Source organism: Phocoena phocoena, chromosome 18 (assembly GCF_963924675.1).
Source record: "Phocoena phocoena chromosome 18, mPhoPho1.1, whole genome shotgun sequence".
NCBI lineage: Eukaryota > Metazoa > Chordata > Mammalia > Artiodactyla > Phocoenidae > Phocoena > Phocoena phocoena.
Genome location: NC_089236.1, coordinates 59,051,498 through 59,123,586, shown reverse-complemented (window position 1 = coordinate 59,123,586; position 72,089 = coordinate 59,051,498). Strand labels below are relative to the sequence as shown.

The following is a 72,089-nucleotide window of genomic DNA, read 5'->3' as shown; positions in this document are numbered from 1 at the left end:
TTGAGGTAATTTGATTTATAACATTATATAAGTTTCACGTGTATAGCATTATATTACTGCTTCGAGGAGCCCACCACCAAAAATTTTGTTTCCATCCATCACTGTACACTTGATCCCCTTTACCCATTTCACCCCCCCTCACCCCTCTGGTAAACACTACTCTGTTCTCTACATCTACGTCCTTGTTTTTGTTTGGCTTGTCAATTTTATCTTTTCTGAGAATCAGGTCTTAGTTTCATTGATATTGTCTACTGTCTTTTTAGTCTTTATTTCATTTATTTCTTCTCTGATTTTATTATTTTCTTTCTTCAACTAACTTTGGGCTTCATTTGTGCTTTTTCTAGTTCTTTTAGTTGTAAGGTTAGATTGTTTATCTGAGATTTTCTTGTTTCTCAAGGTAGGGCTTTGTAGGTTACCATCCTTTTTTCTCTCTGCTGTCTTTAAAATTCTTTTTTGTCATTGACTTTTGACAATTTTAATATGTGCGTCATAGGGAATGTCTTTTTGCATTGAGGTAATTAGATGTTAGCTTCATGAACTTGTATATCCAGTTTCCTCACCAAGTTTGGGAAGTTCTCAGTTATTATTTTATTAAAATAAACTCTCTGATCTCTTTTCCCTCTCTTCTCCCTATGGAATACCCAGACAGTCCCTTTCCTAAAATGTCAGATAGATCTTGTAGAATTTCTTCATTTTATTTTACAACTTATTTCTTTCTTTTTCTACTTGTATCAGTTCTAGCTTTCTATCTTCAAGCTCACTAATTCTTTTATACAATATGCTCTATTTCCAGTGCTTTACAATACATTTTTCTTCTTGTTTATTGAGTTATTCAGCTCCAGAATTTCTGTTTGGCTTTACTTTAGAGTTTCAATCTCTTTGGTAAAGTATTCCAACTGTTCATTAATTTTATTCCTGAGCTCATTAAACTGCCTTTCTGAGTTTTCTTGTAGCTTATTGAGTTCCTTCATGACAGATATTTTGAATTCCCTATCAGTTATATTTCAATATTCTGTGATTTTAAGTTTAGTATCTGGGGATTTGTCATTTTCTTTCTGTGATACAGTGTTTCTGTGGTCCTTCCTGGGGCTTGCTGAACTGTTCCTAGGCTGGTGCATTTGGAGTTTAAGTTGGCAGTTGGCATTCTTTCTTTTGTTTTCCAGAAGATGGCGCAATGACACAAGATTTTGGTTTCTTTTACCTGAGCTGCCTAGGGTTATGCTTGAGAGTGGCACTTTCCATCCACCACTGTCTCTGTAAGAGGTGTGACTCCATGCCTTTATCACCTCTTGTCCTCTGGGTTTCTGGCTGTGTTGCTTCTTCCAGAGCCACTGCCATTGCCAGGATGGTGAGCAATTCCCTTGCCTCTGGGATTCCCTGTGTTGCTGGCGCAGTCTGTCACTGTGTGTGTGTAGGGGGGAGCGTAGTGGTTCGGCGGGGAGGCAAGTTTGCTCAGGCACCTCTACCATAGTGTTGTGGTAAAGAATTAATATGAGAAATACATAATCAAGTACACACACATGAAAAGTTACCAATAAAATCTACCATCTCATAGTCCCTTCTCAGTTAATGTTCTGGATATTCTGATTCAGTCCAATGGTATGGTCTTAAAATTACTTAAGTGATGACATAAGAAGCTGTACCAAAAGTACCTGGCATACTCTATTTCCAGAGGACTCTGAGACAGTCCTTCTTTGTTGGAAATGCACTCTGGCAAGTAGCTGATTAATAATCACTGTCATGGAAGCATCCATGTAAAAACAAAACAAGCAAACACCTACTTGAAGGTAGATAACAAAAGACTTAAAGTGGCTATAATTAAATTATGACTGATGTTTTCAAGAGTGAAAGATCTGTTGAGAGCTCATTACAAGAATGAAGCAATTGACAAGGGAGTTTGTTTTCTGTGGCATGTCAGTCCAAAAAGTTTTAGACAAATATCCTTTAGATGATAATCTGTATGATTGTCCTTTAGATGATAATCAGTAAATCAGTATGATGTCCTTTAGATGATAATCAGTAAATGTATTTATATGCAGATGTTTAAGTTGTGAACAAGTTATCCTGATGGAAAAAGTATAAATCCTATGTATGTGATAGTAATTATATTTTTGCATAATAATTTATTCATTTATTTTTTCATCCATATATCTATACATTCATTTCAAAATATTTACTAGGCAGCTGTAATATTATAAGCACTTTCTACAAGCTGGGTGCAAAACACAAATTGTCCCTGACTTCTGTGGAATTTAGGTATAAAGGGTAAAGTCCATAAAATGGACACAAATGAATGTGTACCTAATGCATGTTTTGAAATAGATGTATTAAAAATGCACTTTAGGGCTTCCCTGGTGGTGCAGTGGCTGAGAGTCTGCCTGCCGATGCAGGGGACACGGGTTCGTGCCCCGGTCTGGGAGGACCCCACATGCCGTGGAGCGGCTGGGTCCGTGAGCCATGGCCGCTGAGCCTGCACGTCCAGAACCTGTGCCCTGCAACGGGAGAGGCCACAACAGTGAGAGGCCCGCGTACCGCAAAAAAAAAAAAAAAAAAAAAAAAATTCTCCTCCGACTAGTATTTTACCTATGAATGAATTGTTAGCTTTGAGTATGATTACCAAAATTGGAAAAATATTTGACAAGTCCTATGTGGATTATCCAGAAATTTCAAATAGAAGTATTCTATACCCACACTATCCAATAAAGTAGCCATTAGTCATATGTGACTAATGCAACTGAGGAATCAGATTTTTAATTTAATTTAAATTAATTAAATTTCACATTTCAGTACCCTATTGGCTAGTGATCACCATATCAGGCAGTGCAGATCTAAACACTTACATTTGAGTAAAGTGGTAGATGTGTTTTATAAGTTCAGACCAATTTGCAAGATGTTAAAATGTACCTCAGGTCTTCAGTTTCAGTAATTAAAATCGTATCAATCTTCACACTGTAAAATATCATAAAGCTAGAAAAATATACAAAACTACTGCTAAGAGTCATTGAAGAACAACTAGGATAGGCAGTTTGAAGGTCTAAAATATCTGAGAAAAGAGTGACACACAAATGAGACTGGCACATTCATCTTTTTTTTAGTATATTGATTTTTTTGTGATTGATGGGTAAAGGAAATACAGAAAAAAACTGAAAAGAGGAACAGGACGTTTGCAGCACTCTCTCTGAGATGGGGATTCAGAATGTGTTCAAGGTTTTCACAGAGACTGAGATTTGAAGATGAAAAAATGTCTTAGGGAAGGTACTGTAAAACACTGAATGTTATTTTTTCTCAAGTCCTTTTCCAAACCTTAGAATATAAGAAGCATGAACCTCCCCTGAATCAACAGATCAATGTTAAACACAAACTGACAAACAGACAAAATCTCTTAAGACTCAGAATGAAAGTGCTTACAAATATATAGTTTATTGCAGAAAAAATGATACAATATAACAAAAGTGTGCAAAATAGCTAAGGCTGCCTCAAACTAGGGGTTAAGAAGAAGCCAGGTGCAAATTCCAGTCTCCCTTTGTAGGAACCATGCTGAAAGAGTTTTCTCTCTTGGATGGAGAACTGCTGATGTCCATGGAACGACTCAGAATCAGGGAGCCCAGAATAAAGTCACATCCAGAATTCCTAATACCCTGCTGGTCTAGAAGGTATATTCCTTTTTTTTTTTAACCTAAAATTTACCATCTTAACCATTTTTATTTTTTTAATTTTTTAATTTTTTTAACATCTTTATTGGAGTAGAAGGTATACTGTTGCTATGTAATGAGCCTTCGGTGGCAGTGCACATAGAGTATTTACTGAGAACAGGTTCAAATCATTAGTCTCATGGTTATCCATAAAAAATACTGTCAGGCTGGTATAAACCATCCCATATTTCTTTAGACCCATGGTTACAGAACACACTATTAATCAGCAAATTTCACGTCTTCACCAGGGTTCAGTGGCAAGGAGATACATATCACATTTCAATAAGACAGCTCAGCCTAATTCTAAGCCAACTGATTTACCCTTCCAACACACGGGAAAAATAAGAAACCGTGCAAAGATTTCAGCAGTCTCAGATTCAGAATATGGCAAATTGGCAGGACCCTGAAATATAACAGGATTTCAGTTGTGAACACAGACTTTGCTTCTTGCCGAGATGTAGTAGTGGGACTCATATTTACTGTAAATTTACTTCTTTTCTCTAACACCCCAAAATGACAGAGTCAGGGAAGATCAGTGATCCTAAAGACACAAGAAGCAAACAGTTTGAGCCCTATACTCACCCAAATGTACTGCCTTGAGAGAATTTCCTAGAAGCAGGTCAAGGAGGATAACCAGGTAGAGCCCAGTGGATCCCATGAATAGAAAATATGGCGCTGAGGATCTGGATAGGACAAGGCAGAGTAATACAGAGGAGAGTACAAGAGTAATATAGAGAAGAGAGGTGCACACAAAGAGAAATCTAGCCATCTTCAGAGTATTCCTTTGTTATTCATTAGAGTACTGATCAGAACATGCATGTGAGAAAACTACTCGACTCTGGGGAAGAACCACAGAACTAACATTTTTAAAACATCCACACAAAGCTGGGTACATGTTCATAAATAGACAACAAAACCTTGTGACTCACAGATTCAAGAAGCTCAACAAACTCCAAGTTGCCACAAAAAATATGAAGACAAATACACTAAGGCACAGCAGGATCAAACTGCTCCAAACCAGAGTATTAGAGAGAAAATCTAAAAAGCAGACTGAGTAAAAAGACACATTATGTACCGAAGAACAAAACACATTATGTACCGAAGAACAAGATCTTGCAGGTATGACCCTTTGGGCTAATTCAATGTCCTGTTATTGCTTGTCCATGAGAATGTATAGCAGTAATTGATGTGCTGTACACTTGTAATTCCCCATCCCATAAGTGTCAGAATGAATTATATTGATCGGGAAGGGCTGCATGTAGAGAATTGTATTCCTAATGACCCTGTCATTAGAGTTTCAAGTCTATGAAACTGATGGGTATTTTTTTGGATTGTAACTTCTGAAAAAAAACAAGCAGCTACCTCACAGGTATCTCTTGTAGTTTGGGCTTCTAGCCTTGATGATATGACTCAGCTATTAGCTTATGAATGGGGTCTTTTTACAATCAGAATGCCAGAACCATGGAGACCTTTTGATTCTCTGACTTATTATTTAAATTCTTGTGTGGGAAGGGCAACAGCTTGCAGCAATTTGCCTTTTTAGCATAAAAGTAGGTTATCATTCCAACCATGACCCTTTTGAAAGTAAAGGGTCTGTCCAGCACAAATGTGGTTGTATTGTCATCCTACGTAGAAGCAATTCCTCCAACACGTGCAAGACAATGGATCCATGAAAATGTCAGTATATTGAAATATCTATGAATATTCATGGAATTTATTTTTACTCCTTGGCTTGAATTTATCTTTATGGAGCACCCAGGATATCTAACAGACATCCAGGTAATAACAGATCCTTTTAACCAGAGTCAGTGGAAATGTTATCAATTTAGAGGTCTAGTATGTTGCTATGTGGAATGTCAAGTCAATCAAAATTGCTGTGGACTATAATAAGGCAGATAGCAGGACAGGTAAATAATCTTGAGGATACACAGTAATGTGCTGCTGTCCTTTTTATTCCATTGGAAGACAAACTGCTTTTGATTCTCCCTGCTGAATATTTGAAATAATACATTCATAGAATCAATAGCTGCATGTCACTTTCACTGATTTGTTCCTGTGAAGGTCCCACATCCAGCAGAGTAGAGCAGTGAGGACAAGACTCTGTTGTGTTGGTAAACACCATGATCTGCCTTGACCCATCTGGCTTTCACAGACAACCAATAGGTGAACACACAGAAATGCACTGGTGAGAGAAGAAGTGGCATCATTAAGTAGCTCAGTGGTCTATCTTTTGTAGACAAGGGCTGATGATAACAGATGCTGTTGCAGAACTTGGTTCCTTGATAGTAATGGGCTTGATAAGATCCAAAAAATAATGGAGACCAGGTGGTGGTGCTTAATCAGATGAAAACAAGTGAATCCAGTTATTGTAATGAACAGAGATATAAAATTGGCAGTTAGGATGGTTTGACTCACAGAGAGCTATGGACATATTTAATAGAACATGGACTTCCCAGGGGTAAGATACATGGACAGTCAAAAAGGATACTGTTATGTATAAAACACAAACTATATTCAGGATGGATGATTAGGAGGCAGTAGGCAGCATTGTCAATTAATTGGCATAATCTTTTGCCCTGTTTCTAAACTAGAACCACTAAGAAGCTCAGAAACCCATTGACTGAAGGGAAGCCTGACTCTGTGAGAAAGGATGCGAAAACACTATAGCAAACGTGCACAATAATAATTCCTATATTCGTTCCACAAAGTATCCTATAACTATTTACTCAGGCAAACATACATAAGTAAAAAGGAAATACTAAAACATACCAAAAACTATTAAATCCCGTGTCCAGCTGGACATTGATAATTAAGGACTCAAAGCATCATCATCATTTCTCCCTTATTAGAGTAGGAATTTAAAGTGCTTAGGTGATAAATCAAGCTTGCTTCTGGGTCTGGTTCACAGTGAATGTGTTGGGTCCATGGGCACACATGATGGCGCTTTTCCCAGTGCCTGAATATATAAGCAGAATGTGCACACTTGGGACTTGGCAGAATGACTACACTGGTTCCTTGGTCTGTTGTATGAGAACTATTACAGCGGATGAGACCAAGTGAAGCATACTGAAACTGACTTCCCTTGTCTTGGCTAAAAAAGGCAAAATAATAATTTTATCCTTGTAGGAAGGCAGTGATTACTGCCCCCTTAAGTTACCTTATGCAGGCATGGTGATACCCTTCAGATATTCACTTAAATCATCACTTTGGCACCAAGGAAAACCTAATGCATCCCTATTGAGCAAGAGGACTACTTTGTGTTCACATCAGAAATACGAACATACACTAAGGACTAAATTGACTGTCTTCTGCCTTCTCCCATCATAGTATTTTCCAAACCTCTCAGAACATCTTCACTTTATACAGACTATCACAGTATTCCACCATTTTGATGACCTCATGTTATTTAAGTAGATGTCCAAAGGGTGTAAAAACATTGAAGGTTTTCATAAAACACCTTACAAAGGGTGGGGGACAAACAGAAAGAAATTTTAGGAACCTGTCACATCAGAGGAAATTTTAGTGTTTCTAGTTGTACAACAAAATATGTTCTCCAAAGTAGACTATCTTTTAACATCCTTTACCTTCTACTACTAAGAAAGAAGCACAACACCTAGAAGACCTCTTTGGGTACTGGAAGTAATAACACAGTCTACACTTGAGAATACTGCCTCCACCAATTTATGTGTAGAGAAAGGCTATTAAGTTTAAGTGTTGCCTGTAGGAAAAAAGGATTCTGCTATGGGTCCAGTCCATAGTGTAAGTAAGCCTGTTGCTTGGGCCAAGATAGCAGTCAAACCCTATGGTTTTAGAAGAATCTGTGAGGAGATAAGATACCATGTGGGGATTATGGAAACATCCAAGAGGAGAATCACAAAGTAGATCTCTAGGGTATTAGAGCAAAGCCATGCCATCTGCAGCAGAGAAGTTTATACCATTTAAAAAGTCTCCTGATGGTGCCCTGGACTTGGCATAAAACGTCAAGTGACCATGATACTAGAGTGTCTGATCATGAGCTGGATTCTATCAGACCAACCATATCAAAAGATCTGATACTTCCAGTAGCAATCCATCATAAGATCAAAGTGATACGTCTATAATCAAGCATTTGAAAACCAGAGAGCAAGTAAGATTCATAATTAGGTGGTCCAAATTCCCATGTTATCCTCCAAGTTTCCATCAGTATCTTTCCCTCAGTTCACACTTATGACCATATGGAGTTGGTATGTATGACCAACTGACAAAGGAGGAAAGTAGCTGAGCTTGGTTCATGAATTGGTCACCACAAGAGTATAGCCGCAGGCTAAAAATGGACTTCTTCACTATAGCCTCACATAAGAATGCCTCAAAAAGTCAGCATTGAGGTTAATTTTCCCAATGAAGAGGGCTTTGGGAAGTTTATCTGGTCTCTAATTTGTATGGAAAGAGAATTGTCCAGAATTAAGAATATATATGGATATATTTGGTATGTTTATGTACTCATAAGAACTGGCAAACATTGGTAGAACAAAGACTGGAAAAGCAGGGACATATGAATGCACCTATGGAGGCAGGAAAAAATTGAAATAGCCTGTTATTGCAAATAAACACCCACAAAGCAATATTTGCCATAGGAAAGCATTAAATGGCTAGTAGAAAGAATTACCTAATCAGTTGACAACAGGCAAAATGGGTGCATAATGTCCTTTCCTTGGGGAAAGACCTCGCCCAAGGAAAGGACACTCGTATATGTGCCGAACCACTTTGCCTCAAGATTGAACAACTTTTAGTGGGCATCCTAGCTTCAGAGATCTCCATAGCATTGGTTAAGACCTCTGTTGCAACTGCATCATAATTTGGCTCAGAGGGGCTGTTCGCAGATCGCTCCCCAATTACACTTTTTCATACAAATCTCTGAGTCTCAACCTGTTTACTTAGGAAATCTAAGACATATCTTTAAAACTATTATTCTGGAGAGTGAATGTTTTTTTGGCAATTAAGCCCACTTTTATTGTTCCTTCCTTTTCATATTATTCTGTCTCCTTTTTTTCAAAATAGGCCATATTCCTATAAGTTCTATGTGTTTTTAGTGAGCATTTAAGACTTCTTTATGTAATATATTTTCTGTATCTATCATCCTGAAAATTAGGATCAGTTAAGCCTTCATTTTGACACTGCCTAAATGCCATAGCTATCTGGGATATCAGTGGCAGGATGGGATGTCTCAGCTCTCCTGGGTGTAGCCAACTCCAGTTGATTCTGGTACATGTAGATATGGCATATCTCTTTTACGCTGTCTTTGTCTGTCAGTGCAGCTCTCTAATCTAGTTTAATTTCCTATTTTTATATTTGTGTGTCACAGTGATTTTATCTCCAAGGGAAAGAAGTTTAAAATGTAATAAGGTTATGTTCACTGTCTAGGTAAGGTTATACTGGCCACTCTGATGCAAATTTGAACAATTTCAATATTTACCAGTGTATTGCCAGTTTGATGACAAATTTGTATTGACTGTAAAAATCAAATATATATTTTACCCATCAGGGGAATGTAGGTAATTTCAGACTTATCTTAATGTGTATGATATTTATGTAGCAGTGTTTAGAATACGAATGACTTGCAAAACATCAAACTGTTTTACATTCTGACATTTTTGAAATGCATACATGATTTTATTTTATTAATATAGTTTTGAACTCTCTGAGTTGACATATAGAAAATAATGATTATTTTCTAAACTAATGTTTTAAATGCCCTATTCATTTTCACTTTCTTAATAAATTATTTAATGAAATACTGTCATGCTCAAAAATGAAACTTGAATTTGAAACAATCAAAGCAAAAACAAATAACATAATTATGGTTTTAAGATGGATTATTAGCTTTAAATAGAATATATTATTATATTGAAAATAGTAGGAAAACTAAATATTGGTTAAATCATAGTTACAAAGTATACATTGAAGCAATGATAATGTTTAAAGAGTTATTATAAATTTTTGAAACCAATAACAATAAAAATATGACAAGAATATTAACAAATATTTCATATTTCATGAAATTACATTTAACAAACCATTTACCCATGTTTCATTTTCTTATAATTAAAGGAATATGAATAAAACAATAGTATAAAGTGAAATTTTAACCAGTAATCTTGGCAATGAAAATAATATTTAAAAATTTTAAAAGGAGTTTTGGGACTTCTCTGGTGGCACAGTGGTTGAGAGTCCACCTGCCGATGCTGGGGACATGGGTTCATGCGCCGGTCTGGGAAGATCCCACATGCCGCAGAGCGGCTAGGCCCGTGAGCCATGGCCACTGAGCCTGCGCGTCCGGAGCCTGTGCTCCGCAACAGGACAGGCCGCAACAGTGAGAGGCCCACGTACCACAAAAAAAAAAAAAAGGAGTTTTGCAGAACTAAAGCTATAGATATTTTCAAAGACCCATGGTGAATACCCAAATTGTTATATCCTCTTTACAGGCTGATTCCCTAACATTTATCTAAATTAAAAATGCACATGCATTTTAACTAGAAGTTCCCTTCCATGTCTTTAATTCTACTGGCATAATCCCATTTATGCCAAAAGAAAAAAATGTTGATATGTGTATTGCAATATTGTTTTTACTTTCCAAGTTCAGGAAATAAACTAAAAGTCCATCAATAAGAGTCTGACTATAAATTATATTTCACTTAATCTAAGACATTATTGTAAATGGCATTAATATTTTATGTACTACTAGCAAATGAAAAAACAAACTTACCAATCATACAAAAAGACACTATCACTATAAGATACAATTTAGCTTCATAGATGTTAAAAGAAAAGTGTCTCCAAAATCAGTGTAATGTGATATACAGTGAAAGGCCAATATAAAATATTAAAAAATAGCATAAACACAACGCAGTGAAAGGATCTTAAAAATGTTTTCATGAAAGAAAAATGAGTGGAGAATATTGTGTATGATTGTTCTCATACACATAAATGCAATTTTGGAAGTAAATGGAAAAATTTAACCAGAGCTTTCCTTTTGAAAAGTCATTTTACAGTCTACTAGGTAGACGAGTGTAGCAAAATTTATTCTATTAAAAATAATATGGACTATTTACATTATATTTTCTTTAAAGTTAAATTGTCTTAAAAGACTCATAAAACAACCATTTTCTCACCTTGCTGATCTCAGATTTTTATTCTTCCTTAGATAACAACTTTCACTTCAGTAATTTCTTCTTTTATATACCTCCATGTTTTTAACATGTATGCTGTGGTCTAAATGTGACCCCCGGAAATTTGTATTTTGAAACCTACTGCCCAATGTGATGGTATTAAGAAGTGGGGACTTTGGAAAATGTTTAAGTCGTGAGGGCAGAGCCTTCATGGATGGGAGATTCACAACATCAGTATCTGTGGTTTATAATCCCTTATTCCAGGAAGCAACTCTCCCCAGGGAAATGAGCAATGCTGGCAGCATACTGAGTGCCTATTAGGGGGTGAGTAGATGATTATTAACATTTGGGAGATTTAGTCCTTTCATTCCTAGTTTGGTACATCTACTATCTCTGATAATATCTTTCCTGAAAATAAATCTTCAGTCTTCTGTTGAAATGGGATGGGTATTGCTATGCCTATTTCTCAGGATGATTCAGAAGGAAAATCTGAAAACTCCTATAACTTCTTCTTATACATAATTTATAACCAATAAGTTGTCTTTAAGTGTTATCTCTATTTTCTTTCTCAAATGTATCTGGGGAATCCAATTTTTTGAGAGTTCTGGGATTTGGGTAATATGATTTGTCTTTGGCTCTTCCTAATTAGAGCTCATGTTTCAGCTGCCTCTATTTAACTTGATCAATTACCACTGTTCCCTCTGCTCCTGAGATTGCATTTTGTGTGTGTGTGTGTGTGTGTGTGTGTGTGTGTGTTGTTTCTTCTTGCAGTTGATCCTTTTTTGGTTACTTATATTATTTCATCATTTCATGCATCTCAATTTCATTTTAGTAGTTATCAAAGTTATCAGAAGTAAAGTTTGATTTAATTCCTTCATGTTTAATTGAAAGCTACATATATTATTTCTAAATTACTTCTTTTTTCTGTTATATTAACATATAACATGTTAGTTTCTGGTGTACAACATTATGATTCAATACTTGCATACATTGAGAAGTGATCATCACAATAAATATAGTTACCATCCCTCACCATACATAGTTACGATTTTTACTTGTGACGAGGACTATTAAGATTTACTCTTAGCAACTTTCAGATATGCAATACAGTGCTATTCACAATAATCAGCATACTGTATTAAATTTCAATATATTGATACAAAGTAAGGTAAAGTGAGACATATGACTGAATTGTTAAGCAAAGATCAATGAAAATAGTTGTTTGTATATATTTCATTACATTCAAACTATACTTGAAAAATATATTCAATAAATGAAAAGAAAAATAATGATTTAGTTAAGGGTAGTTTGTAAGTAACATGTTTTGTGATTTTCAGTACTCAGCAATCTTCTCATATTGGTCACTTTAGATTCATAAAGTATACACAATTAATCTATTTTAATAATGAAGGAATTGAGACAGAAAAATCTTCAGAGTTCAGCTTAAAAATATTTATTGAGTTCCTACTAGTGATTCAATTATCCGCTGGGCTCTCAAAGAACAAAATTTATAGATTTTCCTTTCTCTTAAGGAGGTCATTTGGTGGGCAGTCAAACAAATACAACAGAGTTTCAAAATATGTTAAGCAATATGATAAATACATGAAGAAGATAAAAGAATAGATACCACCAAAGTTCTGGTAGTACTGTCCTAAATATTTAATGCATATTATACAACGTAGTAAAATATCTTATTTTCTAACATAGAAGAAACATGTGAATGTTTTCACCCTAATAATTTTTCAATGTTTGTGTACTTACAGAGTGGATATTCTCTGTATGCACCTGAAGACCCACTCTCTATTCTTTCTATCATGCTCTGTGATCCTGAAGGATAATCTCTAATGATTGTTTGGACTTCAATAACATCAGGTTCTTTTTCCTGTAGTTTAGAGTTGCATTATTCCCAAAGGATGCACCAACAGGAGAATAAGGTGATTTACTCTAGGATTCCTTTTTTAAGGGTCCATCATTAGGCATTGGCTCTGTTCCTCTACAGGAGGCCACAGCTGCTGCAGGCCAGTCTCCTACCTTCAGTGACAGCTCTTACTGAATTCCAATAACAGTTCAGCACCCCTCCTCCCCAGTGTGCCTTAAAGAGAATGATAATGGCTTCTTATTTTTGTTGATCTTGTGGTGCTTTACTATTTCTTATTGGTTCCCTGGTCCTGTCCATATCTATAAATAAATCTTCCCTTCATTAAATACTCACAGTAATCCATTTTGAGCATGTCACCTTTGGGAGGAGTAAAGAGAGAGCTGCCAATTTGACTTAAAATGTAATTTGTACTACAAGTGGTCCTGTGAAGTATAGACCCAAAATTGAATTGTGGAATTGCATAGCACACAATTTTTATAAGAACCATTAAAAAATTTTTTGCAAAGAAAAAATGAGACACTAGTAGTCATTGGCATAACAATTATCCAATACTGGCATGTGATAATTGAGCAAATAAAGCACAACTTGGTAGGATATTGTGTACCTGCTACACTTAGTCACGAAGACTAAAATTGTGATTTTAAGTATTATGACATAGGGCTGGCTGCTTCTTTTGATCCTGGAGTGAGTATTGAAGAAAAGGATCAATTGACTTTAAATACCCAACTGAAGGTATGGGAAGAAAATCAGAAAATTATAAAAGAAATTTCATTTATTGTAGTCATAAGGGCAATATGGTTGAGAAACAAATCTAGGGCCTCTCTGTCAATGTGTAGAGTTAAAATGTTACATAAATGTGCAACACCAGAGAATCCCTTATAAGGACAGTGGTGGGAATTAGTGGAAAACTAACATGAAATGAAGACACTGGAGAAACACAGACCAAGCTGAAAACATTAAGCCAATATAAAGAGCAGGAGTGACACTGGCAATTTTACTTTTATGAATTAAAGAAATGCATTTATAACAGCTAGGTCAGTTGGTCATCTGACCTGCCCCTACTTATACAGAGCACAATTGAATAGCAGCATTTGTCATGGAATAAACACCCAAACTACTTTCTAAAGAGAGTGCCAAAAAACAAGCCATTATAAACAGGACCAAGAATTACTGATAAATGAAGTGGTAGTTTTGGATATAAAACAAGCTCAACCTCTGACCAAGAAACTGCTGAGTGTTCACACTTAGATATTCCCCCTTTGCTCCAAAGTAAAGAAGGACTTTTTCAAAGTCATAAAATGGTTCAAAGTAAGAAAAATACATTTATAAGACACACAGCAATACCTGGGGCTGAAACTCAGTTCTGCAGCAACAGGAACAGTAAACATAAGCAGTGTGGCAAACCAGATCCAGGACTACCATTACGCATGGCCTAAGGAAGTACTCCTGACCTATGAAAGGATGGAGAAAAAAGCTAGACGCCTTACCCTGAGAAGGACTAATATAAATATCAGTACTTCCTGTGGTAGGAAGGGGTTGCAAAAACTACACAGATAGGACTTTTACTAAGCTCTCCACTGACTCAGCGACTACATCTGCAATGTCAAATTTACTGTGGGAAGGAGTCTTAGCCATAAATACCAAACAGACCTCAACATATACAGGATTTTGTGACTGCTAGGTAGAGCCAAGAAATCATTAAACATGGTGAAGTTAGTGCAAAGAAGAAAAACCTACAATTTACACTAAAAATTCGAAACACATAGAAAAAATGCTAAGCAAGATAGCTGTAAAGAATGTTGGAGCCCAGGGTAGGCCACCCCAAAATGTGCCTTAATGGTATATTGAATATTCTGAATTAAAGTTACTTAAGAAATGGGCAACGTAAGAGGGACACTTTGCCTCTCCGTTCTATCTCCCTGAAAGCAAGAAATAAAGCTTTCATGTGAAAAGTACACGACCTGCATCTGGAGGTAGAAGGCCACACTTATAGCCAAAGATAGGGAAGTCGGGCTTCTTCTGCCGCTCTCCATTTCTCCCCACTATCCCATTACAGCCTGACCCATCCCCCCCGCCTGCTTTCCATGGAAAAATTGTCTTCCATGAAACCGGTCCCTGGTTCCAAAAAGGTTGGGAACCGCTGCTCTATCGCACTTGTGTCACAATAGATATTTCCCTGATTGGAGATCATTGCTATGCCATTTAGAAAAGGATTGAGAAGGACATTTTTTCTGTACTCTAGAAATTGTATAAGCAGCATACTGATATGTAGAATCAAAGAAGTAGATTGGTGATCACCTGGAATCCATTATAGACAGAATAATGGGCCTTAAAAAACATGTGGAATCCTTTGTGGGTGATGGAAGTACTATACCTCTTGGTTGAGTTGGTGGTTTCATTGGTGTAAACACCTGTGCAAAACCCAGATAATAGTCCACTTTAGAGGATGCAGTCTATTTTATGTAAATTTTTTCTTCATAAAGTTAATTAAAAAGGTGAATTTCACTGTGTTTCATATGCACTTCAAACTAATGCATACTATTCTCAGATTCTGGGTGCAGTTCTCTAAATATATAAATTATATTTGTTTCTTATGTAGTCTCAGTGCTGCATGATACCTTATATCTTTCCTGATTTATTTCTCCTTATTTTGTCTTGCTGTGTTTAAATTCACCTTTATAATTGAGGATTTAATTACTGATGCTTTTATTTCTATTACATACACAGTTGATCCTTGAACAACATGGGTTTGAACTGCATAGATCCACTTACACTTGGATTTTAAAAAAATAAACAAGTACTACATTACCACAGTACTACAGGATCTGCAGTTGGTTGATTTGGAAAATGCAGAACTATGAATAGGGAGGGACTGCCTATACATACAGAGGGCTGACTATAAGTTATACTTGGATTTTCAACTGCATGGGGATCAATGCCCCTAATCTTGGCACTGTTCAAGGGCTAATTATAAATATATACACATATATTTATATATATATAATTATATATATTAATATATAATTAATTTTTCCATACACATTTAATAGTAATATAAATTCCAAGTTTATTGTCCTGATTAATTATATCCATCTTTATCTAATTAAGAATTATTTTCTTAATTCTCTTATGCCTGATAACTGGTGTTAGTATAGCATCATGCAAGTTTTAACTCATTTCACCATTTGTGGTTTTTCCTATATCATTATATCTTAGGGTTATCTATTTTAAACAGCATATAATTGGATTTTTTTTTGTGTACCATATGAAAAATTTTGTGTTTTGAATACTAGTTTATTTTTTAATACTCATTCCGCTTACTAAGGTAATTTATGTAATTCTACTTTTTATTCTTTGTATTATCTTTGTTTCATGATTATATGTTCTTCTCTCCATTCTGATTTATTTTGGAATGTTTTAAAAATTATTATTAATGTTTTTCTATATTATCTTTTGGTGTATATATTATTTTATAATTATTTTCTAATTTCAGTGGAAATTCAACCAGCATTGCTTTATTATATATAAATGTAATATATATATTATAAACATGTAATTTTTCCAGTAAATATTCATTTAGAGTTTCCTATGTATTTATTGTTGTTATTGGCTCTTCATTTTCCTCTTCATCTCCAAGCTTCACCTGGGATCATTTTCATTCTAATCAAAGAATTACTTTTATTATTTCCCAGATTGTATTGGCTGTTGCCTAATCATCTCAAGCGTTGTGGGGTTTACGTTGATGATGATATTTTTATTGTTGTTTTCTTTACTTAATCATTACTTAACCTTTATTTTTAAAATATATTGTACTCAGTACAGAACTCGATATTTGTTATAGAAATATATTTTGAAGATATGACTTCATTATCTTCTGGATTTCATTTCATTCTATTGGAAAGTAGGCTGTCATTCTCAACTGGGAATGTAGTTATAAGCAATAGATAATTGTTTCTTTTTTACTTTTGACTACTACTTAGAATATATTTTAGTCTTTGTCATAATTTTTTCTACTTAGTGCTTAGTCATGCTTTTCTTCAGATTTTTATTTCTTGGGTTTTGTATTGATTCTTGAAACTGTAACTTATTATGGTTTCTTCTTTTGGAGTATTATCAGCCACTATCTCTTCAGATGTTTTCTACTTCAATACTTCTACCCTTCTCTGGCATTTAACTCACACATGTATTAGACGTTTCACTATGTTTCAACATGACTTCTTTATTCTTTTCTATATTGTCTATCTTTTGCCTCTTTTGGACTTGTTATCTGCATTACTCTTTTAGAAATATATGCAACTTCACCAATTAGCTCTTCAACTGTTCCTCATCTGCCATGAAAGCCATTCACTCAGCTGTTAATTTAATCAATTGTATTTTCAGTTATATAATTTCCATTTGTTTCCATTACATAGTTTTCAGTTATTATAATCTCTATTGTGTCAGTTAATTTCTTATCATTAATCATAGTAATTTTAACTTGCATGACTGGCAACTCCAATATTTAAAGTTATTATGAATTTGTTCTATTTTGCTTTTCCCCTTTTTAAAATTATTCTTATTTTCTGATATATTATTTCCTTTTTAATTTTTGAATTTTATTTTATTTATTTTTTTTGCATAGCAGGTCCTTATTAGTCATCAATTTTATACACATCAGTGTATATATGTCAAACCCAGTTGCCCAATTCATCACACCACCACCCCCACACCCCCACCGCTTTCCCCCCTTGGTGTCCATACGTTTGTTCTCTACATCTGTGTCTCAATTTCTGCCCTGCAAACTGGTTCATCTATACCATTTCTCTAGGTTCCACATACATGCATTAATATACGATATTTGTTTTTCTCTTTCTGACGTACTTCACTCTGTATGACAGTCTCTAGATCCAGCCACGTCTCAACAAATGACGTAATTTCATTCCTTTTTATGGCTGAGTAATATTCCATTGTATATATGTACCATATCTTCTTTATCCAATCGTCTGTCGATGGGCATATAGGTTCCTTCCATGACCTGGCTATTGTAAATAGTGCTGCAATGAACATTGGGGTGCATGGGTCTTTGTGAATTATGCTTTTCTCCAGATATATGCCCAGTAGTGGGATTTCTGGATCATATGGTAATCTATTTTTAGTTTTTTAAGGAACTTCCATACTGTTCTCCATAGTGGCTGTATCAATTTACATTCCCACCAACAGTGCAAGAGGGTTCCCTTTTCTCCACACCCTCTCCAGCATTTGTTGTTTGTAGATTTTCTGATGATGCCCATTCTAACTGGTGTGAGGTGATACCTCATTGTAGTTTTGATTTGCATTTCTCTAATAATTAGTGATGTCGAGCAGTTTTTCATGTACCTCTTGGCCATCTGTATGTCTTCTATGGAGAAATGTCTATTTAGGTCTTCTGCCCATTTTTGGATTCGGTTGTTTGTTTCTTTAATATTGAGTTGCATGAGCTGTTTATATACCTTGGAGATGAATCCTTTGTCTGTTGATTCATTTGCAAATATTTTCTTCCATTCTGAGGGTTGTCTTTTCATCTTGTTTATGGCTTCCTTTACTGTGCAAAAGCTTTGAAGTTTCATTAGGTCTCATTTGTTTATTTTTGTTTTTATTTCCATTACTCTAGGAGGTGGATCAACAAAGATCTTGCTGTGATTTATATCAGACTGTTCTTCCTATGTTTTCCTCCAAGAGTTTTATAGTGTCTGGTCTTACATTTAGGTCTCAAAACCATTCTGAGTTTATTTTTGTGTATGGTGTTAGGGAGTGTTCTAATTTCATTCTTTTACATGTAGCTGTCCAGTTTTCCCAGCACCACTTATTGAAGAGACTGTCTTTTCTCATTGTATATCTTTCCTTCTTTTTTCATAGATTAGTTGACCATAGGTGCATGGGTTTATCTCTCAGCTTTCTATCTTGTTCCATTGATCTATGTTTCTGTTTTTGTGCCAGTGCCATATTGTCTTGATTACTGTAGCTTTGTAGAATAGTATGAAGTCAGGGAGTCTGATTTCTCCAGCTCCGTTTTTTTCCCTCAAGACTGCTTTGGCTATTCAGGGTCTTTTGTGTCTCCATACAAATTTTAAGATGATTTGTTCTAATTCCATAAAAAATGCCATTGGTAATTTGATAGGGATTGCATTGAATCTGTAGGTTCCTTTGGGTAGTATAGTCATGTTCACAATATTGATTCTTCCAATCCAAGAACATGGTATATATCTCCATCTGTTTGTATCCTCTTTAATTTCTTTCATCAGTGTCTTATAGTTTTCTGCATTCAGGTCTTTTATCTCCCTAGGTAGGTTTATTCCTAGGTATTTTATTCTTTTATTTGCAATGGTAAATGGGAGTGCTTCCTTAATTTCTCTTTTTCATCATTAGTGTATAGGAATGCAAGAGATTCCTGTGCATTAATTCTGTATCCTGCACTTTACCAAATTCATTGATTAGCTCTAGGAGTTTTCTGGTGGCATCTTTAGGATTCTCTGTGTATAGTATCATGTCATCTGCCAGCAGTGACAGTTTTATTTCTTCTTTTCCAATTTGTATTCCTTTTATTTCTTTTTCTTCTCTGATTGCTGTGGCTAGGACTTCCAAAACTATGTTGAATAATAGTGGTGAGAGTGGACATCCTTGTCGCATTCCTGATCATAGAGGAAATGCTTTCAGATTTTCACCATTGAGAATGATGTTTGCTGTGGGTTTGTCATAAATGTCTTTATTATGTTGAGGTCAGTTCCCTCTATTCCCACGTTCTGGAGAGTTTTTATCATAAATTGGTGTTTAATTTTGTCAAAAGCTTTTTCTGCATCTATTGAGATGATCATATGGTTTTTATTCTTCAGTTTGTTAATATGGTGTATCAAATTGATTGATTTGCATATATTGAAGAATCCTTGCATCCGTGGGATATATCCCACTTGATCATGGTGTATGATCCTTTTAATGTGTTGTTGGATTCTGTTTGCTAGTACTTTATTGAGGATTTTTGCATCTATATTCATCAGTGATATTGGTCTGTAATATTCTTTTTTTGTAGTATCTTTGTCTGGTTTTGGTATCAGGGTGGTGGTGGCCTCATAGAATGAGTTTGGGAGTGTTCCTTCCTCTGCAAATTTCTGGAAGAGTTTAAGAAGGATGGGTGTTAGCTCTTCTCTAAATGTTCAACAGAATTCACCTGTAAAGCCATCTGGTCCTGGACTTTTGTTTGTTGGAAGATTTTTAATCACATTTTCAATTTCATTACTTGTGATTGGTCTGTTCATATTTTCTATTTATTCATGGTTAAGTCTTGGAAGGTTATACCTTTGTAAGAATTTGTCCATTTCTTCCAGGTTGTCCATTTTTTCGGCATAGAGTTGCTTGTAGTAGTCTCGCAGGATGCTTTGTATTTCTGCAGTGTCTGTTGTAACTTCTCCTTTTTCTTTTCTAATTTTATTGATTTGAGTCCTCTCCCTCTTTTTCTTGATGAGACTAGCTAATGGTTTATCAATTTTGTTTATCTTCTCAAAGAACCAGCTTTTAGTTTTATTGATCTTTGCTATTGTTTTCTTTGTTTCTATTTCATTTATTTCTGCTCTGATCTTTATGATTTCTTTCTTTCTACTAACTTTGGGTTTTGTTTTTTCTTCTTTCTCTAGTTCCTTTAGGTGTAAGGTTAGATTGTTTTTGAGATTTTTCTTTTTTTTTGAGGTAGGACTGTATAGCTATAAACTTCCCTCTTAGAACTGCTTTTGCTGTATCCCATAGGTTTTGGATCATTGTGTTTTCATTTTCATTTGTCTCTAGGTATTTTATGATTTCCTCTTCGATTTCTTCAGTGATCTCTTGGTTATTTAGCAACGTATTGTTTAGCCTCCATGTGTTTGTGTTTTTTACGATTTTTTTCCCTCTAATTCATTTCTAATCTCATAGCATTGTGGTCAGAAAAGATGCTCGATATGATTTCAATTTTCATAAATTTACTGTGGCTTGATTTGTGACCCAAGATGTGATCTATACTGGAGAATGTTCCATGCGCACTTGAGAAGTGTAATCTGCTGTTTCTGGATGGAATGTCCTATATCAATTAAATCTATCTGGTCTGTTGTGTCATTTAAAGCTTCTGTTTCCTTATTTATTTTTATTTTGGATGATCTGTCCATTGGTGTAAGTGAGGTGTTAAAGTCACCCACTATTATTGTGCTACTGTCGATTTCCTCATTTATAGCTGTTAGCAGTTGCCTTAAGTATTGAGATGCACCTATGTTGGGTGCATATATATTTATAATTGTTATATCTTCTTCTTGGTTTGATCCCTTGATTATTATCTAGTGTCCTTCCTTGTCTCTTGTAACATTCTTTATCTTAAAGTCTATTTTATCTGATATGAGTATTGCTACTCCAGCTTTATTTTGATTTCCATTTGCATGGAATATCTTTTTCCATCCCCTCACTTTCAGTCTGTATGTGTCCCTAGGTCTGAAGTGGGTCTCTTGTAGACAGCATATAGATGGGTCTTATTTTTGTATCCATTCAGCAAGCCTGTGTCTTTTGGCTGGAGCATTTAATCCATTCACGTTTAAGGTAATTATCAATATGTATGTTCCTGTGACCATTTTCTTAATTGTTTTGGGTTTGTTTTTGTAGGTCCTTTTCTTCTCTTGTGTTTCCCACTTAGAGAAGCTCCTTTAACATTTGTTGTATACCTGTTTTGGTGGTGTTGAATTCTCTTAGCTTTTGCTTGTCTGTAAAGCTTTTGATTTCTCCATCGAATCTGAATGAGATCCTTGCCAGATAGAGTAATCTTGGTTGTAGGTTCTTTCCTTTCATCACTTTAAGTATATCATGCCACTCCCTTCTGGCTTGTAGAGTTTCTGCTGAGAAATTACCTGTTAACCTTATGGGAGTTCCCTTGTATGTTATTTGTCATTTTTCCCTTGCTGCTTTCAATAATTTTTCCTTGTCTTTAATTTTCAAGTTTGATTACTATGTGTCTCTGCATGTTCCTCCTTGAGTTTATCCTGTATGGGAGTCTCTGCACTTCCTGGACTTGGGTGGCTATTTCCTTTCCCATGTTAGGGAAGTTTTTGACTATAATCTCTTCAAATATTTTCTCGGGTCCTTTCTCTCTCTCTTCTCCTTCTGGGACCCCTATAACGCGAGTGTTGTTGTGTTTAATGTTGTCCCAGAGGTCTCTCAGGCTGTCTTATTTCTTTTCATTCTTTATTCTGTTCCGCAGCAGTGAATTCCACCATTCTGTCTTCCAGGTCACTTACCCTTTATTCTGCCTCAGGTATTCTGTTATTGATTCCTTTTAGTGCGGTTTTCATTTCAGTTATCGTATTTTTCATCTCTGTTTGTTTTTTCTTAAATCTCCTAGGTGTTTGTTAAACGTTTCTTGCATCTTCTCGATCTTTGTCTCCATTCTTTTTCCGAGGTCCTGGATCATCTTCACTATCATTATTCTGAATTCTTTTTATGGAAGGTTGCCTATCTCCACTTCATTTAGTTGTTTTTCTGGGGTTTTTTCTTGTTCTTTTATCTGGTACATAGCCCTCTACCTTTTCATCTTGTCTATCCTCTGTGAATGTGGTTTTTGTTCTACAGGCTGCAGGATTGTAGTTCTTCTTGCTTCTGCTCTTATTTCCTTTTTAAAAATAGAATTCCAGACCATTGGAAAGAAGAATTCAAACTAATGTAAATTTCTAGGTGATCTTAATTTTTCCAAGTGGATTTACTTTTACTTCCAGAAGCCAGCCAAAATAAAGTCAGATTTTCTTAATAGACTCAGGTATTAAGATGATTTTACTCTGGGTTTCAATTATTGTTGGAGGGTCTCTTTCTAAACCCCTTCTACTCATAGGATATGGCTCTTAAGTTCACTTCTAAATACCTGGAATATTTTCCAGAGTGCTCCATATTAGGGAGACAGATGAAAGCTCTAATCACTTACTCATCCTCTTAGTCAATACTTTTTCCTCTCGTATCTGCAATTGCCCTGAGAGGAAAAGCATCTTTGTATGCCAAATTAAGTTTTTTTGACTTTCCTCTATTTGCAGATACTGACCCCACAATTTCTTACTGCTTTCGATCTCTCTAAATCCTTACAAGGGAAGATATCTGTGTTATGTCCAACTTTCTGAATTGTTCTCTGTGAGAATCTCGGCCTGAAAAAAATTACTTATCCATTGCCTAATGCAGAACTTCTTCAAAGTTAATCTTTTTTATAATCTATCATTCAAATTAGTAACTGTGTTAATTATTGGCTTCATGACCTGGGTTTAAATAGTCTTTATTTTTTATATTATTGAAAACATTGAAAAAGTGATTTACAACATGGTCTTAATTAAAGAATACTTAAATAAAAGTGATTTGTCTCACAATTTTACTTAAATTAAGACTCTTACAATGAGACTCATATTTCTCATTTAGTATTTCTGCTTTTAAGGAAATGAGTTGCTAGTTACATTATTCCACTTTGTATTTATCCCATAGGATTATTATTATGATTAATTGTGATATATGGTTTCCACAAAACTTGAAGCATATTACAAATTCAAAAATGGCTGCTATAAATATAACTGTAAAATATTAGTATCACTTCTTAGTGCCTTTAAATATAATGAGAAACATTTACCAAAGGCAGAAGTTTGCTTGCAAACTCTATTGATTACCTTATTGGAATCCATGGTTATAACAGGATGGAAATAAATGCAACTTTATTTCCATTTTGGATCATGATTATCTGAGACACTCTTGGTAGATTTCTACCTTCCTTTGAAATAGGAGAAAACACAATAAAAATTAGAAGAAAACACTATTAACTCTTATACAGTTTTTTTCTACATGCCCTGATTGAATCTATAACACTGAAAGAGCTTTGGCACCCCCAGATAGCACACAGGATGTAACACGTGTCAGATATCATTATAGAAGCCAGCACATTTGTTATCATATAAAAATGAAATATCTATATCCTATTTGATGTGATAATAAAAGTTCATAGTGTTCCAGGAAAAGAATGATTTTTTCCCTGGCCAAGATGAAACATAACCACTGAAACTCCTTTATATTCATTTCATAAATCAATGACAATTCACTTCAGTGAATGTGTCTGGAAGTCAGCCAATAAGCAATAGCAACAATCCATTAAACATACTTCTCAGATAAAGGTCAACCATTCCTAAAAACTTCCATTTCTGAAAGTCTGCCAATCCCTGAACTTCATTCATGCTTTCCAAGCCCTATAGAAGATCAGCATTTCTGCTGTGCTCAGAGACTGTAATTACAACACAGCTTTCCTTTTATAAACAAACAACCCATTTTGCTTTATTGTTTCAGATATTAGAGCATCAACAATTAGTGGTTTCACCAATATTTTGTTTTGTTTTGAAGACCATCTATTTGAAATTTTCTTCTCAAGAAAAGAAGTACCCACAAGCTCCTTTATGTCCCAATAGTCCTTCAGATTTGGTGCAGATCAGATTTTTCAACAACATGAGTTTTGATTTGTTTCAATAAGATTTTGTTTCTTAGTTTATATTGTTATCCTAGAATTTATAACCAAATACGTCTTTGTATAAGGTAATTAGATCCCTAGATCAGAAGAACACTATTAGCAAATAGTCTTGGTATTAATCTGTTCATTCTTTCATTGATTTCTCTATTCTTGCTTTTTTTTAAATAAACTTTTCATTTTAAGAAAGTTTTAGACTCACAGAAAAATGTAAAGATGGTACAAATTGTTCCCACATACTCCACATTGAGTTTCCTTATTATTAACATCTTACATTACTATGGCACATTTGTTACAATTAATGAATATATATTGATACATTATTACTACTTAAGTCCATAATTTACTCAAAGGTCCTTAGTTTTTACCTAATATCCATTTTCTGTTTCAAGATCCCAACTAAGATACCATATTATATTTAGTCACCATTTATTCTCAGGATACTCTTTGGTGTGACAGCTGACGCTTGCTTGCTTTTTGTCTAATTGTACAAAATCTCATCTCACTTATTTGGCTTAGCACTTAAATATCTTGTCTCTGTTGAGTTTGTGAGGAAGTGCTCCACAAGAATGGATAATGCCATAGATCTGATAAGTCTCATACCTAAGCCAGCACAAAAGCCTAATATTTTAATTGTATTTCTTAATTCACACAAAGGCAATTTCTCAGACTTTGCCTTGGATTCCTCAACAGAAATTCTAGAGTATTCTCTAACTTGAAAAATCACACCAGCGTCACTTTCCTTAGTCTATATTCTGAGATCAATGATAGTTGAGAGATTAGTTCTAAAATTGATTCTTGACTCTGCTTACTTGAGAAATGGAAATTCCTTTTATAAGTATATGTGCTAGAACTACAGTGGCTTCCATCCTGTGTGTCATGGTTTCATCTACAAGAAAACTGAATCTCCTGTCTGGGGTAAAGTTGTGTTTTCCTAAGTATACTCTCAATAAAAGCCTCATTTCTTTAATTACCTTGATGTTATTGGCAAAGTTTTACTAAAAATATATAGAATAACAATAATGATATAGCAGCTTTTGCCATGTTAAAGATACTATTTTAAAAACTTCAGAAAAGAGGGAAAGTGAAATAAAAACTAATCAGTGGTCAACTTTCTGTGATTTACAGCTTGAGGTTTCAAAATATCCTCTCTTCAATACTCTGTAGAGATGTCCTATTTTAAAGACCCTGATGAAAGTCAAATAAGATAATTCACACTTAAACCGTTTTTTAATTTTTAATTTAATTTTATTTTTTTATACAGCAGGTTCTTATTACTCATCAATTTTATACACATCAGTGTATACATGTCAATCCCAATCGCCCAATTCATCACACCACCATCCCCACCCCACCCCCCTCAGCTTTCCCCCCTTGGTGTCCATACGTTTGTTCTCTACATCTGTGTCTCAAATCCTGCCCTGCAAACCGGTTCATCTGTACCTTTTACTACGTTCCACATACATGCATTAATATACGATATTTGTTTTCCTCTTTCTGACTTACTTCACTCTGTATGACAGTCTCTAGATCCAGCCACGTCTCAACAAATGACTAATTTCATTCCTTTTTATGGCTGAGTAATATTCCATTGTATATATGAACCACATCTTCTTTATCCAATCGTCTGTCGATGGGCGTATAGGTTCCTTCCATGACCTGGCTATTGTAAATAGTGCTGCAATGAACATTGGGGTGCATGGGTCTTTGTGAATTATGCTTTTCTCCGGATATATGCCCAGTAGTGGGATTTCTGGATCATATGGTAATCTATTTTTAGTTTTTAAAGGAACGTCCATACTCTTCTCCATAGTGGCTGTATCAATTTACATTCCCAACAGTGCAAGAGAGTACCCTTTTCTCCACACCCTCTCCAGCATTTGTTGTTTGTAGATTTTCTGATGATTCCCATTCTAACTGGTGTGAAGTGATACCTCATTGTAGTTTTGATTTGCATTTCTCTAATAATTAGTGACGTTGAGCAGCTTTTCATGTGCCTCTTGGCCATCTGTATGTCTTCTATGGAGAAATGTCTATTTAGGTCTTCTGCCCATTTTTGGATTGGGTTGTTTGTTTCTTTAATATTGAGCTGCATGGGCTGTTCATGGATGAATGAACAGGAGATGACAAAGGAGATGAATCCTTTGCCCGTTGATTCATTTGCAAATATTTGCAAATATTTTCTCCCATTCTGAGCATTGCCTTTTTGTCTTGCTTATGGTTTGCTTTACTGTGCAAAAGCTTTGAAGTTTCATTAGGTCTCATTTGTTTATTTTTGGTTTTATTTCCATTACTCTAGGAGGTGTATCAAAAAAGATCTTGCTGTGATTTATGTCAAAGAGTGTTCTTCCTAGGTTTTCCTCTAAGAGTTTTATAGTATCCGGTCTTACATTTAGGTCTTGAATCAATTTGAGTTTATTTTTGTGTATGGTGTTAGGGAGTGTTCTAATTTCATTCTTTTATTGTCCACTTTTCCCAGCACCACTTATTGAAGAGACTATCTTTTCTCCATTGTATATCCTTGCCTCCATTGTAATAGATTAGTTGACCATAGGTGTGTGGGTTTATCTCTGGGCTTTCTATCCTGTTCCATTGATCTATGTTTCTGTTTTTGTGTCAGTACCATACTGTCTTGATTACTGTAGCTTTGTAGTATAGTCTGAAGTCAGGGAGTCTGATTCCTCCAGCTCTCTTTTTCTTTCTCAAGATTGCTTTGGCTATTCAGGGTCTTTTATGTTTCCATACAAATTGTGCAATTTTTTTGTTCTAGTTCTGTGAAAAATGCCACTGGTAGTTTGATAGGGATTGCATTGAATATGTAGATTGCCTTGGGTAGTATAGTCATTTTCACAATGTTGATTCTTCCAATCCAAGAACATGGTATATCTCTCCATCTGTTTGTATCCTCTTTAATTTCTTCCATCAGTGTCATAGTTTTCTTCATACAGGTCTTTTGTTTCCATAGGTAGGTTTATTTCTAGGTATTTTATTCTTTTATTTGCAGTGGTAAATGGGAGTGCTTCCTTAATTTCTTTTTCAGATTTTTCATCATTAGTGTATAGGAATGCAAGAGATTTCTGTGCCTAAATTTTGTAGCCTGCTACTCTACCAAATTCATTGATTAGCTCTAGTAGTTTTCTGGTAGCATCTTTAGGATTCTCTGTGTATAGTATCATGTCATCTGCAAACAGTGACAGTTTTACTTCTTCTTTTCTGATTTGGATTACTTTTATTTCTTTTTCTGCTCTGATTGCTGTTGCTTAAACTTCCAATACTATGTTGAATAATAGCTATAAGAGGGGGCAACCTTGTCTTGTTCCAGATCTTAGTGGAAGTGATTTCAGTTTTTCACCATTGAGAATGATGTTGGCTGTGGGTTTGTCATATATTGCCTTTCTTATGTTGAGGTCAGTTCCCTCTATGCCTACTTTCTGAAGGGCTTTTATCATAAATGGGTGCTGAATTTTGTTGAAAGCTTTTTCTGCAACTATTGAGATGATCATATGGTTTTTATCCTTCAATTTGTTGATATGGTGTATCACATTGCTTGATTTGCGTATATTGAAGAATCCTTGCATTCCTGGGATAAACCCCACTTGATCATGGTGTATGATCCTTTTAATGTACTGTTGGAGTTTTGGCCTGTAGTTTTCTTTTTTTGTGACATCTTTGTCTGGTTTTGGTATCAGGGTGATGGTGGCCTCATAGAATGAGTTTGGGAGTGTTCCTCCCTCTGCTATAATTTGGAAGAATTTGAGTATGATAAGTGCTAGTTCTTCTGTAAATATTTGATAGAATTCACCTGTTTAGACATCTGGTCCTGGGCTTTTGTTTATTGGAAGATTTTTAATCACAGTTTTAATTTCAGTGCTTGTGATCCGTCTGTTTATATTTTCTATTTCTTCCTGGTTCAGTGTCAGAAGGTTGTGCAAAATATTTTTAAATTCTTAAGGAATGGTTGCATGTTTCAAGGGCAGTTTTAAGGGCATCTCTATTACCACTGTAATTTTGATTAATAGACTTATGTTAAGAAATAATAGAATTATGTCAAAGGAAATCTAAATTAGAGTGCATTTGAATTTAGCAAATGCGTGTTCAAGGAACACTAAAATCTGTACCTGTGTTTTTAAGAACCATTTGTTTGCATTTTAGTTTGCTCTCTTGATCCCTTAAGTTGGTCAAATGGAAGATTAATATACTAGCCTCAAATTTTAAGAATGCCTTATTTAACTAATCAAATAAAATTTGCCCAGAAAATGCCAAGATACATTGAATATATACCCCACAAAATTTTACTCCAAGATGTCAGAGATTTAGTCATATTTATATTCAAATATTTTAAACTCATAAATATATATTTTATTGCAAATATAGTGATATTTTTAAGATAAAGGAAACAAACATATAAAATATTCTAAGCTTATTTTCAACAGTTTGTGTGAAATTGTTGTTATAATAGACAACTAAAAAGCCATAATTAAGAAGACCAATATACAGGACTGGACTGTCAAATCAGACTTTTATGAAGTACAGATCTTGCTTTATTAATAATTTTAAGGATACTGGAAACAAAGAGACTCAAAAAAAACATCAGTGGTCTGGGACCTCAAGGTCAGCTTTCCACATTTTTTTCTTCCCATATCAGACATGTGTTCTGATATCATTACAATATCATAACTGTAGAAGAAATCTCCAAATGGGATTTTTTGGGTTTTCCCACACAGCAGGGTAGTGTTTCATCTGTGAAATTTATACATATATTTTAAACTCCAACTTGTGTGACCGTGCCCCATGTATCTATAAATTCTGGGTTATTTTATTAAAGCATTCCTAAGAGAAACATTCCAAAAATAAGGACTCTTCTGCTGGCAAGTATTTTTAGTCTGTTTACCTAGAGTTTTAGTTATTATGTTGACAAAGAAAGTACATGGATCATTTGTCTTCACTTTTTTTTCCCTAGAACATATTCCCAGTATTTAGGAAAGAAACGTATCACAGGCCAGTTAAACTCTTTGACTTCTAGTAGTTATGTAACTTTATGTTATGAAATATATATATTTTTAAGTTACATCACTATACATAAGTAAATATACACAAATAAATATAATATACACAAGTAAATAAGAATCATGAGAACATTATCTAGTCTTTATTTCTTTCATACTTCTTTATTGGAATATAATTGCTTCACAATGCTGTGTTAGTTTCTGTTGTACAAAAATGGAGTCAGCCATATGCATACATATATCTCCATAAACCCTCCCTCTTGAGCTTCCCTCCCACACTTCCTATTCCACCCCTCTAGGTCGTCGCAGTGCACTGAGCTGATCTCCCTGTGCTATGCTCCTGCTTCCCACTAGCTATCTATTTTACATTTGGTAGTGTATATATGTCAATGCTTCTCTCACTTCTCCCTAGCTCCCCCCTCCCCAAAATGTGTCCTCAAGTCCATTCTCTGTCTGCGTCTTTATTTCTGTCCTGCCACTAGGTTCATCTGTACCATTGTTTTTTAGATTCCATATATATGTGTTAGCATGTGCTGTTTTGCTTTTCTCTTTCTGACTTACTTCAGTCTGTATGACAGTCTCTAGATCCATCCACCTCACTACAAATAATTCAATTTCGTCTCTTTTTATGACTGAATGATATTCCATTGTATATATGTGCCATATCTTCTTTATTCATTCATCTGTCGATGGGCATTTAGGTAGCTTCCATGTCCTGGCTATTGTAAACAGTGCTGCAATGAACATTGTGGTACATGGCTCTTTTTGAATTACGGTTTTCTCAGGGTATAGGCCCAGTAGTGAGATTGCTGGGTCTATGGTAGTTCTATTTTCAGTTTTTTAAGGAACCTCCATACTGTTCTGCATAGTGGCCGTATCCATTTACATTTCCACCAACAGTGCAGGAGGGCTCCCCTTTCACCACACGCTCTCCAGCATTTACTGTTTCTAGATTTTTTGATGATGGCCATTCTGACTGGTGTGAGGTGATACCTCATTGTAGCTTTGATTTGCATTTCTCTAATAATTAGTAATGTTAAGCATAGTTTTTGAAATAAGGATTCAAAACCTACATAGCTTCCCAGGATTTAATTATATCTAACTCTTAATTCTGTACCTAGTCTTTTCTTTCACAAATTTTGAACTCCTTTAAATTCATCATGTACACTCCACTTTTGCTCATCTCAGGCATTTGCACATTGTTTTCTTTCTATTTAGACTCTCTGCATCCATCGTTCCTGTAGCTAATTCCTATTCCTTCAATCTTCAAGATAAGCATATCTTCTAATGGACTTTCTCTCTCCAGCCTACCTGAGATGATTTAGCAGACGTTCTCTGTCCTCATACTCTGGAACATCATACTCATAACTCTTTAATGGCATTAGAAATGTAATGAATATGCTTATTAACATTTATATTTAACTTATTTATGTCTGTCATCTACTAGATAATAAACCCATCAAACAATGACCTTTTATATAGAGCAGCACCTAACAGATTATATTTTTGAATATATATTGAAATTAATTAACACATTTCATGGTTTTGAATATAAAACAAAATAATATAAAATGTGTTTAGTTATTTAAACAGATATATGTGATGTTTTTAATGAATAAGTAATTAAGAGTTAATTAGAATTTTATTCTATGTAACCACACATAGATAGATGCTTTATTCAACAATTACTCTGTGAATATGTTCTCTTAAAGTATATTAGGTAAAATATGTAAAAATATTTGATGAATACCATAGTGACTTTAAAAATAAAGTATATTTCTAGTTTTAATAAATGTGTATTGGGCAATATTATGTACTAGATACTCTTTGGACCCTAAGGATAAAACATAAAGAAATTCTATTTTCTATGACAATCAGAGACAGTTAAGTTAGATATGTCCCTGATAGCAATGGCTTTTTCCTATAGTGTATATTAGTGTACTTTACAGAAATTTTTCATGTTAATCGTTGGTTCAAGGTATACTAGGGTTAAAAATACTACTGATCTATACCAATCTATATAAATTGCATAAAATAAGTATATATTTTTACAAAGTACAATTTTGAATTGTGGGACTGTTAGTATACTTAGTCACTTTAGATGTATTCTTGGGTCATTGGTAGAAGAATCAAGTTAGTTATAGTTACATAACAAAGAATATTTAGCATTTTTACTCAAAGAAAGGATGTCTATATGAGATTGTGGAAGTTAGCTAAGCTTATTGTGCTATCACACAATATTGTGTTATCATTTTACAATATATATAAACAAACTGTCATGCTTCCAAACTTATAAAGTGATTCTTCTTGAAAATTGGAAAAAAATATGTGAAAAATGTTGCTATAAATTAATAGGCAGTGTGATGTTCTCAAAAGAAGAAATATATAAAAATACTTATGTTTAAAACACATGAACAAATTGTAACCTAAGTCAATTGTTGGGTAAGATCCCACAATGCAGTGAAGTAATGAGGAAACTTAGACTTATTTGCTGTATATCAAGAATTTGAGAATTTACAAGGCAATTAATTGAAAGATAGGAAATTGTATATTGATGTATTGTTCAGATAAAGTGAACTGTACAAATCTTAATTACATCATTCAGTGAATTATTATACCCATGTGGACATAAACCCAATCAAGATATAGAATATTTCCAGCACCACCCTCAGGGTCTCTTCCAATCAAGCCCTTCCCAAGAATGTAACCAAAATTTAAAATTCTACCACTTGATATCAATGTCAATGTTTTTAAATTTCACATAAATAGAAACATAAAGTTTGTACTTATATTCTTGACATTTTTCCCCCACAGTAAAAATCTGAGATTTATTCATGTCATTGCTAGTATTAGTATTTAAGATCTTTTTGTTGCTTTGTAATATTCAGTTGTGGAAATAGACCAGCATTAATTTTCCTTCTTCTGTAGATGAGCATTTGGGTAATCCTTATTGCTTGGGCAACTAAGAGTAGTCCACTATAAATATTTTGGTATGTGTCTTTGATGGACATAAGTATTCATTTCTGTTGGGTATATTGCCAGAGAACATATTGCTGAATTGGCATACATTAGCTTTAGTAGATACTGCCAATCTTCCAAAATGGATGAGTTAATTTACATTTCCACTATCAAAGTTTGAGTTACAATTCCTCAAATCCTTGTCAGCACCTATTATTTTCATTTCCTTCAATTTTAGTCACTCAGGTAAATTGTTTTAATTTGTATTTCTCTGATAATTAATAATGTTGATAATCTTGTTTGTTAAATGCTGATGGTTTTTGCACATTTTTATTACTTTTTATTTTATTAATTATTAACTTAGAATCATGTTATATACTGAATTAAGTGCTTTATTTGCATATCAGTGCTTTATCTGTATATAATAGCAAGTATAGTCTTCCAATCTCTAGCTTACTGTTTTACCATGCATATGGCTTATTTCCATGAAAATAGTTACTTATTTTATGCACATCTATCAGTCTTTTTTATGATTTGTGTCCTGTTTAAGAAACTTTCCCTACCCATAGTTTATGAAGTTATTTCCTTAAGTATTTTTCTAGACTCTTATCTTACTTTATTATTTATATTTATCACTTATCTCAAATTCATTGTCTATGTTTGAAGTAGGGGCTGAAGTCATTTCTACCATATATATGTCTAGTTGTTTCACGTCTACATGTTGAATAGAACATTTCTTTTTCCCACTGAATTATTGTGGAATTTTTGTCATAATCAGGTGATTATATATGTCTAGGTCTCTTTCTGACTCTGTTCCAATTATCTATTTGTCTGTCTTGTATAGTAAATATATATTTATGTTTTAATAAAGTGATTAAATCACTTTTTCATTACATTAATTAGCATAGAATTATGTTCCATTATTTTATACTCTTGCAGATTTCAGGTACTTTTTCTGAAGAACTATGTATTTTTTAGTGAATATAAAAACTTTTTTAATCCTATATTTTCTACTGTACCTAAAGTTAAAATGATGTAGAACAGTATATGCCTTAACCTTGATTTTTTATTATTATGCATTTTGTGAATATCCATTGTTTTATTTTCCAATTAATAAGAAAGAACTTTCTTTACCTTGTCACTGGATTTTTAGCTAAAGAAAATATTTCACAGGCCCCCTTGTGGTTTATTTTTACCCTGTACCTGAATTCTAGTGGATGGGACGCAAACATATTTCTTTCCGTCATTTACAGTTGAAACTCTTGTAACATATGGATAGGCTCTTCTCTTTCACTCTTCTTGAGAGAAAGTGCACGCAGTAATTAAAGTCATGTATTGATAATGGAAGATCCACTGCAATAAATGTGGAATATAATATCTTGTTTTAGACTCTTGTTTTAGACTTTTTGTTTTCTTAGGTTAGACATAGCATAGAAAATTTGGTACAGAGGGGTAAAATATTGTTACAGATCATAAAAATTTTATAAACTGGGTTTTAATAGCCATGGAATAATAGGAGGGAAGATTCGTAACTATAATTTTGGAGAAAAATATTCCTTGTTAACCAAATCCCAGGTGAAGAAAATTTCTCTTTTCCCCCTCTCCTCTTCTCTCTTACCCTCTTTTCTTCTCTATCTCTCAGTATCCCGTCTCTCTTTGGCCTTAGTTATTTTACTTTTTATTCTAGATCAAACTTTTATGTAAATTGAAACTCTCCTTTCTTGGATCATGGCTCTTTCTTGCCAACTCCAAATCCCTCTCTCAACAGTATACATTTTCCAAGGCAGCTGTTATTTCTGGTGAAATTTCCATCTTAGATTCCATCATCCTCTTGGTGATTTGTTTGTACCTATAGGTAAACTAGAAGATGTTTGTCATGTTTAATTCAGGAATTCAGTTGTGTTGATTGGGGAAACTTTTTCATATTATTGAGTAAAAATTTCATATCTGAAAAGAAAGTAACTTTCTAATGTTATAATTTCAGGTATCTGAATCATTATTGAAGGAGATATTTTTATGCAAAACAATTCAAATCACATTTAATGTTGAAAATCTTCTATAAAGCTGAAAACTAGCAGTATTATTTTTTCATAGCTTTCTATGATAAGGAGGTAAAAATTATTTCTAATAATTTTTATATAATTTTAAAATAATTTTTCTAATAATTTCCATTTTTTATTCTGATTGGTATTATATCTTGTCCTTATTGCTCTGTGGAAGCCAGCTGATGTTGGCGAAACATTATTCATATGTAAAATGACATTTTTCCTTGTTTGAAAATAAAATTAGATATATTGCCCCTCTTCAATTCTCTACCACGTGCTTTTCACCATTATATAGACTGGGAAATTTGGCTAGCTTAAGTAGCTCCCATAGAATTTAAATGTTAGCAGTTTAAAACAGCTGACAAGATTTCCATCACATTATACCCTATGTTCCATAGCTTCTTCTTCATTGGAAATTTAAAATTTATTCCACCATGTCTGCATAATAGTGGCACCTGCACCTTATAAATTAAGAAATAGAGTCAAAAAGAAGTTAATTGCCTTGTTCAAGGGCACATAGTAAATCAATGGTAGAATCAGTAATAAATGGATTCCTTGGTCACAAAATAACCACTCTTTCCTACAAGAACATAAAACTAATGTGAATTAAACTTCAGTCAGCCTAAATAATAAAAAAGCTCTAAAATCCAATGTGTTTTAAAACAGCTGAGCCAAGTAGAAGAGGCTATTGCAAGAAAAATATATTCTCTCTTTTATATTTTATTCCAGGAATATCTGTGGCATTATTCCTGATTAAAGCACTCCATTTTCTTTGTAGAGAATAGACAAAAAGCTCATATATTTTACATGATTAGCAGGGCTAAAAATTATACTGATTTTAATAATCCCTGTATGATTTTAAAGATTACATCTTAATTTAAAAAATCCTCCCCTCCCAATTAAGTCAAGCTTTAAAAAATTTTTTACTCTGATATTTAAAGTAAATATTATGTAATTATTGTTTTATGTATTTAGTTACCCCAGAATTATCTAAAATTTTTAGCTGTGTTTCTAACAGAAATGGATGGAGAAGGTATTAAGACTCCAAATTTATCAACTAATTATTTATAAATGTTGACTTTTTCAAAGTCTATATGAAGGAGGCATGCCAAGAAAAATTATTTGTTTTTCACTACCAATATTTGATTTTAAACCTTTATGTAAACTCCTATATGTGACGTGGGTTAGGCCTTACTGGAATTTCAATGGCTGTATTTATTCCACTGAACTAAGAACTTGATTAAGGATTTGTCAATTATTTATATTATAAAGTGTGTAGTAAAAATACTTCTCTGTGAAGCCAATGGAGAGGCTCCCTTACTTAGCAGGTGAATTGTTACGTAAAAGGCTCTACAAAGGATGAGAGGGCATAGTCCTTCCCAAGAAGAGAACATACTAAATGCTCTAGAGGTAAAACATCCTTCTCATGCTGCCACTGTCCTTAACTACTGCAGTCTTATTTTGCAAAGGTTTATGAGCATCTGCACTAGGCCAAGAGGTAATTCTCAGGGGTTCAGATTTCTCATTAGTTGTGGATGCAGCTGTTAATGGGCAGGTGTCATCCCAATAAAATTCCTCTGATGCTGAGTAACTAGATGAGAATATGAGGCTGGGCTTTCCAAGAGAAGCTGCAGATTTTCATGAGCTGTAAGGGACAAGGAGAATGTAGCTATTTAAATATCTCATCTATTAATTGATTTCATTTTGGAATCATTTATTTTTTTCTATATTCTTTTGAAATATTGCTTGCTTATATTAGCAAATATGTTATAACCATTTAAAGACACCTGAAATTCCAGCCTTTGAAACTGGCACCATGTTTCCTACCCATCATGTTACATCTCTGAGTATAGGAGAAGTATAACTATCTCTTCTTTTAATGAGTTTCTCAGACGTAGTATCCTGGAGAGGAATTTGCATCCGTGCATCTTGCTACCTTAATCTCTTTTCATGTCACATTTTCCACAGGATGTGGCAAATATATACCTCATTCCTCATCGTAGGTATAGGTATACCTATACCTCATTCCTCTGAATTAATGATCAATATTAGTCCAGGTATATTAAAATTTTTATCCTAATGTTTTAGTTATCTGAAGCGTAATTATCCTGTCTCTATTCTTTTCTATTTCCCAAATGTACTAAAAAAGGAGAAGAATGATATTCCTGAAGTGATATTTTGATTATGTCAAGATATTCACTTTTCTGAAATCTCTCATGGTCTTTAATTGCCTCTTACATGAAATTACAACTTTTAACCAAAGACCAGAAAGTCTCTTTTTCCCATTCTTTACTAAAATACTCACATTTTTTACTTTTTTCTGGCCATATCACTAGTTTCAACTCAATAAATGTCATCACTTAAGTACACTTTGTCTTTCCTATTAAATATTTACAATGCTCAACTCTGTATTGCACATTTTCAAAATTTTACTTAAATTTCACTTTATTCAAGAAACAGATTTTAGCACAGTCTTCCTGAAAGCACGCGTCTGTTCCAATAATGGCCTGTTTTTCTTTTGTCGGCCAAGAAAATTTATCTGTAACTATTTTTTTCTCAAGTCAGACACATAATATCTAGTTAATATTTATTAACTTGTATCCAGGATTTTCTTTATTTTCAAGTTCTTAAGGTGTTTCCAGAGCAGTGTGATCAATTAGGGAACTCAAAGGCCACATGTCATTCTAGACATTCTAGAATGAGGAAACACAATGTCACTTCATTAATAAAGCTGTTTGTTTCTGGCAAGTCTATTTGCCTTTTGGATCTTTACCTCTTAATTTTAGTGTTCTCGATTTTATTTACATTAAAAGTGAAAATGTGCCACTTTTTCTATATATTGCCTGCCATATTTCATTGTCAAAGTGGCAATTCAAGTTGTCTTTGTGTCATAAATTTGCTCCATATTTTATTCATCGAATACAATCTGTGTCTAATCTGTGATTTCATAATGAGAGCTAATAAGCAAATGGTGCAAAGTACAACTTTTCATTACTCCTGAATATTTGAGAAGACTGTGGTTAGAGGTTAACTTGGAGTTGCTGATTGAAGAGGGAGAGAAAATTACAGAGTTATTTCACTACTCAGAATTCTCAAAAACCCATGGAGAATAGAGAATGTGAAAGGAGGTAATTACCAAAACAGAAATGCAACAGTTACATGTAGGACCTCAAGTTGTAATTACAGATATTGATCTATTAGCTAATTATATCTGAATCTGTTGGTTTATAAAGAATTAGCAGTTTATATGGTACTTTACCCCCACCAATTAACTGAAATTTGCTGATATGTAGGGTGACCTCTTTTAGAGTACATTAAACAAGGAGATATCTCATGTCCTATTAGCTGACATATGCCACAGAGAAGTACATTGCACTTTAAATGTTTTTAAAAATAAGGTAATCATCAAGTGAATTGAAATTTCAGTTAACTACATAAACGCTGTTGGGAAAATTGGACAGCCACATGATAAAGAATGAAACTGGACCCTTAACTTACACTCTAAACATAAATCAACTCAAAATAGATTAGTAAGACTGGAAACCAGAAAATGTGTGACAAACACTGAATGAATAAAATATTATAAGCTCTCTTTCATGTAACTTTAAAACAAATATTGGTACATTGTTAAGTTTAGTGCAGGAGTCCAATTAAATGTCTCTTGGGAATATTTCCAAAATGCTGAGTGATTGTGTGATTTTTCTTTTTCTTTCGGAGCTCCAGTTTCAGATGTTTTGCTTGTTTTCATTGTCTTCTAAAATCAATAATAAAAAATATGCTAGGCATGTGAGTATAAAATGCTATTAATATCATAATTATATCATATTTATATTATTAATGTGATAGTAATCATATTTATTATATTAATATCAATTAATATGACATACCATCCAATGAGAAATTTCAAGTGTCTATCACACTAAAGCTCAGCCACTTTTACAAACTTAATTGTGCCAAAATCTGGCAAAATAGCCATCACAGAAAGAAAAAAATTCAGCATCTGTGATATAAATTAGAAACCATTACAGTAGTCATTTTTAGCAAATTTGGCAGATGTAAATAAATGAAGAAACTGTAGCTGAATTTCTGACAATTACATACAAAATATTTACATTTTGAGAATTTCAACAATATTTTTTAAAACTTCATGTTGTTTATAATTTATTTTATGGTGGTCAAAAAATACAAACTTCTAGTTACAGAATAATTAAATCATGAAGGTGTAATATACAGCGTGGTGACTATAGTTAATAATACGTTATTGTATATTTGAAAGTTGCTAAGAGAATAGACAGTAAAAGTCCTTATCACAAGAAAAAAATAATTTGTAACTCTCTATGGTGATAAATGTTAACTAGAATTATGGTGGTGAGTATTTAGCAATATATACAAATATAAAATCATTATGTTGTATGCCTAAAAGTAATATAATGTTATATGTCAATTATATCACAATAAGAAATAAATAAAAATGTTTAATTTTGAATTAGTAACATTTTGTTTTAATATTTAGTTTGCTTTAGCATAATTTTTAAATCAGGCCAAGAATTATATTCTATAGAAGATTGAATAATACTGGTATAACAAAATTTGAAGTGACAGCTCTGTTTAAAACGATATGCTTTTCATTTCAATTTGTTTTTTTGGCAAACTTTCCATGATCAATGATTATTATTATTTATATCAGGGATCAGCAAACTTTATCTTTAAAGGGACAGACAGTAAATAATTTAGGCTTTTGGGGATAGTTGGCTTCTGTTACAACAGAAGCAATAATCCCATAATGTGGAAGCAGCCATAGACAATTATAAACAGATAAGGTGGCTGTATTCCAATAACGTTTTATTTATAAAAACAGGTGGTAGACCAGATTTGACTCATGGGCTATGGCTTGTAAATCCCTGATTTAGATCATTCCATAAATTATATTTTTATACAGCCAACAGTTGAATTTCAGGAATTATCATACTTTTTTTTTAGAAACATGTAATATTAAGGATGCTTCCATTTAAATCTGTCTAAAATAATTTAGGAATGGATTATAAATGATTAAAAGGATGAACTGCTAAGTGAGACTGGACATTTTCCAAGAGAATAAAAATATACTGAACACAATGAAGAAAAAACTGAACTGAGGAGAGTTATTAACTTAAAAACAAAGTATTTTTCTCATAAACTCAATGTACAAATAATAGTTGTAGGGTATATTTTATGAAACAGGAGGAAATTCTTTTTCTTTAAATAGAAAGTAAAATAACATGGTCACATGGGACTTCTGCTTTCCAATACAACATCTAAAGAGCCTGGAAGCAATCACCCTCATCGTCACATGAAAAAAAAAAAATACTGAACAAAGGGAAAACCAACAGCTCTTTTAAAATCCATCAGATAATTAAAGTCACAGGCAAACAGTTGCCCTGAAAACTGGACAGACAGGCAGATACACAGAACCACAGCATACCTGGAGCCAAAACCTGCATCTGAAACTAGTGTGGAAGGAACACTTGAAGCTGTACTTAATGAATTACCAAAGACTTCATGTAGACTAATTTGAGAGTTAAAAACTCTAAGGAAGGCCTTTGTGGGTTTTACCTTCAGGAGCCATACCAGGTTCTCAGGGTAAAGTTGGACTGCTAATCCAAATCTGAGAAAGTTACTTTATGAATATCAATGCACTGATTTTAAAGTTTATTTCAAAAGCAAGAGCAGAATAGCTATCATAATGTTTAAGAAATTCAAAGTTGCAGGACTGACACTTTCTGACTTCAAACTACAGTGAGGTAGGCAGTGTGCTATGGGAAAGAAAAAAAAAGTGAATAGATGAAAGGAACAGAAAAGAGAGCCAGAAACAGACCCACACCCAAATAATAAACTGATCTTTCAGAAAGGAGCAAAGGCAAACCGATGGAGAAAAGATAGTCCTTTCATCAAATGGTGCTGGAACAGTTGGGGAAAGGCCAAAAAAATAAACCTGGACACAAACTTTACATGTTTCCTAAAATTTGCCACTAATTTTTAAAGCACAAAACTATAAAAATCCTAGAATATAACGTAGGAGAAAATCTAGACCTTGGTTATGATGATAACTTTTTAGATAAAACATCAAAAGCATAATCTATGAAAGAAAAATTGATGAGACTTTATTAAAGTTAAAATCTTCTGTTCTTCAACAGACATTGTCCATAGAACAAAATAATAAAACACAGACTGAGATAAAATATTTGGAAAAAATCATATTTGATAAACACTGTTGATCAAAATATGTAAAGAACGCTTAAAGCTTCAAATTAAGAAAATAATCCAATTTAAAAATGGGTAAAATATCTGAACCAAAGAAGACAGATTACAAAAAATCATACAAAAATTTTCAATATTGTATGACATTAAGGAATTGCAAATTAGAATGAGATACCACTATATACCTATCAGAATGGCTAAAATCCAAAACATTCGCAAAACCCAACACTGATAAGCATATGGAGCAACAGAAACTCTGATAGATTGCTGGTAGGAGTGCAAAATAGTACAGCCACTTTGGAAGATGTTTCCATGGTTTTTTACAAAGCAAAACATAGTCATACAATACGATCAAGGAAGCATGCTCTTGGGTATTTATACAAATGAGTTGAAAACTTATGTGCACACAACTTCAATAAGAATGTTTATAGCATCTACATTTATAATTGCCAACTAGTAATAATCTATTGGTCAAAGAGGAAGTTTCAAAGAAATCAAACAAGACATTGAACTGAATGAAAATAAGCATAAAAAATACCAAAGGCTGGGCTTCCCTGGTGGCATGGTGGTTAAGAATCCACCTGCCAATGCAGGGGACACAGGTTCAAGCCCTGGTCTGGGAAGATCCCACACATCGCAGAACTAAGCCTGTGCGCCACAACTACTGAGCCTGTGCTCTAGATCCTGCGAGCCACAACTGCTGAGCCCATGTGCCACAACTACTGAAGCCCAAACGCCTAGAGCCTGTGCTCCACAAGAGAAGCCACTGCAATGAGAAGCCCGTGCACCACAACTAGAGAAAGCCCACGTGCAGCAATGAAGACCCAAGGCAGCCAAAAATAAAAATAAATAAATTTTTAAAAATTACCAAAGCCTATGGGTTATTGTTAAAGCAATGTTAGAGGGAACTTTGTGTCACTAAAGACTTGGACTAGGAAAAAATAAGTATTATATCAACAATCTAAATTCCCACTTCAAAAGCAAGAAAAAACCAAAAAATGCAAAGCAGATAGAACTAAGAGAATAATAAAAACAAAAGCAGAACTTAATGAAATCGATTATAGAAAATAAACACAGAAAAGGAAAATGAAAAAGAAAGCTGGTTTTTGAAAAAGTCAATAAAGTTGACAAACCTCTAAGAAGACTAATAGTAAAGAAAAGAAGCAGAAATTACTAACACTAGGAATAAAGTAAAGGACGGCTTTAGGACCATACAAACATAAAAAGGATTTTGTTATTATGTTATATTATTGTTACAAACAATTCTAAACACATAAATTTGGCAGTTAAGTTAAAAGGCATTGATTCCAAGAAAAGTAAATACTATCACAAGTTTCTCAATATGAAATATATATTTGGAAAAGCCCTATAAATATTAGGAAAGTTGAATTTTTAGTTAAAAATATGCCCCCCGAATAATATCTTCAGAAGCAGATAATTCTACTAAATGCTTTAAGATGTAACACCAACTGCAAGTGGTGCAAGAAAAATGAAGCAATTTTTAATAAAATTAATGGTATAAATTTGGTTGTACATCTTAGAATACAAAAATAAATTATAGGTGTTTTAAATACAAAGCCAGCCAAAAAATCCCTTAGCATGCATTACAATCTTAGAGGAGGAAATACACTCTTAACTGAAAAAATATAATTGACATAAATTAAAATGAAGACTTTTTGTTAAAGAAAAATATCATGATAGTAACTAAAATGAGCAGATTAACAAGAGATTTACTTTAAGAAAAACATTTGCAATAAAAAGACAAGGTGTGTCACAAGAACAAGGCAGAACCTGTAATAGGAAAATTGGCAGGAATGTGAAAATACAAGTCACATTATAGCAAATCTGAATGACCGACAAATTCAAACTCAAATTCAAATGTGAAAAGATGTTGACATGCATTCCTGGTAAGAGAAATGCAAGTTAAAATAAGCATAAACTATCACTTTATACCTATCACACTTGACAAAATTAAGATGAGTGATAACAACTATTGTCAGCATGAATGTAGGCAAAAAGTACTCTCCTACATTGCTTGTAGAGATGTGAATTGTTAAAAAAGAATCTTAGAAAGCCATATGGCAACCTCTACAAAAATTAAAAATACATTTACACTTTGTTCCAACAATTCCATTTCTTGGAATACATCCTTCAGAGTAAAAAAACTGCACTTGTACATGGGCATTGCTTTCTTGATGTTTCTATGATCTCTTTCTTGATCACTATGTTCTGAAAGATATCCATAGGAATTTTAGCTTAAGTGAAATTATATAAAGTTTGCTAAAGAAGAATAACTACAAAGATTTAGCAGAATTACATGTTTTCTTTACTTGTATATTGAAGTAGTAGTTGTATTTAATATTTTAATTTTTTATGAAATAATTTAAGGCATAATAATTATAAAGAAAATGCTTTAATTTTGTTCAGCTAGGTAGCTTTAATTTCCTGGTTTAAGAACTAAAAGGCATTGCAACTGTAAAAACGGTACTTTATGGAAAATAATCTATCTTCAGTGTGAACATTAAAACTTTTTTTGTGTTTAGAAGACACAAGTGACCCAAGTAATAATCTTTTCAGGAATTCTTAGCTGTCCTTAACAGGGAACACAACTAATGTAATTTGCAGATATATCAAAATCTCATTTTCTGAAGCACATTTTTGCAGCTTGCATAGTACCTCCTAAGAAAGGCAATAAGCCATATGGGCCTTAAGAAGGAAGTATTGTTAGAAATGCAACTCCTGTCAAAATATATAACAAAATTACAACAAAATTATATATAGCAAAAGCATATCAAAAAGAAACTATATGATAGAAGAGTTCTAAGTTAGATTTTATACAAATGAAATCAGGATTCATCTGCCAATACCTAAATATTTAGGATATAAAGACAGTGACACAATATTCACTAACTTCTGAAATAAGAAATTTTATTCAGTAATCTGTTACTCATAAGGACCAATTGATGGTAATAAAGTGATAAAATGCAAAGTGTTGGCTAGAAAGATTAGCTGTAATAAATATTCCCATTCACCCACCACTATGAATATCCAACTAAAGGTGGGGAAGGTTTGATCACTCTTTTTTCTAATTTATCCCACACATTCACACTGATATCTTTTGGTGCATCCATTCTGGAATTATACTTTCAAGAAATATAATTTTGATATGGTGTGAATAGGTGAGGTTGTGTCATATTCTGAATGTGAAATCACCAAGTAGGAAAGTTCCCCATTTTCTGATATTGTGTAAATGAGATAGTCTGAAGTTTGGAGTATTTCATGAATTATTTATGGTAATAACAGATATCAGGAAAGTCTGTACACTTTAATGAGCCTTCTGCATGAAGACCTGAGAGTAGTAATCTATAGTTATGTTAGATGATAAAAGATGTTATTAAGCAAGAAGCAGATCTGGGGATACCTATTTTTTACAAAATGAGTGAGTGGCTTAAAAAAAGTGAGAAAGTATTTTGTAGTAGTTGAAAGAAATATTACAGTTGGAAAAAAATGTACATAATTAGCAAAAGAATACAAATGTACATTGTTATGTATTCTCATAACAAATGTATTTTTGTTTCTCTACAAAATTCAAAGAAATACATACTTCATCATATAAGAAATTCAATAAAAGAAAATAATTGATACAGTAAAAAGTTCTTACAATGATGGAGGAATGTTAATTAAGTAGTGTAGAAACTAAAAAGTCACAATACTATCAGTATTAGGAGTAGTAAAGAGCAGAAGTGGCCCTGTTTGAAAAGGAAGTTAGGAAAAAATGGTCCTGTAAGGAAGTTAGAAAAAATGGAAATATATAAAAAAGGAAATTATGTAACTGAAATAATGTAGAAAAATAAAACTCTAAGTAGACAGAGCAGCACAGTGTATAGCAACAGTGGGGTAAAAAGATACAGATTATGATTAAGAAGTTATAAAATATTAAAGCTAGAATGAGAAATTTCACATTATACCTAATGAGAATTCCAGAAAAACAGGATAATTAATGAGGGAGAGGCATTATTTGAAATTCTTATTAGAGTATTTTAGAGAACTTTTTAAAAGTACATAAATGCATGGATTGAAAAAAATCACAAAGACTAAGGAGTAGGATGAGAAGGAAAATAATGCTAGACTTATAATGGTGATATCACATATTCTCAAAGAAAAAACAAAATTAAAGAAACTGCAATAGATCAAACACATATTACCATAGAGAAACATTTAATATAACCTGGCTGACAGGTAACTTCTTATCATAAATTAGAATAATACATTTACATTTCTGAGGAAAATAATTGTAACTTGTAATTTGGTACCTAGTTAAAATGTAATTTATGAAGCATAGCAATGTAGATGACAGATAGATACATAGATAGATAGATGATAGGTAGATGAAGAGAGTTTCTCCCACAAAAGTCTTCAATTAAGGTAAAATTAAAGGATATTTTTGAACAGAAAAAAAAACAACAAATCATCTGAACCCCATAGGCAGAACTGGGATAAAAGAAACAATAACTTTGAACAACCACAAAGATACAACTTTTTGGTAATCTAAGGAGGAAATTAATGAAAAAAATATATACCTATTTTTCTGCTATAGAAACAAGTTGGATATAACAAAATAAATATAATAGGAAACACTGAAAAGAGACATTGCCCCAAGGCAATTTAAAGAGTTTAAACAGTATTGCATCATTTAAAAGGAAATTGAGATATTGAATATAATTTAAAATATTTAGGAAAATTATGGTAATTAGCAGTAGAAATAGAATAGGGCTCAAAACTAGAAAAAGAAAAATCTTTACACAGAAAACTGTTAGCAGGGGAGAAAAAAATAGAATAATGAAACGATAAAGAAAACTGACTTGTGAACTAAACAAAAACACAAAATAATAGTATATATAGTTACACATAACTATTACGAAGCTTAAGAATTAAAAAAAAATAAACTGTAGAGGAAGGAAAAGGAAAGGGACTGATGGTATGTACAAAGGATCCTACAACCTTACCTGTAATGTTTTCTACATTGTTTAAAACAACTTTCTTTATTGAGTATAATTCATATACCTCCCTTTCATCCTTTCAAAGTGTACAACTCTGTGGTTTTTAGCATAGTCACAGAGTTATGCAACCATCATCACTATTTTTGGAACATTTTTATCACCTCATGAAGAAACCTCATATCCGTTACCAGTCACTTCCCAAATGTTACCTGCCTCCTAGGGCCTGGTAACCACTAATCTGTTTCTGTCTCTAGGGATTTACCATTTGTGGCTATTTCATATAAATGGAAGCAAATAAACTGCATCCTTTTATGTCTAGCATATTCCACTTAACATTATTTATTCAAGGTTAACTTATGTAAATACAACTGATATTAATATTTCTTAACTTTTGGTAGTAAGTTATTGTTTTTCATCTCAAAATAACAATTTGGAAGAAATAACAGAATATGTATTTTAAAAATCTCAAATATAAAAAATTTACACTACATTGTATAGATGTTTGTAATATAGATTAATGTTGAATGTAAATAGAAATTATATTCTTGAGTATTGAATAAAAATATAAAATTTGATAATAACCAGAATATAAAATTCCAGGGAATGACACAAAATAAAAATGGTTAAAAAGACTTGAGCATATCTATTTCTTTATCTTTCGTAGGAAAATTTACTTGATACTGTCACTGGAATAACATGATTTTAAAAATTAAAAAATTACATGGTAAATTAAAAAAAAAATTAGGTGCAAGGAAATAGGTTTCAATATATATTAAACTGCATTAATGAATGACACATATCTCTGGAAAGAAAAGGTGGCAAAATGAAGAAAAGAAAAAATTAAAGAAAATTAGTATAAGAGAAAATATCAAACTTTTAATTGGAGAAGATGAAATACAGTCATCCCTCAGTATCCCAAGGGAATTGGTTCCAGGACTTTCCCTTGGATAACAAAATCAATGGGTGCTCAATATCCTTATGTAAAATGGCATAGTATTGATACTTGCATACAACCTATGCACATCCTCCAGTCATATACTTCCAGTCATATAATTTATCTCTAGATTGCTTGTAATAACAAATACAATGTAAATGTTATATAAGTAGTGTAAATAGAATGTAAATATTATATAAATAACAAACAGCCAGAACATGGAAAATTCACATTTTGCTTTTTGGAGCTTTTGGGAATTTTTAAAAATATTTTTGATTTGTGGTTGGTTGAATCTCAGATCCATCAGGTATGCAGGGCTGACTACATTTCAGTAATCCTGACAATCCGTTTCCATAATAAAATAGAATATGTTGTTTGGGTAAAAACAAATTAGAAATCCACCAAAGCAAAATAAAAATTCCAACCCCAAATCATCAAGTTTAATCTTTGTATGTCCACGTGGGACATCAATCATTGTGTGTCCCAAACTTAACTCATAACTGTCTTCCAAAATACGCTCTGTCTTATTTAGTGTGTGGTATCAGCTTTTGACCAGTAATAAGGCATTAGACTCATCCTTGGTACCATCTTACTGTGTTCTCCTGAGTCAACACATCACCTAGTCCTCCTTAAAATATCTCAAATTTATCTATTTATCCATGCTCACATTTCCCAACTTTAGGCTCCCACCATCTCTCACCTGGAAGTTCCAGGATAGTCTCCTTGTTTCTGAGCTTGTTCCACTTAAAGTATTTCATCAAAATCTGGTGAATTGAATCAAAATTAATCACTCCACTTACTACATTAACCTATAATTCTGGTTCTTTATTGATTTTATGTTGGTTCAAGCTGTTAAACTCAACTTGAAACAATTAGTAAAAACTTTTATTTGCTGACATTTTCTGCCCTAATTCTTGTGTCCTATGACACAAATACATATACACACAATTTTGTTTCTTCCTTTCTTTCCTCCCTTCCTTTTTCTCTTTATTCTTTCATTAAGCCCAACTTCTTTACTCACCTCGATGGTTCTTCATATACGCTGTTACTTTTTAATATTCCAGATTCATCTAGCTAAATTCCATTTATCTTCCACCACTAAGGTCATACACTCCCCAATGAAGGCACTGATCCACTTTTTCTTTCCTACCAAGTGAATTAAATTCTCAGATCACAGCACATATCCTCCTTTAAGTTCATCCCTGGAGCCAAATTACATAGTTTTGAAGGACAGAGATACTTCTAATTATGCTATGTATCATTATATCACTTTAGGACTTAAGTAGTGTTTTGGTGTGCCGGACATTCAGTAGATATTTATCAAAGTTATATCTCAACTTCTATAATTCCTATACTTTATGCACAATTATTATTTCAAATATATTCCATTATCTTTAAAAAAGATTTCTCTCATGAGCCCAGTAACTCTCAGTAGATACCATTACCTTTTACTTCACACAGAATTAAACAGATAATAGAATTAAACTCCTAATACTTCCTATAATCAAACATCTTCTATGGATGCCCACTCATCCTCCCTCCTTCCTATAATGACATTGGCATTTCTTAAATAGTTTCTGTGCTTACTCTCTTCTCCTATGCTTGGTATCATTTCTTATTCAGTCTCCTCAGAACCAGATCTTTATTTATTGCCTCCTTTCTTATTAATATCCTAAGCTTCTCTCTCTTTCACAACCATAATTTTATCTGAATGACTTAACCCATTTACACAACATCTCGGTTTAGCTTTAGTTCCCACGTAACATGTTTTTTTTCTGATTCTTCCCCTTCACAACCTTTCAGAAAGAACTACTTACACACATAGGCCTCAATCCTATGCATTTCTTTATTATTCAACCTTCCAGATGTGCCCTCCACTAAAATTTCAATGAGCTTCTGGCAGTAAAAACTAGTAGACATAAAATCTAGCACCTGATCTGTAGGAGAGTGTTACATATTTCTCTCTCTGCTGAAATATGCTCCACAAAATTTCTGGGAAAATACACTCACTACTTTCCTCTGGAAGTTCTAATTATCCTCTAAACTTAGCTTCTCCTCTCTGTCTTCTTAGAAATCTTGTTTTTCCTAAGCTTTTTTTTCTCTTCTCCTTCTACTCATCTTCAATCTTCTTAAATCCCATGGCTTTATTTACAATCTTTATGCTGACAAATTGTCAAGTTGACATCTCTGCTACAATAGATGTCAGAGGCTGTTTAAAGGCATACATTAATTTGCTTTTGGCAAACTGTCTTTCCTAAGACAAACTGTTGTTTATATCAATGTGGCTTGTATCAAATAGTTCCAGTATTGAATTCGACCTCTTGGACCTGAAATTTGCCTTTCCCAAGTACATCTCATAGTACTATAAATGGTTTTACTCTACCCAGTTAACAAATCATTTTTTTTTGACCCTCTATTTCTCATGTTTTACATTCTATCAATTATGACATCTCTTCAGTTTTAATTTTAAATGTCCACTTATCTATCCATTTCTCTCTATTATCCATGTACTGGGTCAGGAGCAATCTTCTTTCAATTGGATTACTGAAAAAGTCATGCTAATACCTCTAATCGTGAGCTACCTCAAGATTCTTCCCAAAATGTTTTAATTACATAGATAAGTTTATGTGTTTTTCTGGCTACTGTAGTGGATATATGATATCTATATATTAATATTTTATAGCCATGCAAACTTACAGTAAGAAAATTCAAAACATGGGTTTCAAGGTAATTTATTTTTCTTATTTCTATTCCTCTCACATCAGGAATTTGACCATGAAGTAATAGCTGTTTCCTAACAATAACATTTTTTTAATAAAAAAGACTTAATAGGAGTATATATTGGATACTTCTAAAAAATATAAAGTTTTTCACAGAATATCGTCTGTTTTAACTCAGAGCAAGAAAAAATTTAAAAGGCATATCGCAACTTAATCTTAAAAACATGAACTTTGTTTTCTCTTTTCATAACACTCTAGTCTACCTCAATCACTTGGTTTCACTTGTATAAAATGTAGTTATTTGTATGCAGGACTTCTGAGCATTTTTTAACATCTGCATCATTTGGGGTATTATGTTTCTGCTTATGAGCAGAGTGGTTTTGTCTGGGATGTCCTAGATATATAATATCAATAGTACAATACAGGCAGAAGTCCATCTTAAGAGACATCCCTCCATTTAAAAGTAGAGATGTATCACCATAAGCACTCTAGTCAGTTGTTGTATTACCAAGTTTGCTATCTCTATCTCAAGATGTACATCTCACACGTAGAATTTGATACCAGAAAAATCTTTTAAATCTTAGATATTATAAATTATATAACACTCCCCATGTTTCAAATATAAAATGAAATATAGCTACATTAGGAAGATATAGCTTTAAAAACCATGATTTTATAAAATTCATGTTTACAAATTTGAATAAAGAGGTAGAAGTTCAGAGGAATATTTAATAATGGGTGAGTTATTTGTATTAGAGCAAAGTTTACAAACATGATACAATATGGAGAAAGAATGTTATATAAGTATACACATTACATATAACATGTTTTCATTTCCAGGTGGTAGAATTAGATTATATTCCTTATGGGATATTTTGCATAAAAATGATAATGTGTGTCAATAAATACGAACACACATATTTTTGTAAGAATGTCCATTCTTATATTTAAAAATCTCTTTAGAAATTCATGCTGCTTTGACAACCTTCAAAAAATCCATATCCTGAGAGCTGTTCCAGCAATGAAGAAACCTTTCAGCATGGGGCTATTATCTTGGCTGTCACTGCTGATAGCTCTGCTTGCAATAAAAAGCCACTGCTGGGAAAAAAACATGTCGTGGTCTTGAGGCTTAAATCTCACTGGCAAACAGAAGCCTATTTTGTGTGAAAGCACTAGGAGAAAAGAAAGATTCCAGGCAGTGGGTAGAAAATGTCTTGCCTTCACACAACTACATTTACAGAGAGAACATAGAAACCTATAATGTATTATGCTTCCTTTGCTGCATGTCTGGATCAAGAATCCTAACAATCCACATGGCAATATACCTTTAGTAGATTGACAATATTATCATTTGAATATTCCGACAAAATCTGGCTACTTCTGAGATCCACCCACAAACTATGCAGCACTCTTTGGTGTTGATTAATGGCACACATTCTTATTAAGAGTTGTAAAGGAAGAAATGGAAAAGAATGTCAAATGATTCATCATCATATTATCAGCCAGCTGTCTATCACTTATGTTCAAGGGCACTATTTTTGTCTCCTAACATTTGAAACTTTTAAAAGAGCTGAAATTTTGTTTCCCTGTAAAAATCATCTAAAAAAATGACTTGTCATGTATTATCATCTATTGATTCTCTCTGACCCTTTTAATAAACCCATCAATATTTATTGAGCACATATTTTGGGTCTAGTTCTAATCTAGAGACCATTAGCGACTCATAATAAGCATAATACTGTGTTCCTGATTTGAAGAGCTTAAATCTAATAATAAGGACAATATGAGTCATCAAGCAATAGAAGATAATATATAAATGCAAATCACTGGAATGTTTAAAATAGATACGTCTAAGAATATAGTAGAGAAACATCAAGGATGACAGGAATAATAAGTTGAAGTAGTCAGTGATGGAAGGAAATGTGAGCCTGCAATTGAATAATGGATATAACATAAATAAGAATTATCATAAGCATAGATATTTTAAGATAAGAAAACATGAAAGGTAAGGAGGTTAACATAAACTTGGAATATAATTAACTACTTATTGGGTGAATACTATGTGCAAGTTCCAAGATACAATACAAAGAGGCACAGGCCCTATGTTTTGAGAACCTAGTGGAAAAAAATGTCTCAGTATAATAGACATTATAGTTCTCTGATTACAGTAAGTAAAATGCACTATAAAACACACTGTATGGGAATTAACAGAGTGAGAAAGAAAAGAAAAGCTTCCAAGAGAGTAAGACACAAGATATAAGTTTTATACAGGATGAATACGTGTTTCCTGGAAAAAATCCTAAGGGTCAGTCAGTTCTAGGCAGTAAACACAATTGCAAATGTAGCAGGATATGCCAGAGTGTGAGACATAAAGGCATCACAATAAAGCAAGACTGGGTCCTTGGGTGTTTCTGGATTTGAAGTAACGGAGTACTTACTAAAGGTTAAGAGCTAGTGACCAGGTGATAAGATTACTTAATGTCATCCCAAAGTATTTGAATTTTAATTTGAACACACTTGAGAGTGCTTGAAGGATTTTTATGAGAGTGATATTTTCACTTTGAAGACAAATAATTCATCTTAACTTTTGCATCTCTATCTTGAGCATTCTTTTCTCATACTCCTTTCAGAAATATTCTCAAATATATACAGATATCAACTTGGCATTGTAAAACTATTCTTTGATTATGACTGGGAACACTTAATACAAAATGAGAAGGAAGGAGGGATCTCAGACTTTTCTTTGGAAAGGTAATAACCAATTCGAAGGAATGTTATATGGAAGGAATATTGAATATTTAAAATGAGGTTGGATAGAGATGATATATTTTCCTGTAGATTATGAAAAAAGTGTAAAATATGGCATAAAATAAGATGGAGATGAAGATTTAGAATTGTCATTTTTTCACATATTTTACTATAGCCTGCCCAATTCACAAGTTCATTATTAAAATAAGTCAATTAGCAAATAATCCCATAGGAATCTTTTTTCACCCTGTGTGTAAACTTTCTTCAAAGAAAGCCCATTTGGGTAGCATGTCTGAATCAGTACTGTATTTTCTTTAACAAGAAATTATTCCAGAAAACAATTAGCACTTAATTTGGTGCAGGTGTTAGCATTTCTATAATGTTGACAGTGATTCACAGTGCTTAACACACTTTTTTTGAGAAAAAGTTTAGGTTCACCATCAGTAAGTTTAGTTTTGGTATTTCTCTGAAAATATTATTTGTATTTCAACAATTCTGACATTGACATTTCAGTCCATAATTTCCCTGCAGTTCTGAAGCAATGGGAATAGCAAGCTGAGGAAAAAGTGGATGCAAACAATATGAAAATCTCTGCTAACGAGGCACTGCTTATTCCTCAGAGTAACTTCTGGAAACTCAAATAAAGCTGGTGAAAAATATAGGGCACATGTCCATATTGCTTCAGGGAAATAAAAAGATTTGGCAAAAGAATACACTGATGAAAATAATATGTAAATTAGTATTGGTTTTTCACATACTTTGTACTTAATAACTGAGACAAGAAATTGAAACAGGAGAGTGTAGAAATACAAATTTAATGTCAAGATAACTGCAGAGGAAAACAAAATAACATAGGGTTTTGTGTATGTATGCTCTTCCTGAAAGATCCAGACTGCCAATATTGAGACTCATGGGCTAGTTAGCTGTGTAAATAACAAATGTGTTTTGCTGTGATAATATCTTTATAATTAAGCATACTAATATATAGTATTAAATCTATTGTCATTCCTTCTCATCAGAAAAGACAATGGAAAATTATTCATTGCCTTTACTTATTAAGAATTATTATGATTTATATAAAAATACTTTAAAAATTTATTTGAAAATATTTTTATTTAGTGATTGTTCAGTAAATAAGAGTCAAATAAAAAGGTATATTGGTCTTTACATATAGATAGATATTTAGAAATAGTGCATGATTAAGTTAAAATTATTTCAGAATATTGACATAATTGTTTCCATATTATTCTTAAACAATTTTAACAAAAACATTAGTCATCTCACGATTAGTAAGAAAATATATCTTAATGAATTATTCCTAAAGTTGAATACTAATTTCTATTTAAAATGACTTATAAAATATTTTTTAAATGTTTGAAAAATTAAGCATGTGTTTTAGGAAACATAAATAAGACAAATAAATTGATATAAAAATCTTAACCTCATATAGCAAAAGTACCTGTGATAGATCATAGAGTAAGATAAACTTTTAACCACCACAGAGATTTACCATCTATAATTCCTATATATTTAAGATAATATATAAAGGTCTTTTTTTCCTTTGTTTTATAGAATTCAATTCATTCACACTGAAAAAAATGTTTCATTTGAGAGTAAACATCTCCCTCTTCTGGAATTTTTATTAAATTCAGGAATCTAAAGATTTTACTCAAAAAACTAAACAATTTTAGTTCACAATGTAGATATATGTGAAAACTTATCAATATGTTTTAAATATAGCTCATTAAGCCTATGAAATTCTATACATTGTAGATTTAATTCATTTTCTGTTTTTTTGGCCCATTACTTATAATTTTACTCTTTTAATTAGGAATATTTAAACTGAGCTGTTAAAACAATATTTGTGTGTGTATATTTTAAATTTAGTTCACTTTCATGGTCTTTATTATGTTCTCTTTAAGTTTTCCTTAGGTTATATTTATTTAAATAAAGCTCATCCATTTCCATAGTACTTTTTCTTTTCTTCCAGTTTTACTGAGATATAATTGACATACAGAACTGTATAAGTTTAAGATGTATAGCATAATGATTTGACTTACGTCATGAAATGATTACCACAAGTTTAGCAAACATGCATTACTTCATACAGATACAAAATTAAAGAAATAAAAAAAATTGTTTTCCTTGTGACAAGAACTTTCAGGATTTACTATTTTAACAACTTTTATATATAACATACAGCAGTGTTAATTACATTTATTATGTTGTACATTACACCCCTAGTACATTACATTCCACAGTACTCTTAACTAAAGACTCAGTCATATAAAAACAAGTATAGAAGTGATTTTTAAAGTGAACTCAAAACAAAATAATTAAAATACTAAGCACTTCCTTTTTCCAAACCGAAATTTAAACACATTTGAAAAACAACATATAAAGTGACTTTGAAAACTAAGTTTTTCACAATTTTTGGAAGATTTTTTTCTTCCTTAACCAAAACTATGTGTGTTAACATTGATTAATAAAGCTTTTAAAAGTGAAAATCTACAAAAGCATCCTTAGAAACCTTAAAATGTATTTCTGATACATACAAGATTTAGGTCAATTTATTTGTTAGTAAAATTCCAAATAAAGATTAAAAAATTTTAAGTCATTTTAGAAACAATTTTGGTTGCTCCTATATCATAATGCCCTGTGATGATTTGAATTAAAATCATAGGTTTTGTAAAAATATAAATATATATTCTTAATCTATAAAACACTGGCATATAAACATGAGAATAAAGGTTATCCAAAGTGATACAAATGTTCTAAATGTTATAGAAAGTTAAAGTTACCTTTTATATTCATAAACAAAAGTGAAATAAGACATTTGATTTTTTTTTTAGGAAATTTGTTTTGGAAACTTTGAAAATTATTTCTAGTAATTCTTTATACCCTTTGATACTACCTAAAGTAGAGGGTCATTTTTCTTCAATTTATAAAAATAACTAAACTAATAAACTACAGGTTAGTCATCACATATTACAATTAAGAGTGATTCCATGACAATAGCAGAAGTGGTCACACATAGTAGTGACTCAGAATTGGTTGTGCTCTTAAGTTCTCACTCAAAAGCTATGGGGCTCACCTACCTTTGAAGCCATTTTAGCAGTAGGTAGACATTGGGTGTCTTTCTTCCTGTTTTGTCAAAGTTTGAATCACTAGTCTATAACAAATAGCATTGAGAAATAGTAATAAATGAAGCAAGAGTGTTAATTATGTTCTAGAAGAAGTGATTATCTGCCTTTTGATCCAAGCCTCTCAACTAATTCCTGGTGCCAATTTATGCCTATCAATCAGGTTGACCTCCTGAGTAAAGAAATAAATGTTTACAGGAACTGTGAGTTAAGTCTCCTCTCACAGTTGCATTACAAAATGAAAGTGCAGCGGATAAATACAGGTATAAACACTGCAGTTGTATTACAGAATGAAAGTGCACCCGAGAAGTACAGGTGTAAACCCTGAACAGACACATTAAAATAGTCTTTGCCATAGATTAAGTTTTGGGGAAACAGGACACCAATAGTAGAGCGAAAATGTTTCATCATCCAGCTTACCAGGAACAAAGTCATCAATTAGTCAATGTATATTGGAGCAGAGTAATTGATTGGCTTTTTAATATTAGTATCACCTGCCAAATTATATTCATATGTTGGGCATGCAGACATGAGCAGACAACTTTCTTCGGGACAGAATTCTGTAATACTCTTGTTGAAGAAATCCACAATGTTAACTGTGATCCATTTTGTGGTTCCCTCTCTCTTCCCCAACATAGCAGCTTGTCTCAGATTCCAATTTCCTAGTGCTCTCTCTGCAGTTTTTAAAGAGCTCATAATGAAAAGCTTCAGGAATACACTTCTTTGAATGTTTAAAAAGATCCCTTTTAAAGAGGAACTCATCTCTCTTCAGAGGGGACGGGAGGGGCAAACTATTCTCAATGACCAGTGGAAGCCCACTTGTCAACTACTTCCCTCTGGGGTCTAACTGGCGCAGGCTGCTGTGGCCTGCTCCCTGCTTCACCAGCTCTAAATGCAGAAACAGCCACATTTTACCAGGCTCACTCTGATTTTAATATAAAATATCTCATAAAAATATATGTGACATAATGACAAGAGAATAGAGCAAATGTCTCAATACTCATGACCCAAGTTAAGAAATAAAACATTACCATCTTTGAATCTTCCTGTGTGTTTCCCTTTCTAATTAGTTCTCTACCTGCTGGTGGTAAATGCTTTCTGTTTTAGAGTGTTATAAGATATTTTGAGTGTATATCCATTTTAAAGCATATTTTTGCTGAATATAAAATTCTACTTTCATAAATTTATCTTCTTTAACCACAGTTTGAAGGTGTCGCTTTCTTTTGGCTTCTATTTTTCCTATAAAGTCACTTGTTATTTTTTAAAAAAGCTCTTTCTTTGACTGCTTTTAATATTTTCTCTTCATCTTTGACTTTCTTTAGTTTTACTATGATGCAGGCATAGGAATAATTCCCTTTATATTTTTCTTGTTTGTTATATAAAGTGCTTCTTGCGTCTGTAACTTGATATCTTCTTCAGTTTTTATCTGTTACATATTGCTTTTTGTGCTGCTCTCCTACCTCCATCTCACTCTCATTCATTTCTTGGAGTCCAATTATCCATTTATTAGATCTTTCAACTATACGTCACATGTTTTTTATGATCCTTCCTAAATCTTCTATCCTGGTGTCTTTTTGTAATCTTTTTTCCTTTTTTGACTTATCTCTTAATTATCTAATTCCTTCTTTATATATGTACAATCTATTGCTAAATACAAACTTGGAGTTTTGTTACTAAATTTAATCACTTCTAAAATTTGCTTATGATTATTTTTTGTTTCCACTTATCTATTATAATTCTGTACCATAATATTTTATTCTTTGTTCATATTAAATGCTGACTTAAAAAAATTTTATCTGTGAACTCCAATATCTGGATATCTTTTGGATCTGCTTCTATTGTCATCTTTTTTCCTCTTGTTTGATGAAATCTGTGATATTAATACTAGATTTCTAAAAAACTGGATGTGAACATTATTCATGAAAACTCTTAGGTATAAAGTAAGGCTATGGATATTGTTATCCTGTTGCAGTGAAGATTCACCTTACAGCCATTAGGCTAGTGGCAAATCACCTGTTACAACGAGGGACTAAGAAGACTCAGTTTTATGTTTCAAGCTTTGTGGTGGTTCATCTGTACCCAGTGCAGCCTCACTCCTAAGGTGTGTCTTTTGGGTGAAAGATTTGAGTGCTTAACAACTTCTTTTTTTTTTTGGTTATCCCTGAATTTTGATGTTTGTCTTTCCAGCCAAATGTCACTTGTGAAAATGGGATAATGATATAGAAAATGAGCCTTACAGTTATTGCTGTCACTTATATTTATGTATCTATAACTTCCTCAAGGGGGAAAATGACCTCAAATATCAGCCTTATCTTGTGGTTTTGTTCCTCTACCAGACTGTGACCCAACATTTTAGTATTGCCATTATTGCTATGAGGTTTATTACAAGTGGTTTTGTTTTTGTTTTTATCCTATCTAGTCATGCTAAGTGAGAGAGTTCATCCAAAACAAGTTTTTCAGCAATTGAAAGAGTAGACCTTTTTCTTTTGAATTTTGATGGAAAAAAATTCTGGTTTTCACTTTCAGAATTTGTAGTGTTTTGATTTTTTTTCAAACTCCCCTTGTCATTTTTGATAATCTCATACTGTTTCTCATTTTCCTCTACCAGCTTTTATTTCGTTAAAGCCTTATTTAAAAATAACTTCTTATTCTATATGTTACAATTCCATCATCCAAAGTCTAGTCTTTCAAGCCCTAGTATCTAATACGTTGTGTTTTTTCAGATTCTTAACTATGATTGCTTATTTTCTTATATATCAGTTGAGGTATGATTGTGAAGTCATACTAAGCATATTTTAATGTGCAAGAATCATGGAAAGTTCTGAAATGAGGATATCCTTCACCAGTGTCAATGTGTGATACTAGTTGTATTTATTCAAACATTTTTTTAAAATTTTATTTCATTTAAAAAGTATTAGTCTAGGAAGTCCCTAAATATGTGCGTATTACAAGTCCAAAATTATTTCAAGTAATAGTAAAAGCTCAAGGCTACAAAATCTGGGAACCATTTACCTTAACTGAAGTCAGGGAATACATTGCTTTGATGGTTGCTTTACTAAGATTAATTCCTCCACATGTCTGTTAATCTCACAAACCTTCATTATTAAATTGTGTCCCTGAGTAAGCATTTGCTTCAGTGTTTCAATGTATCTACTTCTGCAGTTTCAGTTCAGTTAGAAGCATATAAAATTGTTTATTTTCATTTGTCTGTCATCTGGGTATTTTGTGATTGTGGAGAACATTTCATAATACCAGAATTACTATATTGCTGGGAGAGAAGTACACTTATTTTTGTTTTGAAAAGGTAACTTTAGTCTCTACAAGGAAGATGAATTGTGCAAGAGTTGAAGCAAGGAAAGAAGTTGGGTAGCTATTGCAACAGCCTAGGTTCTTACCTGATGTTGATAGCTTAGACTAGCATGATAGAAAAGGAGATGGAGAAAATTTAATGGATATATACTGGATATATTTATGACTATGGAATGGGCTTAACAAGAAAAATGAGAAAAAGATAGAAATGGTCTTCTTGGGTTTTGGTTTCAACAACTACATAGATGGTTGTACAACTTTTTTAAGAATGAGAATCCAGATATAGTCAAAGAGCTTGGGGAAGCAGATACACATGAGACCCAAAACAGGTTGTGGCAACCTCTTCAGTATATTGTGGACTGAAAAGATTCCAATTTAGTGTATGAGCTAGACCACAGGTCACGTAATCTTTGAGTAAAGGCAAGCATGCAACATTCACCTTCTACTGGGGCTTCTGTGATAAAATCTAGCTCAGGGATTTGATATTAAGAAACAAACACATCTAATAAATTAATAGAATTATTAAGCATCATTAATTAAGGATTTAAATTTTAATCTATAATCCTAATAGCACATAGAATGTTGCAAACTGAAATTTATGAGAATTTAATTTCTATATTATGTGGAAACTGAAACATTCAGCTAAACTTTAATACATGAGTGTATATTTCTTTAATACAAACAGCAGCAGAAAAAAATACAATATTTTCAAAATATATTTGTGTTTTATAGCTAAATATAATTGTTACTGTTTTTAATTAGATGTAGACTATAAGAGTGATGAATACATATTAAACACATATACAAATAAAATAGGGCAACACTGATTTGCAATAAGACCTTTACTTTCTTGGCTTGTGGTCTTATGCAAAGGTTATAAGACATGAGGACCAGAAAGCTTATTTTTTGTCTGAAATCACCCACATGTTCAGCAGATGCACCTCCAAGTGAAGTAAAGAATTGATGGCATTAAAAACACAATTCTTGCGTCCTTCTAAATTTGACTTGAATTTGACTGTGTGCCTGCTGTTTTATATTTAATAAATATCTCCAAGGTCTGAATCACTCTGACATTAAAAAGTAATAAAAACAAAGTTAACTTTATAGTCAGTAATAAAAAGACTAAATTAGACTAATACTAGACAATAAACAAGACTAATTTACTTAGTATATATTATTTGAACTATATTTTAAAATATTCTATTGACATAACTATAGGAAATTATTTATATAATCTAAATTACTTCATACATGTAAATTATGGTGTTTATTATTTTCAAAAAGTGGAAATTTTAATTATTTTAAAAGCAAACCTATTGATTTAAGAAAAATTCTAAAAATGAAGGTAGAGGTAAAAACTTTTTCACTCCTCCCAAGTAACTGTATCTTCTTGCACTTATAGAGTATGATTTGAAAAATGTGTTTATACTATTTTATTAAAGTGGATGGACTCTGGTAGTCAGTTGCTAAGTATGCCCAGAAATACCCTTAATCAAAATATTCTGGGGCTTCCCTGGTGGCGCAGTGGTTGAGAGTCCACCTGCCAATGCAGGGGACATGGGTTTGTGCCCCAGTCCGGGAAGATCCCACATGCCGCGGAGCGGCTGGGCCCGTGAGCCATGGCCGCTGAGCCTGCGCGTCCGGAGCCTGTGCTCCTCAACGGGAGAGGCCACAACAGTGAGAGGCCCGCGTACCGCAAAAAAAAAAAAAAGGAAAAAAAAAAAATATATATTCTGTATGGGACACATACATCAGAGGCAGCCAATACCATGCAAAGGAGACAAGAAAAGACACTTTATCTAACAAGGACTATTAGATCCTTACTGATGCCAGATAATTAAGGGTAGTCTTTAAAGATGTGAGGGATAAGGTGGAAGATAGATCTGTGGCAGGAACCTAGAATGGAATTAGACAATAAATTGGAATAGAGAGAAGTATACAGTAAACAAGCATTCAGTGCATATCTGCTGAAAAAATGACTGACCCAGACAATGAAGTAACGTTACTACATAATGTATAGATAAATTATATGAGACAAAATATTTTAGTTAGCACATTTCACATGCATTCATACTAACTCAGGCCTTAGAGAAATGACTATTTCTTTCAAAGGATTACTATGCTCTGCAGTTTTCTGAAATTATTTTGTAAATTTCTAGAAATCGGGATATTTTTCAACAATAAACCTAATAATGTAATATTCCTCAAAAATACACTTATGTTTATATATATCTGTATGCTGTTATTTTAAATGTCAAATTTGAAAGGGTCATTATTATTCAAAAGAGATGCTAAGTTTGTTGAACAGTGGATAAAAAGATATATGAGAGGTTACAGATTCTTTGTAATAATTATTCTTTGAACCATAAGCATAACACAATTTAAGATTTAAATTATCCTTTACTATATGGGTAATCATTTCTCATGAGGCTATAAATCACTTCCAAACAATCTAACACTTTTATTGACATTCAAGAGGCTACACAGATATTTTACAGTCTGTCTTAGGTCATTCAATGACAATGCTTGTCAATGGCCGAATGGAAACTTTTTCCTAATTTTCAAACTTATTTTATATGTATTTTTATAATAGTAACCAAAGAATATCAAGATATACGGACAGCTAAATAATCTGTAGAAATAGATCAGGTGAAAAACTGGCAATATAAGAGTGCAGTCACAATAGATTGCACTAAATTCATGAAAATTTCAATGGTATAATCTGAGTATTCATTGAGCATTATTTTAAAAATCTTTCCAATAAAGTATAGAGATAATATATTGTGAAATAGATTTACCATTACATTACTATTAAATAATAGCTTATAGCTATGTATTTTAATTCTGAAATAATTTTAATATAGTTTTTAAAAAATTTAATATTCTTACATATTTCATCATAATATTACCACATTTATGTATCTCTATCATTTAGTGAGCTTGTAGGGACATCCTGTATAGTTAATGATTCTCAAAACTCTTTTATCTATGACTAGGCTGAGATAAATGAATTGATGGCTTTATAGATTTTACGATGACTTGTTTCAATAAACTCTGCCTCAAGTTTCTGATTATCAGCACACCTGCAATCAGAACATGATTTACTGAAATTTTACTTTTTACAATACTTAAATAAGTTTATTATATGTAGAACAATACAAGGACATTTGCAATATATATTTATGATTGTCACTTATCATAGTCTATAATATTCTGTTACAAAATTAAATGGTTTATCTGTCATAAAGAAGGAAAAATGATTTCCTTATTTCAAGTTTGAAAATAGCATCTTATGAGGCAAAGCACAAGTACTTTGACACAGTTTGAAGGAAGTTTGAATTTGTATGGGAAATAAGTATTCTATTTTTGTGGCTTATCATTTTTATATTTAAATCATGAATCCTGATAATACCAATAGCTCTTTCCTAATTTAATAAAGTACTTCACTAAAAGTACTAAAAAGACTTTTGTTTTCTCAAGGTGAAAGAAGCTAATTGATTTTTTTTTCTTTTTTCTGCTTTTGAAATAAAAAAACATTAAGCAAATAAAGAACCAATAAAGAAGCAGATTCTGCCTCTAATGAGAAAAAATAGTGAAAAAAAAATAAAGCTAAAAGAAAAAGTGTCTCTGGTCATGAAGTGAGACTGTTGTAGTATATGTTCTTCTTATAGGATATCATCAACAAAATCTGCACATGGAGTCACTAGGAAATAAGCTGATGTTCAGAAATTTTTCATATTTCATGATCACAGCTTTTATTAATCCAAATAGCTAAGGAAACTTGTAGCATGCTTGTACTGAAAACACTAGATAGAAAGATTTTTGTTCTGTTTTGTCTTGTTTAGTTTGTTTTTTAATCTCCTTGTAATACACTGGTAAATTTTCCTGCTGTTAATGTCCAGAAAATAATTTTAATTAGAACAACTTAATGGCTGGTAGGAGCACATTATTTACAAGTATACAACACAAATGAGTTGGAGACATGCTTTCTAGTACTGGAAGAACCCAATCAGAATAACATTTGCCCAAGAGAAAGTTGTTTGCAGACTTTGTTAGGAAACCCCTTCTGCAGATCATAGTAAGACATGGACACACTTATTGACAAATAATTCTTAGTGGAGATGGTTGCAATGAAGGAAACTGACTTTGTTTAGGTGGGCTCACTTTGTTCTGTGCTCTCAAAGAAATTATCAGCACAGGTCACATTTGATCTTTCAGGTTGCAGTTATTTAGGAGATGTTTGTGTCTCAGGTTAAAACAGGATTTCTTTAATGTCACAGACTTAGTTTTATTCATCTTTACATCTTTATCACCTAACACATTGTATATCAGAGTTTTAGAGACCAAAAGTTTTAACCAATTTACGCTATCTTTATCTCATTGTTAAAAATCATACATAAGTGTAGTGCAATTATCAAGACAAAAAATATGAGATTACTCCATACATAAGTAGACAGAATCTAATGGCATGCCCTAATTTACACTTCTGGTCTCGAAGGAAACTCCACAAGACTAGACTGTTGTAGTACCTCCAAGATGAACCCCCCAAATTGAAATCCATAGTCTAAACAACACAGTAATGTTAAATTCAGTGACTTTGGGAGCAGATCTTTTAAACCATAAAAACATTCCAAAGTTAGTGGTATAGTGATCCAGTTCTGACCAGAGGCTTCTTTCTGCTGGCAGTGCCTCCAGGGTGTGTGTTCATCTGGGTGGCTACAGTTCCACATGATAAGGTCCACCCTGGCCCTGGGATGAAACATTTTCCATTTTGGACCCTGTGCACAAGTCCAATGATGCCCTCCACACAATGTTCTCTTTTTCACAATGGTGGACCCATTCAACCATGAGACCACCAGAGCCTCAATGCCTGACCCCCATATCAATACTGTTCAACTTCCTACTGTCTGGTAACCCACCTAAGTGCATCTAGCCATAGGATGTTATATAATAATACAGAACTTATTATTTTTTTTAAAGTGTAGACAGTATACAGTATAGGCCAAAATCCATATTCTATATGTTCAAGAATATAAGGTTATCTTGATAAGTGTGCATAACATAACAGTGTTATGCTTTACATAAGGAACTGTACTTATAATATTATAAAGAAATACTTGAGGTAGACATAAAGCAGAGAGAAATTCTCTACAAAGCCTAATCAACTGATCTCATGACGTAGCTTCTTTTATAAATCCAATTCCATTTTTCTCTTTTTTTGAAACATCATGCATCCTATATATTCTGTAATTTTACTCATTTGTCTACCCCATTATGAAACAAATTTTAACCACCACTATGCTCACCCAAGCCATACAGACCTCTTGAGGTGTTCTACACATAATTGTTTAATCATGCAGCATGCATCAAAAAAACTAAACTAAGCATAATCTCAATTTCAATGGGTTACCTTTCAGTTTCCCAGAAATCCAGGACTGTAAATATCATCCAGTCCTCAACAATATTTTAAATTATTGGCCAAGTTTTGCTTATATTTCACATTAACACATACTCTTTATCTTATTACTTATTTAGCATAATTTTTCCAGTTTCCACAATGTTTGCCATGAGAAGAGAGGTTATTACCTAAATTATTTTGTGTTTCTCAACTGGAAATCTCATCAGATAACTTTCTGTTTATATTTACTATGTTAGTCAGGCAGGCCATAATATGTGTTAATTCTATTGAAGTTGTTTTAATTAGACAAAAATATTATATAAATACTGAAAGGAAATATGATTTACTGAGACATTAACTTAAAATTGAAGTAAATATTTTTAGAGAAGGATTATATGTGTAAACCATTCTTTTTTCTTTAATTCAGTTTTCTTTTATTTATATTTTAATGCTTTTAGATAAAAGACAGGACAAAATAGCAATTTTTCAATAATTTTTGGAAATAATCTACTAGGCAACATAAAAGCAAATATAGAAAAAATTCATTATGCAAAATTAGCCTCTCAAGCTTAGATTGTATGACTGTTCTAGGTCTCAGACACCTCGCTTCAAAAAGTGAAGGAGGTAATACATTTCTAAAGTCAAAGTCATGTCTAATGTGTAAAGAGCCAACATGTAAAGTTTTATTCCTTTTTAATTGTTCATTTCTGATAACCTCACTCTATTTGAGGGACTATAATAATTCCTTGGGAGAAAAAAATTGTATTTTGATACATTAATTCAAAATTATATTAAAATAATTAGCAATAGGTATTATAGAATATTTACAAGGATTTGGAAAATATATCATTATTAAGATATTACAATTAAGATTGATTAATTTAGCTGTGAGAATAAATAGCTATGAAAACACGAGGATGCTCCCTCAAAACAGGAAGTTTGTGTATCTTAGAGCATGATTACCATTTTGATAAACAGATTGTTCCAGAGTATTGATAATTTCCTAAAACAATTTTATCTTCTCTATAAATCAGAATGAATACATTAAGGTAATGTTGAGAGGCAGTACTATCTAATGTTTGAAAATAAATCAATAGAAAACAATGTTTCTTTACATTCTCTTAAAATTTGTACCTGTACAAAGGATCTTTGTGTTTTTCCTATTAAGATTGCATAGCAATTATTAGTGTGTGTTTATATTTCTGTGTGTGTATTTGTGCCTGTGTGTTGGATTTTTACTTATTCTGGCAACCTCACTTATTGAAAAAGTTCTGTCTATAAAATTTTGGACTGTATATTAGCTCTTTATATATTATTTATTCATTTATTAATTTATTTTTGCAGAATTTCATTGAGTTCACCATGTGTTCTTAAATTCCCCTTTTTTACTCTGCTAGTAATAAATTTTAACTGTCCTCTCACTAGAGAGAATAATTTGTTATACTATGTGTGGGTATACATTTATACACACACACACATACACATACACATACACACACACACACACACACAAACACATACCGGAAGGACTATATAATAGGATAATTTGGCTTTCAAAATATTTGATTCAGTCAGTGAATGTTAGTGCCCAAATGGAAACAGATATTTTAAAATCCAAGTTTTAGATGTATAGCGAAACAGAGGATATACTTTCATATTTGTACCTTTCAACAACACTGTAATTTTAATGTATTTGTAATACCATATTTGCAAATGTTATGTTGTTAGTATAAAAATTCACATGAATAAACATTTTAATTCCATCACAAATGTTAAGGGAAAAATAGGGTATTTTATCTTACTGGTATTTCACACTATGTAGTAAAATACTGTTAATGGAAATATCACAGATAATAGCTGTTATACTCTATGCATATGACCTTTTACTTAATGGAGTAAGTAATTGAAAAAAAATTGTTTAATACCAAAGGAATGAGACCTTTAGTTTCAGTTTTCCAAAGACTGAAGCCGAAATCATCATAATCCTTGATGATTTTTGGTTTTCTTTCACTCATTGAAAGAAGCCACAAGTTTGAAGTAACTATATATTTTAAACCACTATAGCTAAATAAAAATAAACTACTGGCATATTACTTTTTAGGATTAATACATGCCATATGGCTCACTGTAGTTAAAATAACTGTGTTGAAACTAATGTAAAATTTTCTTTTTCATCTTATTATACTTTATAGGCAAAAGCCTCAATTTTAGCAAAATTCATTGAATATAAATACATAGGAAATACATTCTATGTTTTTTGCAGCAATTTCAGTGAAAGTTTGAGCTCAGGAGAAACGTATGAATGAGTGAATATGTAGTGATATGCTGTCTGTAACACTTGAGCCCTTGAAGTATGGAAACTCAAGAAAAAATTCAATATTCTTCTATTTCCGTTTCATCAGTATAAGAAAATTCTGAAGTAGTCACAAACCAGTATGTGTGTTAAGTAGATTACCTTGCACACAAGTGTTTCTAAATGTTTGATTATTTTCTTAACCAACTTTTAAATTTATTTCCATTAATTACTTAATTGATCACACACACACACACACGCACACACACACAACTTTATGTCAAACATGCAGCCTATCAAAATACAAATAGGATCTGCTGTAGACTGAGGTTTGTGACACTCAAAATTCATGGGTCATGAAGATGGAACTCTTATGAATGGCATTAGCGCCCTTATAAAAGAGACCCCAGAGAACTCCTTCATTCCTTTGGCCATGTGAGGATACAAGGAGAAGATAGCCATCTGTCTAGCAGGCTCTCACCAGACACCAGATCTGCCAATGCCTTAAGCTTGGGCTTCCCAGCCTCAAGAACAGTGAGCAATAAATTTTTGTTGTTTATTGTCATGACTTTGCCAGCACAGGGTCTCATTATGTACACATTCTATTCCAAAATTTCACACATAGGTTAGAATACAAGCTTAAAAGTATAAGAAGATTGCAAAGCCTTGTAAGGAAAAATAGAAGTATAGCAGGGTATAGTTTTTCTTCTTATCTCAACAAAAGGTGAAAAAAGGTGAAAGAAGGCAAATGAGATAGAAAATTTGAGGATTTATTTTTTGATTCCTCTGACAGAGATTATTTTCTTTAAAATGCTAAATCTTTTTTGATATCGAGAAGTAAGCTTTTAGAGATTGATATGTCATTTCAAGATGCTAACCAGAAATAGCACCTGTCATATTTCATTTCTAAAGTGGTTATACTTTACTCAGCAGTTGAGAACAGGTTTTTATGTTCTAACTTTCTAATTACCTTGTGACAGTATTTTACTCAAATATTTGAAAATTTAAGGAAACAAAATAATAAACTGTGTTAATTAACAACACATTAATTCTAGTGTTTTGACTGCTTTTGTCATTAGAATAACACTTTTTGCATGGTACACAAAGGATTAGTTTAAAAGATTAAATTAACATTAAAGTCAGGCTCATAAAAGACATTTCTGATAAAATGAAACTGAATATATATGTAGTAAAGCACACAAAAGGAAGAAAAACTAAGACTCAGTTTTAAATGCATTTAAAAATACACTCATCAAATTTTATAATAAAATTAAAAATCTATTGCCATTATCAGAGAATTAGGAGATTACTTAACTTGATCTATTAATTAATTAAACTTTGCTAGTTATCAATAACACTTATGACCATAATTGTAACCACATGTTATGTGAGGACATTTGAGAACTTGGCATTGTCACCAAGATCAGGTAAGTAATGCCAGGAATCATTTTAATCCAAGCAGAGCAGTGAAAGGAAGGAAATGCTATTACTGCTGTTGCTGATAAAAATTTATTTCCTAAGCATTTCACTGTTTTGACTGTCTTGTAAAAAACTTACCTGCTTATAAATAAGTATAATTTAATATTTTCCTGAGATTTATTAGTAAAATTTGTATTTTTTAACAGTAGGTGTGAGGTATGGTAGAGTCTAATATTTGACTACTTTAAACTGAGCAAATATTTGTAACTAATTGTATATAGTATTAAACCAATAAAATATAATTTGCTTTTCAGAAGTAATCTTTTAAGTCACTCCATCACTCTACTAAAATACTGAACTGAACAAATATACAGTGTTCTGTTTTGATTCAGTCAGTTGTCACAATGGATTTTATCTCTAACACAGAGAACTCTGGAAAGTTTTTAACTTTTATCTATGAGGTATTTCCATTATACATTATCTGACCTTGATTCTTTACTGCTATAGTGATACATTTAGAATTACCCAGCCAACTGAAACAAACAGAAAGCAAACAAAATGCAGTTTGTAAAAATATTTTAAGTATAACATTTGTTGGGAGAAACCGAAGAATAATTTTGATCATGAAGAGAGAAATACAAGTGTATATACTGAAAAATTAAATAGGAAAGGTTTTACTTCAAGAACTTTCTACACACAAATGTTTTTTGCAGTGTTATGGTGAAATTATTACTACATATAAACTTTGGGGTTTTCACAAGGAATCATATACTCTTTAAAACACTATTTTATGAGAACACGCCTAAAAGCATCCTTATTTGTGAAAAAAAATGAGTTATAGTATACATTTTTGTGGTAAAAACTGTATGCAAGATATTACTACCAACTCATAGAATTTAGATATTGTAACACCTAGATGGAGAATCTTGCACCAAAAGATAAGCACTGTTATATTTTTTCAAAAGCAAAAACACCTAACTTTTCAAGATAATTTTGAATAGATACTTTATATTTTCCCCTGTGACATAGATTATCCAAGATGCTCATTGGTCTGAATAAAATCCACACATTAAATGATATATTTAATTATTACATCATAAGCTGCTTGGAGCACTTTAAAAATCTACATGCTGCTATTTCATTATGTAATTACATTTGAGAAAACTATACAACATTTGAATTATAGGGATCCCAGAAGAAGAAGAGAAAAAGAAAGGGACTGAGAAAATATTTGAAGAGATTATAGTTGAAAACTTCCCTAATCTGGGAAAGGAAATAGTTAATCAAGTCCAGGAAGCACAGAGAGTCTCATACAGGATAAATCCAAGGAGAAAAACACAGCAAGACACGTATTAATCAAATTATCAAAAATTAAATACAAAGAAAAAACATTAAAAGCAGCAAGGAAAAAACAACAAATAACACACAAGGGAATCCCCATAAGATTAACATGATCTTTCAGCAAAAACTCTGCAAGCCAGAAGGGAGGAGCAGGACATATTTAAAGTGATGAAAAGGAAAAACCTACAATCAAGATTACTCTACCCAGCAAGGATCTCATTCAGATTCAATGGAGAAACTAAAACCTTTACAGACAAGCAAAAGCTAAGAGAATTCAGCACCAGCAAACCAGTTTTATAACAAATGCTAAAGGAACTTCTCTAGGCAGAAAAAACAAGAGAAGGAAAAGAATTACAATAACAAACCCAAAACAATTAAGAAAATGGTAATAGGAACATACACGATGATAATTACCTTAAATGTAAATGGACTAAATGCTCCAACCAAAAGACATAGACTGGCTGAATGGATACAAAAACAAGACCCATATATATGCTGTCTACAAGTGACCCTCTTCATACCTAGGGACACATACAGACTGAAAGTGAGGGATGGAAAAAGATATTCCATGCAAATGGCAATCAAAAGAAAGCTGGAATAGCAATTCTCATATCAGACAAAATAGACTTTAAAACCAAGACTAATACAAGAGACAAAGAAGGACACTACAGAATGATCAAGGGATCCATCCAAGAAGAAGATATAACAATTGTAAATATTTATGTACCCAACATAGGAGCACCTCAATACATAAGGCAAATACTAACAGCCATAAAAGGGGAAATCGACAGTAACACAATCATAGGGGATTTTAACACCCCATTTTCACCAATGGACAGATCATCCAAAATGAAAATAAATAAGGAAACACAAGCTTTAAATGATACATTACTCAATTTATTCATTGTATTTTGTCAAATGAATTACAATTTTGTCAAAATGTATAATAAATTTATATCATGTAAATTATTAATTAGTTACAAAAATAATATTAATAAAATTTGAAGCTAATGTAGAGATTTGGATACTTAGCAAGTAGTATCACAACACAGGTTGCTTTTACTATTATACATTGTATTTGCATGTAAATACAGTGTTTAGCTTTTCATTTACTGACAATACATGGACTTAACAGTAGCTCCAGCTTGTAGAATAATGATAACTTTGAGTATACATTTCCTATTTTCTTGAAAATATAAGCTTCATATTTCATACTTTACCCTCCAACAACTTGCTAAATTTTATGCAGGGAAACCCATGTTGACTTAGGTTATTATTTATATCTTAAATGTTAAAAAATGGTCTGTTCTCTCCCTCACATTTTATGATTATGAATTCCATCCTTGTAGTAGGTAGTGTCACTCTTTCATTCATATTTTCAGAAAGATAGCAGTCAAGGCTTGTTAAGCTTTCTGCTGCAATATAAAATTTAAATTTTTATTAAATAAAGTAAGCATCAAGTTGATATAATAATGTCTTCCATCTTCATGAATAAGTGAGCTACAAAAGCCAAAGAAAACTTGACTTAAAAAATTCGGACAACAGGGCTTCCCTGGTCGCACAGTGGTTAAGAATCCACCTGCCAATGCAGGAAACACGGGTTCGAGCCCTGATCCAGGAAGATCCCACATGCCACGGAGGAACTAAGCCCGTGCACCACAACTACTGAGCCTGCACTCTACAGCCCACGATCCACAACTACTGAAGCCCGCGTGCCTAGAGCCCATGCTCTGCAACAAGAGAAGCCGCCATAATGAGAAGCCGTTGCACTGCAACGAAGAGTAGCCCCCACTCGCCACAACTAGAGAAAGCTCCCACACAGCAACAAGGACCCGACGCAGCCAAAAATAAATAAATAAATAAATATTTAAAAATTCAGACAACAGATTTCTAGTTATTAGAATAATGTGAAAACAATATGCATTATATCTGAACAAATGAAAATAAATACTTTTTATATATAAACATCTTTTTAAATATTCTGAGATCATATCAAAGTATCAGAAAAAATTTAAAAAGCCAACAAATGCTAGCCAATATATAATAGGTTCATTGAAAACTAAATAGTCAGGATCTAATACAAAAATCCTTCCTTGGATTGTCATAGTTGAGGCAACTTGAATTTCCCGCATGATTTACAATAATTACAGTCATTTAAAGTTAACGTCATTCTTCTAAGCTGTAGAGCCTAAGTTAATTTTTTTTTTTAACAAGTCTTTAGAACAAACCTAGACATACCATCAGCTGCTGAGATTCATTGATCAAAGACAGATATTCGGAGCACCTAACTAAAAGCAATTAAAGATATCTCAGAAAGATAGTAAGAACTCAAAAAAAATTTTTTTTTGTTCTTGGTATTCACCTACACAATTCTTGCCAAATTTGGTAACCTTGGAAATAGTTCTGTGCTATTGTCTACTTCTATGAAAAATCTCCGAGAAATCTGACACAAATTTTAACCATAGCAAGCATTAGCTGTCTGAGTAACCATGGAAATTATAGCACTTTGGTTATAAGATTATGTTGTGGAAATACAAAAGAGATTCTGAGATCCAAGTTTAGTGAAAATAGTTATATTGTATCTTTCCTGCATTTTTGGATATAACTGTAAGATGCATGATTATAGAATCACTTAGCATCTATCTCTGAATGAAATAGTCATATTATTTAATCACTAGAAAACCTGTGTGCATTTTCTTGTATGTAAATACTAAATACTGTGTAAAACATCCAAGCAACACAAACAAATGTCATATATATATGACCCTGGGGCTTTTATTATAATCTTGGGATTTGTTACTTAAAGACAAATAAAGAGAGAAAACAACTTTTTGAAAGATTGAGAAGCTAAGCATAGAATTTAGTGCTGCCATAGGAGAACTGGAGAAGCAAAAACTTGGATTAAGGGGCAAAAGAAAGAGAAGAGCTAGTAAGCATGCAAGGCACTTGTCAGTGATCTGAAAGGTTTATAGTTTATGATTACATAAAAGCTGGAAATAGACTAGCCTTATTTGGATTAAGGTGATGTGCCTGTAATCAATCCCTCTGCTGCAAGGAACACATTGAATGCTCCTTGGATGAAGACGACATTCAGAGCCATTAACCTTTCGGGTACACAAAGTCTAACATTTCAGAGTAATTAAAAGACATGCCAGAATATGGGATTCACTGATGGAGAATCAAGAGAAAACAGACAGCTGTTCCAGGCGCTACAAATCTCAGGAAAAGTTTAAAATACCCATGGTGAATACGACGAAATAAAAAGATATGCTGGAGAGTTTCATCAGAGAATTGAAATTACAAACAAATAAACCAAAACTGA

At 32.7% G+C, this 72,089-nt stretch overlaps 1 pseudogene; it reads right to left on the bottom strand.

The window, feature by feature from the left end:
- Nucleotides 1–55,106: 55,106 nt before the first annotated feature.
- On the bottom strand, nt 55,107–56,473 carry LOC136137557 (MOB kinase activator 1A pseudogene; annotated as a pseudogene).
- Nucleotides 56,474–72,089: the final 15,616 nt, after the last annotated feature.